This window comes from Panicum virgatum, chromosome 1N, assembly GCF_016808335.1.
Source record: "Panicum virgatum strain AP13 chromosome 1N, P.virgatum_v5, whole genome shotgun sequence".
NCBI lineage: Eukaryota > Viridiplantae > Streptophyta > Magnoliopsida > Poales > Poaceae > Panicum > Panicum virgatum.
The window spans coordinates 18659066-18730339 of record NC_053145.1 but is presented as its reverse complement, the minus strand read 5'-3'; the positions used below and the strand labels follow the sequence as shown (position 1 = coordinate 18730339).

General features: G+C 42.4%; 3 protein-coding genes and 5 long non-coding RNA genes across 16 annotated transcripts; 7 read left to right on the top strand and 1 right to left on the bottom strand.

Annotated features, from left to right (window-relative positions):
- The first annotated feature begins 13107 nt into the window (after positions 1-13107).
- On the top strand, positions 13108-13500 carry LOC120653997. Its single transcript, XR_005666929.1, has 3 exons — positions 13108-13195; positions 13293-13361; positions 13454-13500. It is a non-coding gene; the product is annotated as an uncharacterized LOC120653997 (long non-coding RNA).
- An 8786-nt stretch (positions 13501-22286) lies between these two features.
- LOC120655439 lies at positions 22287-25230 on the top strand. Of its 5 annotated transcripts, none has more exons than XR_005667509.1 (5): positions 22287-22788; positions 22983-23457; positions 24327-24388; positions 24530-24585; positions 24969-25230. It is a non-coding gene; the product is annotated as an uncharacterized LOC120655439 (long non-coding RNA). The 5 variants fall into 5 exon arrangements; XR_005667508.1 differs by having other exon boundaries at positions 24327-24466; positions 24554-24585; XR_005667507.1 differs by lacking the exon at positions 24969-25230 and having other exon boundaries at positions 22983-23173; positions 23253-23457; positions 24327-24466; positions 24554-24935.
- A 1324-nt stretch (positions 25231-26554) lies between these two features.
- On the top strand, positions 26555-36514 carry LOC120655440. Of its 3 annotated transcripts, XR_005667512.1 has the most exons (11): positions 26605-26776; positions 27376-27450; positions 27875-27936; positions 28145-28218; positions 34935-35084; positions 35205-35474; positions 35557-35659; positions 35744-35871; positions 35955-36036; positions 36153-36285; positions 36367-36514. It is a non-coding gene; the product is annotated as an uncharacterized LOC120655440 (long non-coding RNA). The 3 variants fall into 3 exon arrangements; XR_005667510.1 differs by lacking the exon at positions 27376-27450 and having other exon boundaries at positions 26555-26776; XR_005667511.1 differs by lacking the exons at positions 27376-27450; positions 35955-36036 and having other exon boundaries at positions 26555-26776.
- Positions 36515-36684: 170 nt separating this feature from the next.
- LOC120653387 lies at positions 36685-38093 on the top strand. The gene is made up of 5 exons (XM_039931144.1): positions 36685-37136; positions 37234-37306; positions 37402-37478; positions 37591-37681; positions 37785-38093. The coding sequence occupies exons 1-4, from the start codon at positions 36685-36687 to the stop codon at positions 37664-37666; spliced, it is 678 nt and encodes a 225-aa protein (XP_039787078.1). The 3' UTR covers positions 37667-37681; positions 37785-38093.
- A 1026-nt stretch (positions 38094-39119) lies between these two features.
- On the top strand, positions 39120-40929 carry LOC120655438. 2 transcript variants are annotated; one of them, XR_005667503.1, is made up of 4 exons: positions 39120-39561; positions 39638-39803; positions 39931-40012; positions 40185-40929. It is a non-coding gene; the product is annotated as an uncharacterized LOC120655438 (long non-coding RNA). The 2 variants fall into 2 exon arrangements; XR_005667504.1 differs by having other exon boundaries at positions 39121-39561; positions 39931-39989; positions 40675-40929.
- Positions 40930-43529: 2600 nt separating this feature from the next.
- On the bottom strand, positions 43530-48627 carry LOC120655437 (LRR receptor kinase SERK2-like). The gene is made up of 11 exons (XM_039933270.1): positions 48291-48627; positions 47208-47340; positions 47011-47082; positions 46353-46496; positions 46173-46244; positions 45999-46064; positions 45838-45908; positions 45577-45717; positions 44939-45280; positions 44278-44672; positions 43530-44145 (listed from the first exon to the last, which is right to left on the bottom strand). Exons 1-11 carry the CDS (start codon positions 48361-48363, stop codon positions 43831-43833), a joined length of 1824 nt encoding a protein of 607 aa, XP_039789204.1. The 5' UTR covers positions 48364-48627; the 3' UTR covers positions 43530-43830.
- A 2761-nt stretch (positions 48628-51388) lies between these two features.
- Positions 51389-53800, top strand: LOC120653386. The gene is made up of 2 exons (XM_039931143.1): positions 51389-51789; positions 52133-53800. Exon 2 carries the CDS (start codon positions 52133-52135, stop codon positions 53798-53800), a length of 1668 nt encoding a protein of 555 aa, XP_039787077.1. The 5' UTR covers positions 51389-51789.
- Positions 53801-60750: 6950 nt separating this feature from the next.
- LOC120655435 lies at positions 60751-61804 on the top strand. Of its 2 annotated transcripts, XR_005667502.1 has the most exons (5): positions 60751-60769; positions 60858-61029; positions 61122-61408; positions 61497-61538; positions 61726-61804. It is a non-coding gene; the product is annotated as an uncharacterized LOC120655435 (long non-coding RNA). The 2 variants fall into 2 exon arrangements; XR_005667501.1 differs by having other exon boundaries at positions 61497-61798.
- The last annotated feature ends 9470 nt before the right edge of the window (positions 61805-71274 follow it).

The following is a 71274-nucleotide window of genomic DNA, read 5'->3' as shown; positions in this document are numbered from 1 at the left end:
AGCAGGGCAAGGGTCACAAGACGGGGGTGGAACGCGACGGCGGCATGGCGAAAGCCAACGGCGTCGCGCGAGGTGTCTGTGAAAGAGGCTTAGCGACCACCCACAAAGTGCTTGGCAGAATACCAGCGGCACTCATGGACACCCGACCGCGACAGGGACGATCGGTGCACGTGCAGCAGCACCAGGACGGCGTTCTAGGTGACAGTTCACAGCGAGGTGTGCTCGTGTGCGTGTAAGGGCTCAGAAGGTGCATGCCCAGCGATTGCTCGATGAAATGCCTGAAAGGGCTGGTCATGGGCGAATGCTGCGATGTGGCTGGGTTTGTGCCCAAGCGAGGTAGCAGCGTGGTGTGTGTGAAAGGGACAGAAAAACACAGGCTTTAGGAGCCGGGTAAGCACACGTGCAAGGTTAGGCAGCGGCACGGTGAGGCGAGGCCAAAGCTTTGGCCTGGCAGCCGGCCGAGAGGGCGACGGCGGTTTGCAAGGTGCGGAACACGGCGCGTCAGGCTCCTGCAGGAAACGGGGACAGGGGGATCTATGGCTTGCTACACGGAGGTTTCATCGACAGCGAACGCGCTCGTCGGACAGCAAGGAGGGTGAAAGGGAGCGGGTTGCCGGCACTCACTATGGGTCGATGGTGTAGGCGTGGCTGGCGCGGTGAGGGCTCGTGGATCGGTGACGACGACGGCGTTGATGGCCGGCGCACAATTCCTCCTCCCTCGCGTGCACGACGTCGCGTCCTCCTCCTGGTTCGGCGGCGCCTCAGGTTTGGGCGGCGTTTTGGGGTAGCAGCTCTTCCTTCTTCCTCCTCTTCCCTTGGGTCTCTCTCTCTCTCTCTTCTCTGCTGTGTGGTGGCGGCGCGCTGGGGGAGAGCCCCTAGGGTTTGCTAGGGTTGCGGCAGCTGTAGGGTGGTTTTATAGGGGCGGTTGCTAGGGTTGATAGGGGCACGTATGGCGGGGATCCTCGGCATCTGCACCCAGGACGCGTGGCACCGATCCGGGGAGGCGCACGGCTGGAGCCGAGGCGCGGAGCGGGGGAAAGGGCGCGCGCGGTGGCTGGTGGCGTCAGCGGGGCGCGGGCGAGGCGGTTTTGCCGTTTCTTCGCGACGCGGGGGCGGTGAAAAGCGGCGTTGCCCCTCGGGGCACAGGCGAGACAGAGTGGAGGGGAAAGAGGAACAGGCGCCCGACAAGTGGGGCCCTTCCGCTAGCAGCACAAGGAAGAGGGGGAGTGAGGAGTGCGCGGGCTGTCAGGCGGGCCCGGGTGGCAGGGGAAAGGAGGGCGCTGCAGCTAAGCAGCGCATCCGCGCGGGCGTGCTGGGCCGGCGAGTGCGTGTGCGGGCTGAGCGGGGCAGCAGGTTAGCACGAGCGCGGGAGCAGGCCGGAAAAAGAGAAAGGGCCAGGTGGGCTGGACTGCTAACTGGGTTTAGGTGCTGATGGGCTTAGGTGGTTTTGGGTTTAACCGGGCTGGATCGGACCTGGGTTCGGACTGCGGATTGGATCGGGTAGGCCCGGATCAGGTTAGTGTTTGGGGTTAGGGCAAGGATAGGTTAGCGGGTTAGGGTTAGAGGTTAGGGCTCGGATTTAATTTGAATGGATCAATTCAAATTAAATACCACACAAACATTAGAAGATGAAATTAAATTGAGGGCACACCTCGATTTAATTTCCACACAATTTCATACAATTAAATAAATCCAAAATCAAATCGAATTAAACAAGGTAGAGCCAACTAAATCCAATAACTCCAAATATTCTCATACTAGCAAATATTATCCTTAATTCTATGCAAAATTTTTAATTACTAGGATTTTGGGGAGGCAGAAATCCTACTTAAGTTGTAACTACAGTATTGCCACGAAAATTTTTGAAATTCACATTTTTTTTACTTTATAACATTCCGGAAAAATCTGGGATGTTACAGAACTAATCTAGCACTTACACTCTCAAAGCTAGTGCTAAAATTAAGAATTTGATCAATATACACTTGGTAAGGCTTGGAGGGTTTTCTGGGTGTGTATAAAGCTTGTAGCAACTCCAGCAACTCCAAAATGCCTGGGGGATGGCATATATATAGGCCACCAAGTGGAGAGAGCCGTTGGGAGCCGTTACCCAACTTTCTGCGTGGCGTCGGATAGACCGACGGTGGGTCACCGGATCATCCGGTCACACTGTTTTATGGGGTAGCCGTTGGGTCTTCTGACAGGTGACGTTGGAGGCACCGGATAAACCGATGGGTTGGCGTCGGTTCATCCGGTGCGCGTCGGATCATCCGGTGCTAAAGGCTTCTTCAGCTGACTGCTGACATCATTACTTCGACGCAATGCTCCGGGGCTCATCGGATCATCCGGTGCTGAAGACATCGCTTCAACACGCTTGACATACTCTCTGGTACATCCTCCGGTGATTGCTCCGACGCTCCAAAGTTGGTACCGTCGGATCATCCGGTGCCACTTGATTTTCTCCCACCAGTGCTGCAAATTGCACCGACGCCTCTGCGTCGGTTTATTCGATGCCAACCGGATACTCCAGTGCCACTGCATCGGTTCGTCCGGTGCTACTGATTTCTGCAGAACTCGTCCATTTCATTCTTTCTTTGAGTTCTTTCTTCGTGTTACGCTTTGCTTGGCCTTTTTGCTTCATCCCTGAGATCTATAATAGTTCACTTGACAAACTCATTAGTCCCATTAATTGCGTTGTTACTCAATCACCAAAATCACAAAACAATGGCTTAATGGGACCATTTTCCTTACACATACATGTTGTAGTTGGTCAAACAATTGCACCGTTGCTGCGTGCCAATGGATTAGAAGTAAGCAAAGTGTGTGATATATATGCATGAGGCTGCACGAATGGCGGATTCAGAAGCTGTGAGTCCACGTGTTTCTGGCTGGTTCTTTCAATGAGTAGCATGGACATCATGCGCTTGTTTGCAAATTGCAAGTGTTCCTTGCAGTTAATCGTTTTCTGTTGCCAAGTGTTGAAACTGAAACGGAAGTCAAAAGGCTACAGAAGCGCGGGTCTGCGTGCAACTGCTCGTAGCTTTTTTTTTGTGCTTAGTGTAGTGCCATAAGTGTCCATGCCTTTCCATCTCCAATCAGGAGACTTGGCACTGAACCCCGCACAGAGGTTTTCTGCTCCAAAAGGTGCAAGCGACGACGTAGCAGATAAGCGAACTCCCAATGCCCCTCATTCCAAAAGCCAGCATAGTAGCTAAGTGGGCTGCTTGTTTCTGCACGGTAGCTTTTGAAGAGACAGGCTAAGAGGCCATGCTAAGAAGAGCTTACATTAGCTACTACTACTCGCACTATATATCATCTCTAGGCGGGCTGCTTTTAAAGAGACAGACTAAGGTAACACACTAAGTACGCATCGCATGCACGCATATATTTACTTATAAATTCAACGCCTCTCACTCTTTTAACTATACTGCATAACCATGGTCTATGTTATATTATTGATAGAAGAATCAGATGGAAGTGGCAGAGTTAAGAATCACAAGGAATCTCAACACAATAACAACTGCCGATCTTTTATTCAATTACAGATCAGATAAGATATTGTTAGATTTTAAGTAGTTGAATAGCGTGAGTCACATGGCCATTGCAGGAGATGGCTACTTAAATGAATAAAAGTTGTACACTACGAACCACCGATATATATTGCTTTACTGACACATCTGCACCTGTATCCGTTAACCCGTGCATATTAACGACTAACACAGGCTGGTCTTTTAGATGCCATGTATGCCTGTGTCCATGTTCTGTGTGGTTACATAGAGGTTGCAAGATATATATAGCTCCACACGTCCCTTGATTTTCCTTAACATGCATGCAACGAGTATCACTCCAAAGTATAAATAAAGGATCATGAGTACACCTAGCTGTCTTGCCAAACCACCTATTAGCTAGGTTAAGTACTTATTAAAACCATACCTAACACTGCCACTATGGCACAAGATGTCTGGTTGGGTGGTCTTCTCTACAGGGTAATTTAGAGAGACGGGCAAGAGGCCATCGTCTATGTTATGGAAGAATTGAAGTGACAGAGTGGACAATCACAAGGAACTGTGCTGGATGCATGTTTGCTTCTTGAACAAAACTTTTGCCAGATATATATAAGTTGTTTTAATTGCAGCAGTTTAAAATCTCTCCATTTGTTTTCTAACCACTCCTTGATATGTCATGTCAAATTGAATTAAATAATATGTGGTGACTGTTTCTAAATTTAATATGAGGAGCCCATGGAAGAACGAGGCAAATCAATTAAACTTCAGGCTGCTTACTCCAAAGCTGGAGCCACCTAGCCTGCTCCTTCGGTTCCCTATTAAATTATATCGTTGTGTCATACGATTATGAGTCATCATTACTTCACTAACAGATCGAGATATACCCATATATATCAAGTCTGTAGTCCAATATTGTCGCAGTCCTAGCATGGAGATATCAAAGTATCGCTGCAACCATATCATGTATCGCGGTGACACACTGAGTAGGTTGTGCAATTGTTGTATGCCCCTGATTTCCTGAACGCGTAAAATTATTCAAAAGAAAAAAATGATGCACCGTCTTTTGCCAACTGCCTATGTAGTTGAGTTTCTTGGTGATACAAAGGTGCAATAAATGGATGAATACCCAAATTATGAATGCATTCCTATGGTAGTCGTCGCGGCACATGTGGACAAAGTTGTGTACCACTGATTATTCGACCGTATGTAGTAGCGGGTATTTCAGTATTGTTCTTGATCAGGCAGCAAGAACAGGGTATATTGTCCTCAAGTTCAGCAGTATTGTTGCAAAAGGTGATGGCTAGAAAGTAGAAGGATCGGAGCGAGCAAGATGCGTAAGACAAGATCTCAGGCATTCTGAAAAATACAACAACCCGCAGATCATGGAGTTGTTTGTGAATTGGAACTTGTTTTGTATTTTGTCTCTGGCTGAATTGGAACGGAAGTCACATGCTACACATGGAAGGAAAAAAATCAGCGCGGACCTCTCGTGTGGATCTGCTTCCGATGAGGCGATGATAGCCATCTATCCAGGAAGAGCATAGGACGGATGCTCTTTCGGCTTGGCATTCAAGTGAATCGGCGCTCGCGATGGCCATCGTCTCGCTGGCTCAGTTTCAGCTTGCGCTGGTCGGTTCCCAAAAGATTCCATTGGAGAAGGGGGCAGCTGCCGCCCCGTTCATCTTCTCCTAGTATTTATTAGTGACATACTACAGTGCCAGGAGACTCCCCCATTTTGATAGTTCATCTCAGGAGACTCATCTCCACTAAGCACGGCGCCGTTGTTTTTGGTTCCGAAAGATATAGATGTTGCGGGTAAACAAATTCCCAACGCCCCTCGTTCCTAATCGGAAGCATACCATGGCCATGCAGACAAGAGCTCTTAGCTACCACTGACACTGTGGCACATACATGTATGGGGCGGTGCTTGTTGCTGTGGGGTAACTTTTAAAGAGATAGACTTAATTAGAGGCCTGCAACCGAAACGTACTTACGCATGCGTGCATATATATTTACTTAAAATAATTTTGAATTCTTACTTACCTCTCACACTATCGTGTAGTGAAACTTTAAGAGTAACAAAAATAAACCTTAGGGGTTAGGGCCACGATACCCTTAGGCACAGTTACTCCATTCAAAGAGTTCCAAAGTTGGTGGCTATTGTGGTATTTGGAACCGGCGGTGATGACACTCATCACCGCCGGTTCGTGTTGCGAACCGTTGGTGATGCCCTACGGTGCCATCACCGCTGGTTCATGTTACTAACCGGCGGTGATAACCCTATACAATACAAAACCGCAATCTCTTCCTCCTCCCACCACCTTTCTTCTCCAACCCGACGTCTATTATTAATGTATTGACTCCACCAACTTATTCTACAGTTAGTAGCCATCAATCCATTAGCTTTGTACCCATTTTCTTTGGATTATTTTTGCATTTTTTGATGAATTAATCATGGAGAGATTTTTTTCTCCATTTTAGGGCCATTTGTCATCATGGGGGCTCCTCTTTTTTGCTGTTTAAGTGCACCGACTTGTGCTAGATTAGTGGCTAGCAATCAATTGGATTCATACCCTTTATCTTATGATTAGCCATGCATTTTGTGATGAATTGATCCTAGAGAGTCTCTTTTTCTTCACTTTAGGACAATTTCCCATGAACACTCATGATGAGGGCTTCTCTTTTTTGTTGTTTAAAAGCAACAACCTGTGCTAGGTTAGTGGTTAGCAATCCGTTGGATTCATACCCTTTATCTTAGGATTAATCATGCATTTTGTAATAAATTGATCATGGAGAGTCCCTTTTTCTTCACTCTAGGACAATATCTCATCAAAAGTCATCATGGATTGTATCGTTCTTGTCGGACATTGTAATATATTTGGTGTATGGACTCTTTGTTTTAATCTCGATCTATGTACTCTTTGTTTTAGTCATGATGTATGAACTTTTTGTTTTATTCATAATGTATGAACTCTTTTGTTTAATCTCGATGTATAAGCTCATATGGTTGAATTCTGCTGGTATAATTATGTATTATATATGCTTACAAATGATGCAATATTATTATATGAATTTTTTTATGGCAAAAATGTCTTCATCACCGGTTCAAACCGTCGGTGATGAGTGTCCATCACTGCCGGTTCGTGTCTTCAACCGGTGGCGTTGATGTCCCTATCACCAACGGTTCCATACACGAACCGGCGGTGATGGGTACTCATCACCAACGGTTGGTGCATGCATCACTGCCGGTTTATGAACCGGCGGTGATGAACCCCCTCCATCACCGCCAGTTCGAGAACCGGCGGTGATGGTCCCCCTATCACCGTCGACTTAAATCCAACGGTACCCAAAACAGTTGGTGATGCACTTTTAGAACCGGCGGTGATAGGGGTGGCTGTAGTAGTGTTACTAAACCCAGATAATCTAGATATTCTTGCACTATGCTCAAAGCAGTCCCAAAGTTGTCACCGTGCTTCAACTCGAGGGCCCAATCAGTGAGAAGGGAGAAATGAGATCAATGCACCACCGTCAATTAATCAACAAACCTCTGTGAGGCTTGTGAACTAGATCTGATAGTAACTCAGGCACAGCATAGCTTAACACTGGGCATAGCTTTGAAAGATCATAGCTGAAAACCTGTGCAAGTGCTATCTAGGCCTCAGTTGCAGATCCCTCGACAGTATCTTTAGTCGGAACAATGCAACACACGTGAGTTGGTGTTTCTTTCCCTCCTGTCTCCAATTCCCATCATGTGTGAAATGCTTGATGGCATACCCATCAACAACTTTAATGCTTGATGACAGCTGAATGGTTTACGGTAGTCAAATTAACGAACACTTGGGAGGCCTGCCCGCACACATGAATCGTCGCAAGTTACAAATCACGTGAATTTTTCATGCCTAAATGTGTGTACACGGTCGCGAGGATTACCATCTCACCTACACATCACATATGACTGGAGGGGAGATGCATCCTTTTGAAGTAACCCGCACTACTACAAAAACGATTTGTAGTAACGTCCCGATTTTTTTCAGGGGCGGACCAAAATTTCACCTGTTGCTACAAATAGAGCGAGGTTACTTTAGCATCCAACCCGCCCCTAGAAAAGCATTTTTAGGGGCTGGTCACCCCCTTACCCACTCCTAAAAATGAGGGTCATTTTTAGGGACGGTTCAAGGCATCACCCGCCCCTAAAAGAACATTTTTAGGGGCGGCTGACGCCATAAACCGCCCCTAAAATGGTGGTATTTGTAGGGGCCGGTCACGGCCTCACCCATTCCAACAAATCCATTTTTTGGGACCGATGATGGTATGGCCCGTCCCTACAAATGGTTTCACGCAAAAAAAAATTAATAACTTTTCATATAATCTCGGATGTAGTCAAACTTTATATCAAAATTGTAGAGAATTAAGAGATCTAAAATTTTGTAGTTGATAATGTTTTCATTTAAAGTCATCTAGTGGTCCAAAATATTATTATAAGTTCTCTCATAGCTATAACTATATAGTATCTCATATAACTCAAGTCATACTTTGAAGATTCCACAATCTTAACCTTTATATCACTGAAATATACTTGGCATATTGTTTTATGTTTTTATAGTTCCCAATAACCAAAGTGCAGAAGTTTCATATTTTTTAATTTATTTTGCTATATGTAAACAATTAAATAAATTTTCAGATAAAATAGAAAAATATTTTTAGGGGCGGGTGGTGGATCACCCACCCCTACAAATGATTTGTAGGGACGATTCATGGCGTCACCCGCCTCTAGAAAATCAATTTCAGAATTAATATAAAATAATAGCATATCTTATAGAGTCACAAGTGAGTGTGTAGTGTGGTGGTAAGAAAGGTTCACGCGAGGCTTGAGGTAGGCGGTTCGTATCCCAGTTTACGCAAGTGTGCATATCTCGTCAAAAAAAATTGTAATTCGACAAGAGAGGGGCATGTGGTGGTGGCCGATTAGTAGGGATATTTTTTTCTTTTTTCTTTTGGTATTTTCGAGTTTTTTTATTTTTTTCATGTTCTGGAAAATGATTGTAGGGGCATGTCTTTGTAGGGACGGGTGAGCCCATGACCCAACCCTGCAAATCGATTTGTAGGGGCGGGTGATCCTATGACCCAAGCCTACAAATTATTTGTAGGGCGGTTATATTACCCGTACCTACAAATCCGATTTTAACTGCAAAAACTAGGAGCGGATATCACGTCCGCCCCTAAAAATAGATTTTTACCCACCCCTAAAAATCATTTTTGTAGTAATGCCGTGGAGGAAAATTCAATACGCCAAGACACCTGTCGGTACTAAATATCACCCTTTAGTACCGGTCGGTGTCTTTGGCCGGTACTAAATAACCGCGGGTAAGTTCGAAAGTTCAAAAAAAATTGAATGTTAGCCGACGGACCGTCCGCCCCCACATGCCAGAACGTCCCCCGGTCAAGATGTTCGGACATCCAAAACATCTGCATGTAAGTCCCAACGGCAGACGGCCCGGCCTGTTAAAATTGAGTGGTCTGCATATTTAATACCGGGCCAAGACATCGACCGGTACTAAATGTCACCCTTTAGTACCGGTTAGTGTCATTGGCCGGTACTAAAAGGCCACGCCATTTTTGTACCAAGTCAAAACACCAACCAATACTAAAAGGTGACTTTTAATACCATCCGGTGTTATGACCCGGGTACTAAAATGGCTCTGACGGCTTTCAAATTTGAACTCGATACTAAAATGGCTTCGTGCAAACTTTAGTACCGGATCAAATTATGACCGGTACTAAGGTGCAGGACACCCTGTCTGAGAGCCGTCTTCTTGAGGCCGGCGGACTTCAAACCATAAGGGCAGTGATATATAGTGTTACTACTACTAGTCCGTAATAACTCTGGCAGTAATTTGTGATCTGCATGTGAGCTTGAAAACGTACGTTTTGAAGCATACATACAGAAATAAATTTACTCGTATTATTTTCTGGATTCAATTAACTTATACAAATATATACCTGGATGAATAAGAAGACAGTTCAGAGGACAAGCAAAATACAGATAATCAGAGCAGTGATGTAAACTGTCCACTATTGACCCTATACCAGCCTCCATATAGATTTTTGGGAGACAACATAGGAAGTATTTGTACATTTATATATGCCATCAATGTTGTCGAAGAAAAGGTACTCTAGATTTTACTTGAATATTCATTGGCACTGATGTTGCCTTTCAAGTCATGGTCTACATTATTCTTGTATATTTTTTAAAATATTTTTTTTGAATGAACAACCCTCGACGAGTGCGTTTCTATTGATATAGTAGAGAAATACAAGGTTATGTCCCTGGGAGGTCATAACCAGGCACAAAAAAAAGAAAGGAAAAAAATACGCCAACGGGTTGGATTGTGACATCAACACACGCCAAACTCAACTCTACTCGACAGCTCCCAAATGAAACAAATAGGGACTACAACAGTTAGAATATTACAACCTACTACCAATCACCTTCATGAATGAGCTTCGTACGTCTCTTAACAATGTGGCCCCAGATGAGAGAGAAAAAACAACCACAGTAGGGCGTAATAAAGCTTCAGTCATCTTTCAGACTTTTTAAGGTCGTTGGACTCTCCCTTATTAAAACATGAGAAAAACAGCACAATTGCACAAAGCAAACTGCCAGTAGAGAAAAGAAGTGTTTCATATTATTTGTAGTAGCTTCTCTTCTAGCAACAAAGTGACCATCAAAGAAGTGATCTTAATGAGTGTTGGGTAATATGCGAATGCTAGGCATCAGGAAGCCAAAACACTCTTCTCAGGAGACCCTACGCGAGGGATAGTACATGACTACTAACCCTCATAATGCTGGCGATTTGCACGTTCTCTCCTTAATAATACGTGCAGGCCCCACATAGCCACATTTGATGAGCTCATTTTGCTACTCATATGCAAAGCAGGAATGTGAAACTACACTCACTGTGGGAGGAGCGCCCTCAATTTTTTCCTTATCTCTTCCATGCTGCGCTCAACCCGCCTTTTGCAACTCCTGCAAACCTCTCATGATCCTCCGGCGAGGATTCGGACAAATTAATGTTCACGATTTGAATGGTTGGAGTCCAAGGTCAGGGGTTCATCGGAGTCCAACAGACTTAGAAGAAGAATTTGTGGGAAAAGAGGATGGACAGGACAGATGTACCTCTAACGATTTGATTTTTGAGTAAAAACTATTTACCAATTTTATTCAAGCTGTTTTCAGGGCAGCGTACAATGTATGATTTTAATCACTGTTACAAGGTGCCCATGTGCGAACTGAATTATGTGGCAATGAAATAAACCAAGTAAATGCAGCACCCGATAGAGATAAAGGAAATAACCTTATTTTGTAAATATCACTAGTACTAGCTTCACCACATTGTATAATAAATTGACCGATATGCTCCAATGTAGTTCTACTATCATCACCGGTGAATTTAACAAATTCAGAAATTTTAAACCCCTGTGGATATGCAACATGTTTGTGCTCCTCAGGTTATGGTCTCTGATATGATCGGCATCTACCTTTTGGATCTATACCAAAAAGTTTGTCTAAATATTTTAATTACTTCATCTTTAATGCTGTCAGATCCAAAAATTTTGGCCCAAGGCCGATTTACATTAGGTGTACCATAAGGTTGAGCAAAGTTCGGCGGTGCAGGAATATGTTGCAACGAACTTGTTGCCCCATATGGCACACTTGCATGAGGTGCTGAATTATAATTAATTTGGCTATACTGATTAACCGAATTAGTCACAATAGCATTATTAGTTAAAATTTTGTCATTAGCCGAACCGTCCATTGTCTTATCGGTATTAGATGCAGATGCATTTTTATCATTACCGATAGACTTCATACCAAGATGGGATTCTATTCGGTTAAACCGATCATCAAACATACTATGAAGATTTTGACCCACAAAATCCAACTTATTATTCACATGAGAAGCAACAGCATCATCTATAGCATTAGCTATTTCTGAATTAAGAACAGGTTGTCTATCCTCATCGAATTGACCTTCCCTTGTCGGTTGATGGAGAAGTGCGAGATGTATTGCTTCATGGCTTCTTCTTCAAGTATTTGGATCTCCTTTTCTTTTCTGATCTTCTTTTGGATGTCATCAAAAGCCTTCTGATGTTTGGCCGAGAGTTGCTAAACAGTCGGCCTTAAGATGTTGGCGGCATCAACATCACTAGGTTTACGAATTTTACCGGCCATGATAGCCGATTAATTTTACTTATTCCCCAGCAGAGTCACCAAAAAGTATATTGACGCCTTTTAGGATCAACACACTAACGCACTCGAACGTGCAGCGCGAGGAGGAGCTTGCTGCAGCATCTCCTGTGTGGACCGGTCAGACCGCTTTCACGGAGCGGTCAGACCGGTCACCGCCGGTGAGATCGGTGATGAACCTGCGAACGTTAGCAGGCCACCTAGAACGCCCTCAATCGACGTAGAGACGAAGGAGGAACAATAAGTAGTAGATTGGAAAAGTTAGGGCAAGAAAAAGTAAAAAGATAAGAGTTTTTGTATTTGATTAATTGGATGATGACTCAATCGGCCGTGACCCTTTATATTTATAGGGTGGGATGGGCTGATCCCACAAAAAATCTTTTCTACAGATCTAAACCCATGAAAAACTCTAATTGCACTCGGATTTCAGGTGGATCGGTCGGACCCACCGGTCAGACAGGTCGAGAGCTCCCACCTCTATCATCCTCCTTACTTCTTATCCTCAGTAGACAGATTTTCCGATACGTACGTACTCAATTATTCTTTGAATGTTCAAAGACTTTTAGTATATACTCCCTCCTTCCTCGTTTGTTAGGCGCACAGAGGGGGAGCCCAGAGACCAAGGCAGATATGTCGAACCAGCCACGTCGCAGCCTCGTCGCTGGTTCCCCACGTACACCCGGCAGCCTCGTCGCTTCGATTCTCGACAACAACAACTGCACTATTTTTTCTCTTGCCAAAATCTTTCCCAACAGTTCGCGCCATAACAGATCAAATTTTCCTTCGCCAAATCCAAACCCAAACCCACAACCGCGGCGCCTATTTTTCCCCTCGCCAAATACTTCCCCAACCGCGCGCTCGTACCTTCTCACGGTACCTCAAATCTGACCGAAACTTTGAATTTCATCTAGAGTTTTCAAACCGCGCCAAAGCAAATGGAATTCAAGTGTATAAATAGGCCTGCCGAGCTATCCTGTTCCCATCGCCACTCCCTTTCTTCAGCTCCAATTAGCCATGGCAGATCCACACCCGGTTCTTGGAATCGATCTCAATGTTCCAGGGTCTGAAAATGATCCTGAAGAGGACGGTCAGGTTCTGGGGCAACTTGTTGTCCAGGTTTTTATAAGTAACCCGATTGACTGGGATCAGGTGCAAGAGGATTTTTTTGATTTGGGCAACCCCATATTTTTTCATCAACCTGAAGAAGGTTGTTCCATTACTTCAAGTTGTCTTTGTTTTGCTCTTTTTTTGGTCGCTAAACAGTATGTCAAATTCGTAGGAGATTATCAAGATCAGGGCGCTAGAGAAGATGCAGAAGCTCATGGTGCGGGAGAAGATGCACCAGCTCAAGGTGCTGGAGAAGATGAACGAGCTCCTGATGCTGGTGGAGATGGACGCCACAGTGGCCAGGGATCAGTACTGCCTGATCTGAATGCAATGCCTGGTAATGCCTTGAATCTTTTACACTATTGCCAGGGATCAGTACTGCCTGCCTGATCTGAATGCAATGTCTTTTCCTGTTGTATTGCCTTACTGTACAGATTTAGATGATGGTACTGATGACATATTTGAGGACCTTGGTACTAATATTGGTCTAGGTAGCAGCTCTGGTAAGATTATCACAGTAATAATTTTTGGTCTTTTAAGTTTGAATGACAAAGGATGGTGTTCATTGCAGTTGATGGCCTATTTTATTTCACAGGTACAAGTATTAGAAAAAGGAAGCAATACAGTGATGATACAAAGCGAGTAGTATACGCCATGCTATTAGAGGGATCAGTGCAAGGCCATTTGCCAGAAGGGGTGTCGTTGCATGTGTCTTTGGCTATGGATGTTTCGCTGAGATGTGTGCAGCGCATATGGAATGAAGGCCAAAAAGGGGGAGGAATACATGCTGTCGTAAACAAGAGAGTGGGGCATTGTGGACGTAAAAGAATTGAACTTCCAATGGAAGCCATCACTGCCATACCATTCCAAGACCGAACAACTTTAGAAGATCTAGCAAGGAGGCTGAGAGTGTCAAAGAGCCATGTCCATAAGCACTTGAAAGAAGGAAAAATTGAACGGCACTCGAGTGCCATCAAGCCATTTCTTACAGATGAAAATAAGAAGGCACGGGTGCAGCATGCTCTCAACATGTTAGAACCAAGTACAATTCCTCACAAGCCGGTCTTTAAACATATGTACAATGTGATCCATGCAGATGAAAAATGGTATTATAGGACTAGATCGAATCAAAAATATTATTGTGCGCCGGGTGAGGAAAGGCCTCGTCGAACTTGCAAGAGCAAAAGTTACATTGAAAAAGTTATGTTTTTTGGTGGACAATCTCGACCTTGGTTCAATGATCAGAATGTCTGTGTTTTTTATGGGAAGATTAGCATATATGCATTCGTTACCACTGAACCTACTAAAAGGAAGAGTCCTAATAGGCCACGTGGTACTCAGATCACAAAGCCAATCACATCAGTAACCAGGGATGTAATCAGACGGTATCTAATTGACAAGATGTTGCCCGATATCAAGGCAAAATGGCCAGCTGAGGGACGCCATGAGACAATATGGATACAACAGGACAATTGTCTAAGTCATATCCCAGTTGATGATCCTGAATTTTGTGCAGCGGCTCAAGCCGATGGATGGGATATCCGTTTGACGTGTCAACCAGCGAATTCCCCAGACACAAATGTGCTTGACCTTGGATTGTTTGCAGCCATACAGGCATTGTTCCATAGGAGTGGCATGCCAAAAAAACATTGATGAAATTGTGAATAAGGTTCAAGCAGCTTATTGGAATTTTCCAGTTGGCAGGTCAAATAGAGTATTCCTCACTCTTCAAGGTTGCTTACGGGAGATACTCAAAGAAAAAGGAGGGCAACATTATCCTGTGCCTCACATGAAGAAGGCAATGTTGGAGAGATTAGGAACGCTGCCGAAGACTTTGTCATGTGATCCAACGATTGTTCAAGAAGCAATAGATTTTCTAGCCTCTGTCTGATCTTGTTTAGTCAACTTTGAAATCTCTGATTCTTAATCGATTATGTAAGCTGTGAATTTTGTAATCCCTAAATTTTAATGAAATTATCATTTGCATCCCACTATGACTTACTCGCATGAAAGCTTACATTAGTCACACACATCCTTGACATAACAGTACCATGCATATTTCCGGACGGGGTACAGTTCCATGCATATTGTAAACATGGATGCTAAGATTGTTTCATCAACCTAAACATGAAATCCTAAGATTCTTAACACACGGGTAGCATCTTCTACATTGTCATTTGCCAATATGTCTAAATCATCTTTCATGGTTGCACCTCGGCGGATTGCATCCAGTGCAAATGCAGCTTCACGTACGTCGCTTGTGTGGGCACCGAAGTAGGAAGGGATCAAGAGCGGCCCCATTATCCCGAAAGCTTCGTGCTTGCAGAAACTTGACATGTAGACTTCCAAGGGCAAAGAAGAGAGATGCACGAGAGCTTGCGCTGCCTGTTTATCCTCGTTGGAGAGTACGACCCCGCCGCCGTCGGAGACGACGGCCTCATTGCCGGCAGAGCGGACGACCTCGATGCCGGCGGAACGGACGATCTCGCCACCATCGTCGGAGAGGACGACCTCATTGCCTTCGGAGCGGACGACATCGTTGCCGGCGGAGCGGACGATCTCGCCGCCATCGTCAGAGCGAACGATCTCGCCGCCATCGTCAGAGCGAACGACCTCGTTGCCGGCGGAGCGGACGACCTCATTGCCGGCGGAGCAGACGACCTCGCCGCCATCGTCGGAGTGGACAACCTCGTTGCTGGCGGAGCGGATGATCTTGTTGCCGGCGGAGCAGACGACCTCACCGCCATCAGCGGAGCAGACGACCTCGTTGCCGGCGGAGCGGACGATCTCGCCTCCTTGGTCGGAGATGATGATCTCGTTGCCGGCGGCGGGAGCGCTAGCCATGGGAAGAAAAGAGAAAGAGCAAGATGGAACGGAGAAGGGAGAGATCGGTCCATCTTTATTCCCATCCGCTGGACTGCTCGGCTTCCACGATTTAATTCACGACATGTACCGAGGTCGGAGGAGTCCCGAGAGGTTGCGCCCTATATTGAAAAAGAAACAGAAAATGCTGTGACGCCTAACAATCGAGGAAGGAGGGAGTATTCATATAGATACCTGATAACTTATTTTCTCTTAAAGTGTATGAGGCAAGTACAAGGAAACAATTTATGTGCATACTATGTTTGCAAGAACATGCACAACCAAGTTGGTCCTCGGAAGAGCTTAGCAGAATGGCAGCACGAAGTAAGTAAAAAACTTGTCAATGTTTCAACTCGTATTGTAAAAAGTCATGTTAAATATTCCCACTTTTCCATAGGTCGAGAAGATGTGCAATGAACTTATACTAGAGGAAAAGATTCTAGCGATTCAGGAAGCCTTGTGCGGATTTATTAATGATGAGGTCCTCGAAGTAAATGGCGAATTCTACTATGATGGAGAGTCGTACATCAATAATAAAAGCAAATATGATAATATTGTGTAAAACTTGTGAGGAACTTTGTATATTTGTAATTATGAATATGTGTATGTAAATATATGTATATATATCAATGCATTTCTATTTATGTGTATGCATATATTTGTGAATTACTTTATATATGAAAACTATTTAGGATAAATATTATGTAAATTAATATATATTTATATCTATTAGTGTAGTTCTTATTCACACTGAATTCCAACACAAAAGTGTAATTGAAATGAAAAGTATAATTGAAATGAACAAGAAAGGAGAAAAGGACTACTGAAAAAAAAGGTCCCGGTTGGAGTTACCAACCGGGACCAAAGGTCCCTATTTGTCTCGGTTGCGAGACCCGGGACAAAAGGGACCCCCCCTTTTGTCTCGGCCTGGCGGTCCCGGTTGGAAAATCGGGACAAAAAGGCTTTCCCAACCGGGACAACATTGATGTTCTATAGTAGTGTGGCTGGTGTTATGACCTGGTACTAAAATGGCTCTGACAGTTTTCAAATTTGAACCCGGTACTAAAATGGCTTCGTGTCAACTTTAGTTCCGGACCAAATTATGACCGGTACTAAGGTGCAGGAGGACATGTCTGAGTTCCGGCTTCTTGAGGCTGGCGGACTTCAAACCACAAGGGTAGTGATATATAGTGTTACTACTGCTAGCCCGTAATAGCTCTGGCAATAATTTGTGATCTGCATGTGAGCCTGAAAACGTACGTTTTGAAGCACACATACAGAAATAAATATAATCGTATTATTTTCTGGATTCAATTAACTTATACAAATATGTACCTGGATGAATAATAAGACAGTTCAGAGGACAGGCAAAATACAGATAATCAGAGCAGTGATGTGAACTGTCCACTATTGACCCTATACCAGCCTCCATATAGATTTTTGGGAGACAACATAGGAAGTGCACTCGTGGTGTGTCGAAGAAAAGGTACACTAGATTTTACTTAATATTCATTGGCTCTGATGTTGCATTTCAAGTCATGGTCTACATTTTTCTTGTACATTTTTTTAAAACAATGAAACAAATAGGGACTACACCAGTTCGAATATTACAACCTACTATCAATCACCTTCATGAATGAGCTTCGTACGTCTCTTAACAATGTGGCCCCAGATGAGAGAGAAAAAACAACCATAGTGCGCAGTAGGGCGTAATAAAGCTTCAGTCATCTTTCAGATTTTTTAAGGTCGTTGGACTCTCCCTCATTAAAACATGAGAAAAACAGCACAATTGCACAAAGCAAACTGCCAGTAGAGAAAAGAAGTGTTTCATATTATTTGTAGTAGCTTCTCTTCTAACAACAAAGTGACCATTAAAGAAGTCATCTTCTCAGGAGACCCTACGCGAGGGATAGTACATGACTACTAACCCTCATTATGCTGGCGATTTGCACGTTCTCTCCTTAATACGTGCAGGCCCCACATAGCCACACTTTTTCTCGAAAAACACATAGGCACACTTGATAAGCTCATTTTGCTACTCATATGCAAAGCAGGAATGCGAAACTACACTCACTGTGGGAGGAGCGCTCTACACTCATTTTTTTCCTTAAGCCTTTTGCAACTCCTGCAAGCCTCTCATGATCCTCCGGCGAGGATTCGGACGAATTAATGTTCACGATTGAATGGTTAGAGTCCAATGTTAGGGGTTCGCTGGAGTCCAGCAGACTTAGAAAAAGAATTTGGGGGAAAAGAGGATGGACAGGTGTACCTCTAACGATTTGGTTTTTGAGTAAAAACTATTTACCAATTTTATTCCAGCTGTTTTCAGGGCAGCGTAATATGTGTCATTTTAATCCCTGTTACAATGTGAGGGTAAAAGGGAGACTATCCATTTTGCAAGTAAGACATTAGAGGTCATCGCCTTGGATATCTTTGCAAAAAGTGAATGGAGAAGCAATAACATATTTTGTTTTTTATATTCACATCGTTTACATACTACTATCCCATTTATTGAATATCAACTTTTGAGCTAAGAACACTATAGAATTGGTTTTTTGTGCAGAGGCTGGATACTATTTTCCTTTAAAAAAAACTGGATGGATGGGTGGTGGAAGCGGGCATGGAGACGGTAGGGTTAGGGTGGGGTGGCCTCCAATGGTGATGATGGTGCGGCAAGATGCGGTTTGGAATGGAATTGAAGGAGCTGCTAGAGGCATATGGTCTTACTGGAGCTTCATGGCGGCGGGTCGCCACCGCAGATTTCTGGCAAGACCCTACCGCGCCACATTTGGGCGGGCAGCACATTGGGGTGGGGACAGAGAAAGAGCACCTGCAGGCTGAAGGCTGAAGATGACGCAGGGACATCATATGGTCATCTGACTGTCATAAAAATTTGGTGTTGGAGTACTCAGGTGCCTGCCTGCTAAACATCCTTGCAAAGAACATGATCGAGTATGTGTTGAACTGAAGTTCATCTTAGTAGCCAGTAGGTGTCAATGTGTCTTTTAGTTTAATATAAGATCATAATATTGGCAGCATTACACAAGATAAAATGTACTAATTAAACTCAGTGCACCTGATTGTTAACATGCAACTTTAAACATCGCTGAGGCTGTCAGTGGGAAAAAATACAGATTGCAGAGTGAGAAAATACAGATATAATGTGCCCAAATGAAAAATAAAGTTTCTTCATCTTGCTTGTGCACCACCAGTGGCGGAGCCAGCATCACATAAAAGGGGGGGGGGGGGCAAGTTTACAGTTTGTTAGCAATAAGTCATACAAGAACAAATATAGATATTAGCTTGCTAGTGAAACACACAACCTAATGCTTAGTATAGTTATTAGCTTATTAGCTTGTTGCCTAGTCATACAATAGCATATGCATGTATTAGCTCTTGTTAGTATGCTAAGTAGTACATCATTGAAAATTTGCTTGGACCAAGGGGGGGGCCACCGCCCACTTTGGCCGACATGTGGCTCCGCCACTGTGCACCACCTTCTATGTTCCATCTGGATTTTTTCCTACTACAAACTTGATTGTTTCATTGTGATCTCCTCAAAATCAATCTACACCGTTAATTACGTAATAATAATTTATAATCACCGAAAGTGTATCTAGGCACATATGTTAATTTTTAGAAACATTGATGGGGAGTACCATAGAGTACCGATTCTAGATAGATAGATGAAAGTAGTACAAGACTTTACTCCAGTTAACATCTTCCTGCTACTACCTTTATTCATCTTCCTGCTACTACCTTTATTTACACAGACCAATGTATAGGCCGGAGATATTTTTATTTTCTAAAAAAATGTAGACCGATGTGTATGTAGAGAAACTCAGAACCTTTGGCCATTGTTAAGATTACTTTTTAGTCCACTTTCAAAAAATCTAGTAGTTTTTAGTCCACTTTCAAAAATAAGTCGCTTACAACCATTAGCTATAAAATAGTGTGTGCGCACCTTACATTTGAGAACAGAGGAAACAAAAGAAGGGAAGAGAAGAGGTATTGGGAAGAGAAGAGGTATTAGCTAGACCAATCAAGGTATCTTGTGCTTTAGTACCATAGGTGATGGACTACTTCCATCTTTGCAAGTGAATGAGAACTGAAGACGGGTGGGAATGGTAGGCACTAGAATGACAGAAAAAAAAAACATTTCTGTAGGAGGCAACGGCGTCCACAACATATACCAGCGGATTGGGAGTTTTGTAGGATCCCTTCGTTACGCTATATCAAAAGTTTTAGCCTAAGGTTGGACTTGAAAGTGTTACTAATTAAACATGATCATGGACTACCAAACCTGACCAATCCAACCCGATCCATCCAAAAAATTATCATCCCAAACCAACCCAAAAGAATGGATTGTGTGGGCTCATGATGCCAAAATTGTTGGCCCGCTGTCTATTGGGCTAAGCAAAGGCTCGTAACCTCACCATGAAATCTAACAAACCCTGTAACATGCTCTGTGCCGACCTGACCAATCGTTAGGCTAGGTGCAAGCCTACTATTCAGCCTGTTGTCTAGGTCATCGGGTCGGGCTTGGGATGACATAAGTCATTTTTGGGCGACATGAACCGTGTGTGTCTGTGGAATTACCTCAAGGAGAGTCCTGGTGTGTTGACATATAGGAATTAGCTTACGCCGTTTGACATGCTTCAGTGGCATTTAACAAATTTGCACCCACCGCACGAAATAATGGATATAGACAGGGCTAGTAAATATGTACATTTTTATAGGAATAGTAGGTATCAGGATACCATCCTACAGTTGAAGCATGGGGACAGCTATGTCACCGTACAAACCAATGCTCATTGCTCAATCCAGACAAGAACCTTTCCAGTCACCGAATGGCGTAGCTGCCTCCACTATTGCAATAGTGTCAATGAGCTTGCTATACCACCGCGTGGGAAGATACATTTCCAATCGATTGGTAACAAACAGTCAATGCGATTTTCACAGACTACAATGGAACTAGAGCATCGTAACTCGTAGGCTACATGAAGTTGTATCTCCCACTACCGGAAACCATGCGTTTACCGTGTGCCAAAACATTTGCCGTGGGCGAACAATCGGGCACACGACAAAGGTACCGTTTGCCGTGTGCCTGAAGACTAGACCCACGGCAAAGTCCTGGCACACGGCAAAGGCACCATGTCCTGACCCACAGCAAAGAGAATGCACACGGTAAACTTGACACATTTGTCGTGTACCTAACTCATGACAGACGGTAAAGACGGCGTCCAGTGATGCCTATGTAAGAAAGTAACAAAAAAGACATCTTCATCAGAGACGCAGAATCAATACACGTCTGTAATTTATTATTAGAGACGCCGGTCAACTACACGCGTCTCTGATGTGTTGGTTTCTCATGGCTGTACACGTGACGCGTCTTTGATGTGAAGAATTAGAGACTCGTGTAGTGAAAACGCGTCTGTGATTTTTTGAATGTCAAAACCGCGTCTGACGAAGGAGTGTATATCAAAAGGTTCTCCCATACCCCCTCCCTTTCACCTACACATGGGTCCCACCAGTCATTCCTCATCCTTCCCCGTGTCCGCCAGTCATGCGCTCCGGTGGTCGGGAGGCGAACAGGCGACCGCTAGGGTTTTTTTTATAACATACGATGCCTGTATTATGCAGTAAGGACAACGTACGGAGTACAACCCGAATACAAGCACCTCCTAGAAGGATACAGAGACACCAGCTGTCCACGGCAATTTACCCAAAAGACCCTACTAAAGATAGAAAATACAAAGAGGTCCTGAAGATCTTTTGTGTGATCAACCATCGCACTGTGCTGCCATCGTCTTCCAGAAGCAACCGCCAGGAAGAACATCAGTCGCCACTGTCTGCCTCCTCCGCCATCGCCGAAGCCACCGTGGGAGCAGGAAGAAAACGACGAGTTCACCACAACCAAAACCAAGAGAAGCCTCATCGCTTGAAAGCTTTGACAAGATCCGCAAAAGAGAAACACCAAGGTGGAACATCGGACGGGGACACACCCCGAGCTTCTCTGGTCAAGGAACCGCAGTCCATGCCGGCGAGCAGCAAGAACGGAGCAACGACCCTTCCACCGCGCAACCACCAACCCGACAGCCAACTCTATGCATCTCTCCTCGAACCCCCAGTCCATACCTGGATGACGATTCGAGGCGCATCCTATACCGGAGCCAGCAAGAACTAGAGCAGACCTCGACAAGGCAACGCGCACCGGTCCCGTAGACTCCACCCTCACGAACCTCTCGCCGGCACCGGAGCACGCGCCACCGAGACGGGACAAGGTTGGAGGGACTTATTCCACGCTGTCGCCGCCGCCGCCTCGCCGTCGACGACTGGAAACACAAACCTAGACAAGCTATTACTTAATCTACACCACCGGACTGAGAACCGGAGATCCCCTCACATCCGAGGCCTAGAAGGCCACCGGAGGCGGGGGTGATCAGCGGCCTCGCCGGCGGGAGCATGGGCGGCCTCTTTTTGCCTCTCCCAACTGTAGCAGAGGAAAAGAGAGGGTTCGAGAGGCGTGAACCCTGGAGCTCGTTTTGGGTCGCCCGACCGCTAGGGTTTCGTTCCCCGGGGACACGCCGCACCCTCGACCCCCACGCGCCGCCCTCCGACCTCCGCCTCCTGCCGTCCCGCTCCAGTCGCCGGCGCCCGACCCTGATGCTCCTCCACGTCGCCTGCAGCTCCGCGTCGGTGCCGGATTGGTTAGGGTTTGGGTTTCTGGTGGCCGAAGCCGAGACCCCCCCCCCCCCCCCCCCGCCGCAGGGGCTCGCGCCGGAGGGCCCAAGCTCACGGGGCTCTCCTCATCCTCCTCCGCTCTGGGGTAAGAGACTCCCGTCCCTGCTCCTGGAGACCACTCCTCTCCTCGATTTGGTCCGTTTCCCCTGATTTTCCGGGTTGCCTCGAGCAATCTGCTGGTTTGGGGATGACCTGCTTTGGGGGCGTGCGCATCTATGCGGCGGATTTTGGGGGAGTCGAGCGTTTCGAGGTAGAGATGTTTAGGGGTTTTCCACCAGTACAGTATGGCCCATCTTGCACAAATGCCTGCCGGCCGCTCTCCAGGTGCGTCGTATCCCCCATTTGTTCTCATTCCGTGTAGTTGGCTTTTCTAGAAAGCATATTTCTTATATGAGCTGAGAAATTTCTTCAAAGAAAAAGGAGATCTAGTACTGCTACACTTATTTGGTGTATATACATCACATATGTCTGCTACAAATATTATTACAATTTCTTAGCAAGTTTCATGCCCCTTGCAGTTTCCAATTGACTTGGAACAATATGACTGAAGAGAGCAGCCTAAGAAAAGTGGCCTGGGAAATGTGAGCTATCGCCATGGTGAGGCCTAAGGGAGACTTCGACTCAGCTGTCGTGGGATCGATGCGCCGTCGCGTCGTTCCTCCAAGCTGTATGTCAGAGGAGCAATTCCATTTGGATGAGATCTGCACTGGTGAGTTGCTGGATTTCACCCTCTACAATACTTGCTGCATTGTAAAATTGTTGAACTATGGAATTGATCAATTGTTAAGATTGTTTGTGGTTGGACTATGCGGAGGATGATGGCACCTTCATCTCTAGACCTCCTGATCCATTGTCGTGTTGGACTGTCGAGAATTCGACTGTCGACGGGTGCCGTAGACCAGGGTGCTGACTGCTGAGTGTTGGTGATGCTTGGCCCCGTTGACGACGGATACATATGCTTCTCGACTCAGCCACCGGCAAGTCACTCTTCAGGTGGGTACTGACTCCCTTTCCTCTCTCTCTCTTACCAAATGTTTGCTGGATATTGAATAATAGGATAAGCTAAGCTGCTCTTTCTTGCTAATCGTGGCTTGTCCTTTGCCCATTAAAATTACTGCTACCTGATAATGGATGGATCATGTATAGATAAAACCATTGATCTCTTTCCCCTGATATTGTGTTGTCGTGCTGCAGCCTGCTATGCTCTGATTATTCATAGCCCTTGTGCTATTCATCCTCTCTGCTTTGTTCACATTTGTATTGCAGTGTTAGTGGGATTAGGATACATGATTGCCAATAATAAGACTGATGATATTTGACCTTTCTGAGTTGCGTGCCATTGAGGAATCAAGACAGCCATGGGAGTTGAACTAACCTACCTACTCTTGAAGCCTTTAAACACATGGTTCGCATGATAACAATTTGTTGTGTATACGAACAACAGTCAGTAAAATATAGTTTACCTGAGGTTACTTAGTCTTAATGTAGATGAAAATATGTGCCTCTTTCCATTACTACGAACTACTCTGAATGCTCGATAAAAACATAGAGGAACATTTTAAGCCTGCTGTGACACCAAGGGCAGATTATGACGGTGTTACAATAGGCTTAAAATTATTAGAGGTCTTCTAAAAAAAGCTATTGGTGTTAAGCAGGCTTCAAATTATGCAATCTATTCTTCTAGACAGTGTAATTGTAGCTCAGTTAAGCTGCAGTCTTTTATTATACTTAATATATTAGTTTTGAGGAAAAGATTTCATAAAGTCCGAAACAAGTCATATATATGCTCTATAAGTACGGTAATGAAAAGCCAGAAACATGAAAGGTTGCCTGGTTGCTCAATGAACCTTTTTTTCTTTCAGCTTTTGTGCTTGCTCTGGCGTGGAGGCAAATGGATACCGCATCTTCTTTTTCTGGTTTCTGTGTAGGTATCTCTGATGATAAGGCCTTATTAGACAGAGATTAGTCCAGGAAGATTGAATTTCCAAATCCCAAGTAGGATGTAAGTTGTACTGATTTATCCTGTAACGCTTTGCTGATTTTGCGTGATTGCTTGTGCTGGCAGGTGCTTAATCTTTTACCCTTGCAGTCTTGTTTTGATATCTTGAAGATCCATTCAAGGTAATGAACTTGATGCACATATTGCCTTCGTCCTGGAAACAATGATTTGAACTGCATTGGCTACTGGATTGCTGAGTCAGTTGCCAAGAAGATGCTTAAATAGGATTGTCTGCTTGCTGTTCCTTCATCCACAATACTTCCATAAATTGATTTTGTTGATTCAAAATTGCATGAGCTGCAGCTTGGTATTTTCAACGCCCCTCAGTGTCCATTAGGCAAGCTCAAAGTTAATTGTGGGTATCACTGGGGATGTGATTTGTTTTGGTTTTTTGATTTTCTGAGAACATATATGGATATAGTTGTACGGACAACAACATATGTGGATATAGTTGTACAGGCAGTAAATCTAATATCTTGTGCTTACTGACACTTTATTCTTTCAGTTCTGCAAATCTGACCTGGTGGCTTCACTACAAGAAATCATTTAACTTGTGACGGATTTTGCATGACATTCTCAGACAACGTCATGGATTCACTGTTATGGGTACCAAGCCCAAAAATTGTGACGTTTTATAAATTGTCACAGTCCGGCCCAGAACACTGTGACGTTTTAGCAAATTCGTCATGAATAGTAAACTAAAGTCCAGATCAACGTGACGTAAACAAATTCGTCACGAAATGGGAAAAATTACTCCGCAAGCTCAACCTTGGAACCTCTTAACCTAAATGTTTTAAACTTTCCATTGAACCATAAATTGATTTGTTCTTTTTCTTGGTATTTAGATCTTTTATACTTATATTTTTCTTCCCTGTTTAGTAGTGCCACGTCACCCAGCCCGCCCACCACAGTCTAGCTTTTTTTTGGCGAAATAGCCAAAATCATCCCTCAACTATCGCTCAAGGCTCAGTTTCGTCCCTGAACTTTGAAAATGTCCACTTTAGTTCCTGAACTATGCTAAACAGGTCAATGTTGTCCTCGTGACGACATGGCGTGCCATCGTGGATCACCAAGTCAGCGCCCAGTCATCATATGATGGAATTTGACCACGAAATTGAATCTGTATGGTGGAATTAACATGGGAGATGATGAGGTATTGACCGTTAGATTTCATTTCAATGGGGAATTTGTTCTTGATGGGTAACAGATGCAGTATTGCAATGGGGATTTTCGGGGCTGGGGCTGTGAGCGAATCTGAGTTTAGCTGGTTCGAGGTAGAAACAGTATTTCCCATTATATGATGACTGGGTGCTGACTTGGCGGTCCACGGTGGCACACCACGTCGTCAGAGGACGAAATTGACCCATTTAATATAGTTCAGGGACTAAAATGGACGTTTTTAAAGTCCAGGGACGAAATTGAGCCTTGAGCGATAGTTGAGGGACGATTTTGGCTATTTCGCCTTTTTTTTCTAAGGCCGCTTCAGCCCACACCATGGCCCAGCTAACCTCAGCCCACACCAGCATAGTTACCCGGCCGCCCCGCACCTTTTTTTTTTCTCTAAGGCTGATGCGGCCCAACTCGCTTCGCCGGCCGCCCAGCACCATATTTTTTTCCTCTAAGGCCGACGCGGCCCAACTTGGCCCAGCGCCGCCCAGCACCATATTTTTTTTTCTCTAAGGCCGACGCGGCCCAACTCGGCCCAGCCTAGCAACTTTACCTCCACAAATTGATTAAAAAACAAACGTCAAGTGAGGGGGCTTCGAACCCAGCACAAGTTACTCAATACTTCACAAGGGTGTATTAATTAGTTAGTAGAGAAAAATATTAATAAGTAGAGAAGAAATGAAACAATATTTTGGCCCAAATGGCCCATCCATCTCTAACCGTTCATTGCTCATCTGATGGTTGTGATCGTAGTCCCAGGCTATATTTCTATATGTACCCACCTCTCTTCAGCACGTCATTGGTCCACGACATCAAAAATTATATGGTCCATGCGATATCCATCGGACGGTCCCCGTAGCTTCTTCCGTACCGGTTGTCCCCCTTCGTCTGCTCGAACCTTCTCGCGTTATCCTTTCTTGCTTTCTCCCCTCTTCCTCCTTCCGTCCTCTCCCTCCAACATCCTCCTCCTTTCTTGCTTTCTCCCCTCTTCCTCCTTCCGTCCTCTCCCTCCAACTTCCTCCTCCAACGAGCTCCTCCCACCACACCTTCAGCCTCCTCGTCCTCTGCTGCAGGTGCTCTTCCTTGGCCAGCTCTGCTCGTCCCGGTGTCCAGGAACGGCGACCCCCTCTTCTTTCCCTCGATCTGGTATGTTTAGTTCCTTCCCGTTCTTCAGTTTTACCCGTCATTCAATCTGTTTCAGATCTAGCTTGCTCCATTGAGTTCTCCGTCAGGCACTTTGGTTTCGCTTATGGTTGTCCATCTTGATTCTTTCCTGTGCTGAAACTTTTTAGCTTCTGCAGAAGTGCGCAGCCCAATGTTTGATATTATATAGTTACAGATCTATACAAACATGATTTAGTATTATCTAGGTACCGCATTAGGTTCCCCGCTGCTGCTCCAATTAATTTTCTTGGTGCCGCATTAGGTACTCCACTGCAGCCTAAAGCTTCCAAAAAAAAACACTGCTTCTCGTCCCTTCAAGTGTCAGGCTGTCAGCTACAAACCTACTGATGGCATATTGCCAAATGATCACCATTTCCCCATTTTAATTCCTAATTGTATGCTATTTTTTATTTCAACTCTCACTACTACACAGTTCGAAATCACCTTCTGCTTCTCGTCCCTTCAAGTGTCAGGCTGTCAGCTACAAACCTACTGATGGCATATTGCCAAATGATCACCATTTCCTCATTTTAATTCCTAATTGTATGCTATTTTTTATTTCAACTCTCACTACTACACAGTTCGAAATCACCTTTTTCCAATGAAAAGCTACAACTGATTTGGTCACACCTTCAACACCGACTTCAGTATTCCTGGTAACATATTAACTACATTCTTCCTCTCTTCCTGACATTTCCAAGTTCACCACCATTTTCCCATCTTAATTACTAATTACTTTTTCTTTCTCCACCAGACGCACGCCACCCAATCTTAAATCCCCAATAAATTCCCCCTAGCTGTTCTCATTCTGTCATTCTGCCACAGATCCAACTATATCCATTCAATTTTAGAAGGAGTGCTTATAGATTTGTACTGATAATGGCTACCTACCTCAGATTCGTCCTTTTATCCAAAGTTTTCTTGCTCCTCCGCATGTGAACCAACCAATCCTAGGTCCGCTATTAAATTCCCCCATAGCTGTTTGGACTAATTCCCCAATGTCTCTATCAGTTTAGTTCTAGCTGCTGTTGTACTCTGCTCCACCAGTCACATTTACTAGCAGTTTTTCTTTATGCGCAGTTTGGTGTACTTGCTCTTCTGGTACGCAGAATTGGTTAGGCAAAAACAACTACTCCCTGCAGGTATACTTAAACAAAGATTAGTTGCATCCATTATTAATAACAATCAAACATAGCTTCACTTCCCCTTCTAATCATAACTGTTCTTTAAAAAATGAGATTGAAAAAAAATACTTTTCATTCCTCTGCATGTCAGTTGCATACTAAATAGTCACATATTGTTAATTCGTTACCATTTTACTAATTCAAATACTAATTGTATGGTACACAGTAAGAAATGCCCTGTCCGGAGAAAAAGCCCCAATAGAATTGGTCGCATCTTCCACGACAACTTTCACATTGCTGGTAATCTACTACTGACATTCTTCAATGCTTTCTAATAATTCAAATTGCACTCTCTTTTTTTTCCAACCCATATGGTTTCAAATAGAAATGTCAAATACATTGCAGGCTGTTATCCATTTATCCTTTGCCAGAATCATGGCTAATTTATATATTTTTTAAAAAACTTTACTTATATGTGCACAGTATCTGTATACAAACTTAAACTGGATTGGCAATAACAATAGGCATGTTGTCTTCTATTAATAGAATTCAAGTAAACAACTTGCTAAAAATAACGTGACATATATACTGTTACTTATCTTCTTGGAATTTTCAAATTAAAAACTCTACGGCCATTTAGACTTAATATTCCTTATTCTTTCCCTTTGCTTACACCAGATTGGCCTCCTAAAATTAGATGTCCTAACTTGCTGCTGTTTAATTAAATTACCTTTCCTAATTCCTTTTGTCTAACACACATTTCTATCTTCTATTTTTTTCCTCTTTCCTTTGATTGTATTTACTTTTTTTTTTATAACTTTTGTACAATAGCTCTACAAAGCAGTTGTGGATCATCTGGCACTGTTACAATAACACTATGTTTGTACATGGACCATCTCCAATCGCACTCCTCCATGCTGCGGCTTCTGAATGCCGTTTACCATATGCATCTCTCATCACTGAAATTGCAGACAGTTCGACAATATTATGTGGTGTCGAATTGGAATTGCCGCAGTTGGAACTCATAGGACCACGCCATGAGTTTTTTTTTCTAGCAAACGGCATATTTAGATCTTAATGATGCATATGAAAAAGCATGTCTCAAAGCAGTTTCATTTCTGCAGCTTTTTTATAACCTCACAATAACAAATTATTACTGTGATGGACAAATTACTTACAGAGAAGTTAGAAATGAAAATTTCCCCACACTCACACCAGATTACTACCCGTCAAAAGTGAACTACATATGCAATGGTAGTAGCACGCTGCTTCCCAAACGTACACACAACTAAATATGTTCTTGCCACTTTTTCTTGAATCAATATCACTTATTTCTATGCCTAAGAATAGTACCTCACAATTACCATCAATATTTCATGTCACTTTATTATTTTATTTTTTCCCTTTATTTTATTCCCTGTTTTATTTTTCCCCTTTTATTTTATTTCCTCTTTCCCTATCTATGTGCTTTATCTTCCTGCTGATACATTCCCCTGTAATTAATAGTAACTGTTAATCAGTTACTCATGTATCCAACTATGTAGACTAATATTTGTATCGTATCAATTACTAGACATTTAATTTTACTGTCACAATGCCAACAATTGCCAATCCCATTTAAATGTACTAATCCCTTATATGGCTAACTATTCTTGCATTCCATCTACTATACAGGAATTGCAAAAATCTAAATTTTATATATCAATATACAAGCATCATAATGATGCCTACGTCAATGGACACTTCTAATGATGAGAAATCATCATCCAGTATGTGCATTCTCTGTTTCAATATTACATATACGATATTTTAGCTTTTGTGTTGACATGATGCTCTTTGCTACTAACAAAGCATACACCCATGATAATCGGGGATGTACTTTCAAACGATGAAGGGCACATGCCGACACAGGGTCCTACAACCCTTTAATATCAGAAAATTTTAAAACAGAAATGGAATCCTAAGACAGGTATAATATAATTAAGCTTAGTACTACTAATACTCACTTCAAATTTCATTAAACTACAAATTACTAACATATGGACCATTTTTTTATCCCTGTAACTTTTACACTTACAAATCCATTCATCGATGGCCACCATATTTATATGTCACATGATACTAGACGTCTTATCTGAAGCCAAGCCATCTCGACAATGCGGATATTTCACACAGGAGTATATAGATACACTAAAAGGTACTATGATGCAGACCTGCATTTACTATTTACCTAATGTACCATTAAATTTGGTAATCTCAAAATATTTAGTTCACGATTATTACCTCTTACTCTCTAATTCTATTTCCACATAAATTAATAAACCATTTTTTTACAAAATAACTTTACTTCTCATTTGAAAAATACTTACTCACAATGCATACGCAAATACAGCTTCATATCCTGAAAGGTCTTTCTTGGGATCCCCTGATTATGTGTGTAAACACTGTGAAGCTGTATTCTGGTATCAAGAATGCATTAAATCAGATTCTTGTTACCGACAAAACAAAATCACCTATAATTCTTGCTGCAAGGGAGGGAAGATCAAAATACCACCATATCGTCCACGTCCTGAACCTTTGGCGTCACTGGCAAAATATGATGGTGGTCCTATGAGCAATAAATTCATGCGTAATATTCGGCAATACAACTGCTTATTTGCTTTTACATCAATGGGAGCAAATATAGATAGAACTATCAATGACGGCCGTGGCCCTCCAATATTCAAGATCCATGGTCAGGTTCATCATCGAATTGGCTCATTATTACCATATGATGGATCTCCACCGAAATTCATTCAGCTGTACATATATGACACTTCTAATGAAGTGCAAAATCGAATACGGGCTTTGCATCCATCTGATCAGGGAGATGATCCTATAGATCCTTCTATAGTTGAAAAGTTAATTAAGATGCTTGATGAGCATAATCCATTTGCTAAAAAATTTAGAGCTGCACGGGACAGATTACAAGGTTATGAAAATGAAGAATTTGTTATCAGAATAGTGGGTGCCTCTGAAGGTGATCCTGTGCAGTACAATCTACCAACCACAGATGAGCTGGCAATGCTTGTAGTTGGTGATTTCTCTCTTGAAACTTTTAAACGTGATATAATAATTGAGTCCAAATCTGGTCATTTGCACCAAATTTCAAGTCTGCATCCAGCATATATGGCTCTTCAATATCCACTTTTATTTCCCTTTGGTGAAAGAGGTTTTCAAGTTGGAGTTATCTACAGTGCACCGAGTCCAACAAACGCAAAAGGCGGTCCACAATGACGATGCAAGATTATTATAGACATCAATTCCATTATAGAAAAGGCCAGCCTAATCCTTACTTATGTTATGGTCTTCTTTCTAGTCAGCCTAAAGTTGACGCTAGAGCTGCAATTGATGAAAACAGACTGGTACATTTTAAAAAACCAAGATAAATTCAGAATAGAAAATTTCCAAGGAATAGCAGATGCAGTGGGCTGTGGCTGTATTGATGGCAGTGAGATAGGAAAACTAACAGTATTACCAGCTTCACATACTGGTGGCAGACGATACATGATCCAAAACTATCATGATGGTGTAGCCATCTGCAGAATTTTTGGTCCACCAGATTTCTTTATTACATTCACTTGCAACATAAATTGGAAAGAAATAAATTTGGGAATTCTCGAACCTGGACAAAAACCATCAGACAGAGCTGACATAGTTGTGCGAGTATATAATATGAAATTAGAAGAAATGCTTGATGATATAAAGAGTGGAAAATTTTTTGGACCTGTTGCAGCAGGTATGATACAATTCCTCATCATAAACAATCCCACTAAATTCTCAGTAATTTTTGGACCTATTATACTTGAATTTCTCCAGTAATTGATAAATATTAATGTCATGGCAGCTCTACATACTGTTGAATTCCAGAAACGTGGGTTGCCTCATGCTCATCTTATCTTCTGGCTAGTGGAAGACACAAGTAATCCAACTCCAGCTTTAGTTGATCGGTTCATAAGTGCTGAAATTCCTGATCCAAATGAAGACCCTCTAGGTTATGCTCTTGTTGCAGAGCATATGATTCATGGCCCTTGTGGATCTTACAATCCTAATGCTCCATGCATGAAAAATGGCAAATGCTCCAAAGGTTATCCAAAAAACTTTCAAAATGAAACCATAATTGATCCAAATGGATTTGCTACATACAAAAGGCCTGATAATGGCCGTTTTGTCAAAAAAGGTCCACACAAACTGTCTAATCAATGGGTCGTACCCTATAATATGTATCTGCTTAAGAAATTCCAAGCTCATATAAATGTTGAGTGGTGCAACAAAGGTATATTCATCAAATATTTATTCAAATATGTTACTAAAGGGCCAGATTGCAGCAAAGCTTACCTCCAGTGCCTTCGAAAGGGAGAAGATGTCCCTGAAGATGAAGAAACACAAACAAGAAATGAAGTTAAAGAATATCTTGATTGCCGATATATATGTGAACAGGATGCTTGCTGGCGGATATTTGGTTTTGATATACATCGCCACTATCCAGCTGTTGAAAGACTTCCTGTACATTTACCAGATGAAAATAACATTCTGTATCATATAAACACTAACATGGCAGAAATTATTTCAAACGACTTCTTAAAGAAAACTATGCTCACCGAATGGTTCACTGCAAATAGAACATATGAAACTGCTAGAACACTAACATATCTTGAGTTTCCTTCCAAATGGCGTTGGGTTCGCAAAACGAAGACATGTCAACCTAGACAAGGATCTAAAGGCAAAATTGGCAGGCTTTATTATGTGCATCCTTCGGTTGGTGAAAGATATTACCTTAGAATTCTTCTTATGAATGTGAAAGGTGCTCGTATCTATGAAGATATTAGGACATATAATGGCATAATATACCCTACTTTTAAAGCAGCTTGCAACGCCAGAGGTCTCCTTGGCAATGATCAAGAATGGTATCATGCTTTCGATGAAGCTGCTGCATGGGCAACTTCAGCACAACTAAGACAGCTTTTTGTCACAATGCTTCTTTACTGTGAAATAGCTGATGAGTATGCTTTTTTTGAAAAAGATTGGAGATTAATGGCAGATGATATACAATATCAGATTAGAGAAAATATTGGCAACAAATTATATACAATATCAGAGCCCATACTAAAAGACTCTCTTCTTGATGATTTAACAACACTTTTTGCACGCAATGGTGGAAATATTCGAGAACACAATATTCCTTCCAAAACTAATCTCTCTTCTGGTCCTCGTGGCAATCGCTTAATTGAAGAAGAGTTGAACTATGATGCTACTGAACTTTTACTTAGATCTGAAGAGATGATAATAACCTTAAACGATGAGCAGTTGCATGCTTTCAATACCATCATAGCTGCTGTAAATACAGGCACACCTGCTTTCTATTTCGTATCAGGATATGGCGGAACCGGCAAAACTTATCTATGGAATACTATAGTTACTTATTTACGAGGCAATGAAAAGATAGTCTTAACTGTTGCCTCTTCTGGTGTTGCCTCATTGCTACTTCCTGGTGGTCGCACAGCCCACTCCAGATTTAAAATTCCATGTGAATTAGATGATGACACTGTCTGTGACATTAAACGGGGAACAATGTTGGCAGACCTCATACAACAAACATCTCTCATTATTTGGGATGAAGCACTTATGACACATAGAAGAGCTTTAGAAACACTTGATAGAACATTACGGGATCTACTGTCTACCAATAATCCTGACCTTCATTCTATACCTTTCGGTGGTAAAGTTGTTGTCTTTGGTGGAGATCCACGACAAATATTACCTGTAATATAAGGGGGAACACGTAATCAGATCATAGATGCTGCAATTATCAATTCTCCATCATGGTCTGCAGTTACAATCCTCACATTGCATAAAAATATGAGATTACAATGCCCTGATTTAGATATTAAATCACAGAAAGAATTATTAGATTTCAGCAATTGGGTATTGTCTATCGGTGAAGGAAATTTAGAATCGCAAATACCAACAGATAATTCAGATGAGATGTTAGTAAAAATTCCTGAAGATCTACTGATTAAGGGTCATGAAGAAGCCATCCCTGCTATTGTTAATGCTATATACACAGATCTTATCAACGAATACCAGAATATAGATTATTTGAAAAGCAAAGCCATATTATGCCCAACAAATGACTCGGTCGATGAAATTAATAACTACATAGTATCATTGCTTCCTGGTGATGGAAAACAGTATTTAAGCTGTGACAAGATTGTGAAAGCACCTGACAGCCATGAGTCATATGATATTCTATACCCAGTTGAACTACTCAACTCACTCAATGGTTCTAATTTCCCAACTCATGAGCTTACTTTAAAGGTGGGTGTCCCAATCATGCTTTTACGCAATCTGAACCAATCAATTGGTCTGTGTAATGGCACAAGACTAATAGTGACAGCACTGGGTGACATGGTAATACAAGCAACAATCATCAGTGGTACCTTTGCTGGCCGTAGTGTTCTAATCCCTAGAATACAACTTACATTAAAAAATCAGAAACTACCATTTGTACTTCAACGAAGACAGTTTCCTGTATGTGTATGCTATGCAATGACTATAAATAAAAGCCAAGGTCAGACATTGGCTATGATTGGGATCTTTCTTAAAAGACCAGTTTTCACTCATGGACAATTATATGTTGCCATCTCTAGAGTAACATCTAAAAAAGGACTGAAAATTCTCATACAAGATGACAATGGTGAATATTCAGATAGAACAAAAAATATTATATACCCTGAAGTATTTACTGCCATAAATTGCAATACACAGACAAGCTGAGATTATAACATGTTAATGTAACTACACAGTATCAAACTGACATGATTAATAGACAGGTAACTTCTACTAAAACCATTTTTTCAAAAGTTCAACCATAAATTTTATTGTTTATATGTCTTTCTTCTTCGAATGACATACCCTCTTTGCAGCCATCCTCAATTATGTAACATAGTACTTTGACATATTGTTTTCCTTTTCAGGTCAAGATGGTTTTCAGCCCACTTTCAACCTTACAGCCCAAAGATTGGCACAAAACAATTCATGTGCGTGTCTGCAGAAAATGGGAGTATCGTGGAATCAACGAAGACAACCCCTTACAGCATATCGATTTGGTTCTTGTCGACAGACAGGTATACTGAAAACAATTTCCTTCACATTACTACTTCAATAATTACAACCATAACTAGATTGAGGAAAAAATTACATTATATTTATTTACAACAAATATTGCAACGAACATTTCATTTCAGGGAAACACCATGTATGCTGAGATCCCAGCAAAAGAGTCAGACAAACATGGTCCGATTATACAAGCTGATAGAACTTATGTCATAAGCCGCTTCAGAGTTTGCAATGCAAAAGATGCTTTCAGATCTGTTCCTGGACCATATATGTTGGAGTTTACCTGCCATACCAAAATCAGTGCAACAACTGAAGAAATAACTGAACCCAAGTACATCTACAACCTAACTCCATTCAGCAAACTTCCAGAGTTCATTAACGACAAAAAAAATTTCATGGTAAGAAACAGTAACATACTTTTTCTTTTCCGAAAACAAACTTATATCATCAATAGATTTTTAATTGTATTTTAATTTCTAGATATCTTGGGCATACTCACAGAGATAAATGAACCGCAATGGATTCCATTCTCAAATCAATCCAAACCTAGTCTGCGTCGTGATATCAAGCTGAAAGATGAAATGTAAGACAACACTGTGATGACATATTTTATGATAGTAACATCTCAATTTACTTTGTTAACAAAATTTACAACACTTGAACTTAGCGGTGAAGAGATCAAGCTAGTTCTTTGGGGCTCCAAAGCAACACAATTTGATATTCCAGAAGACACAACTTCAGAAGACAAACCAATCATAATATTATTCACTGGATGCCTTGTCAAACTTTACCGTGGTATGTCCATTCTAAATCATTCCAGATTGTTTCTTATAGTATCTTTCATGATTCAATATCCATAACCTATCTTATTTATATAGGTGAACTTAATGTCAGTGGCTACTCAGCTTGCTATTGGTACATAAATCCTGATATACCAGAAGCAGCACATCTATTAAACAGGTAGAAACAAACAAACAACTTCTTTATATGCACCTACTACTTAACATTTATTAATTCTTATTTCTAAAACAAATGTTTCTTATAAAATTTGTTTGCACATATATCCAACATTTCAGCACACTGGGACAACCTTTCAAGATTAAACGAGCTGGCATTCAAATTACTGAGCAAAACCAACCAGAGCCTATTGTTGTACCAGATTTACTAACACTAAGAGAAATGGAAGAGATAGATCCTTATGAATTTCCGGTAATGAACCCATCAAATAACAAATTGAGTGCCTCCACTATATGTTTATTCCTACACTTTATCCTTTTCCTTCTAATACAGAAAACTGGATGCCGCTGCACTGTAACTATCATCCGTTTAGCTGAAACACAATCTTGGTGGTACCCAGCATGCAATTTCTGTCGCAAATCGTGTCAACAAGATGGTTCTTCCTACATATGCTTAGAATGCAATACCATTGATAAATATTCTACAAGTTTCCGCTATCATTGTCTAAATTCTCAAAACTATAAGGTAATCAGTATCAAGCACCTTCTTCTCATTTACTTCAAAATTTCATCTCATTCAAAATCAATTTCTTATTATAAAATCAGATACAAACTTCCATTCATTGCTTCTGATGGGACTGAAGAATCTGAGATGATTGCATTTGCTACTGTTGCTCATCTTGCTCATCGTATTGTTGGTAAACCAGTTGAAGCTGTGATGAGATCTTATAGAAACAGGGATAACATTCCCGCTGATATTGCAGCTATAGTCTCGTCCAAATTCACCTTTTCTGTTACCATGGCCGAAGCTAGCTACCGCAACCCTAAGAAATCATACCAGGTCAATAGTATAATTCATAGCTATGGCAAGCAACGTGCCCTTCCATTCCACCCTCCCAATCAAAGCCAGCTAGTAATCCAAAATGCCAACTTCTATGCCCAATCAAGTGGAAGTGTCCTTCCATCAAACACACCTAAGAGCAGTTCTGAATCACCTATCCTTGACACACCTACTAAGATGCTGCCTCTAGAACAGTTTTCTCTTCAGACCCCAGCTAAAACCTCTGAGCTTCCTCCAAATACTTCAGAAGAGAACACCAATACGTAAGATTTTGAGCTTCCATCTATTTACATTGTTTTTAGAAGGGGAAAAATTCTTTTTTTTTTGTGTACAATACTAACACCACTACATTTTAAACAGCCTCTCTACAACACCACCTGCAACAAAATCATCCAAGAAAAGACACCACATGTCCGAAAAAGATGATGAAGTGGTACGTCCCTATGTGTACTATATAAAAAACAGCCAGACAATATTTAATCTTAGATTTTCTAAAACTATTAATTTTGGTAATATTTTTTCTATCAGGATGAAGAAGAGTCACCATCTGAGACAGCAACACTTAACAGGGAGAATGTTGATGAAAAAAGTTCTGATCTACAAAGGTATCATGAAATCCATGCTGTTATTTGTTCGATTTAAACTGTACTTTCAGCAGAAATAAATACATAGTTGACATACCATATTCCTTTCTGATATATCAACAAACATGTACAGCTCTTCACATCCAAAAGCAATGTCGCCACCAAGGAAGCCCAGCACAACCAAGCTTCCAAAAACTCCCAAAAAATAACAATGTTAAGACAAGGTATTGCATTTTACTTTTCTTTATTAAAACATATTACATTCAAATATTTAATGACCAATTTCCTTTTCCTTGATAACTAATAAACCAAAAAAAATATTTACAGGAAAGACTGAGAAGCTGATGAGCAACCATCTGCAAGTGTTGCGCCATTGCCTGAGCTTTGATCAACTCGGCAAAAAAGAATGATCAGACCAAAATTATATCTACTTCTCCATTGCACTACTACTATAAACTACACTTTATGTTATGTACCTACGTATTTCTAGAACTTAAGACATTCTACTCGGTCAGCTTATACCAGCTGACCAACTACCTATTATATTGATAACCTTATTTAAACCATCTATTATTGAAGAGTTAAACTTTATTGATAACTTTATTTAAACAATCTATTATATTGATCATCTATGCACATAGATACTTCAATACTTTCTTTTTTACGCATCCAATCCAATATTGATAACCATCTATATATGTGTCGTATCAAAACTTTTAATATTACTATATTCTTTCCAAAGCTTATTCTTCTTTCTTGCCAAAGATTACATATATACAATTACAAAATACATAGGCGCGCGCAAGCGTGCGTAATGTACTCGTAATCTGTTGCCGTGTTTGGTTGCGGGATCAGTGGGTTGGGTTGGATCCAACCCTCATTTTGAGAACGGAGCCAACCCATCCATTGTTTGGTTGCAGCTCTGATTTTAGGGATAGAGTCAACCCATCACATGTTTGGTTGAGGGAACTGGGAATACGGGTTGGATGGCAACACTCACTCCGTTAGTGGGCCCCACATGTCAGTCTTCTCTCTCCATCTCCTTTCTTCTTCCTACTGCCGGACTGCCCCCAGCGCCCCGCTCCCGCCGCCACCGCCCCCGCTGCCGGACCTCGTCGCCTCCGCCCCCCCACAGTCGTTGACGCGCGCCCCGGCCGCCAGACCTCCTCGCGACGCGGCCGACGCGGGCCTGCGCGCCCCCGACTCAGCTCCGCCCACGCCGCCCCCGACGCGAGCCCGCGCGCCCCCGACGCGGCTCCGCCCGCCGCCCCCGACGCGGGCCCGCACGCCCCCGACGCAGCTCCACCCTGGCTGCCCCCGACGCGTGCCCGCGCGCCCCCGACGCGGCTCCGGCCGCCGCCCCCGACGTGGGCCGGCGCGCCCCGACGCGGCTCCGGCCGTCGCCCCCGACGCGGGCCGGCGCGCTACCTCCTCGCGCCGCTCCTGCTCGGGGCGCGAGCTCGCCCGCTCACGGCGCTCCAGACGGAAGAAAACGGGTTCGCTCCGTTCGCCAGATTTCAGCGGACGAAGCCGACCCGCATCTCAACCGAATATTGCTTCTGGGTCCAACCCAACCCACCTCGAATTCCATCCAAATAGCCGTAGCGATGGATCCAACCCAATCTGGCTGGCTCCAACCCCAACCAAACACACGGTTGGATCCCCGACCCAAACCCAAACTCGCCAGCTCCCTCTCAACCCTATCGCCTCCCCACCTGCCGCCTCCCCTGGCGCCGCCGGGCGCTCGGCTTTCCCCCTCTCTAGCGCCGTCGACCTCTCTCTCTCGCTCGCTCGCTCGGAGGCGGTGCTCGCGCTGGTGGCGTGGATGGCGTGGGCGGAGGGCGGGCTGCACGTGCGCTCGGCCACCACGCTGCTCCCCTACGCGGCGCGGCTGGCATGTGTCCTGGCGTGGGTGCCGCTCGTGCTGGGCAACGGCGCGGTGCGTGCGGGCATGGCCGCCAGCGCCTTGGTGTGCGCGCACGGGTTCGACGCCGTGAACCTTGTCGCCGGTGACCTTGCCAAGTCCGCCGTCGCCTGGGCCGTGCTCGTCGCCGTCGTCAACAACAAGACGCTCTGAGCCCGCTCCTCCGTCCCGCCTGTTCATGTGTGCTGTTCATGTTCCACTGTTTGCTGGCCTCTCTCTCCCTCTCTCTCAGATCCACCACTGCTCCCTTCCACAGATCCATCCGTCGGGAGCTCCAGCGCCTCATTGGGGACGCGGGGCCCGGGGACCTGCTCTTCTTCCACTACAGCGGCAGGTGCTGAAGGCGGCGTTGAGGCAGCGCGGGTGAGCAGGATACCAAGGCAACTCGACTGAGCAGGGTACCACCACCAGCAGCAGTTAAGGTACGCATGCATGGTGGTCGATGAAATGTATGTGTGGGTGCACTGGTGATTATTTTACACTAGTAACCATGTTTGTGCTTGGACAACGGCAATGATTTGTATTAAACTATTTGCATCCCCATAGCAGAGTCGTGGTGGTGGAGCATGACCACAATGGCGCAGGATGTCTAGTGGGCAGAACCAGAGGTACATTAGATAGATACAGGATAGTTGCTGTCTATGTATCACCGATACGCGATACGGGTACGGCGATATGGCGATACGTGAGTTTAAAAAACGACATAGTGGTAGTATAGAGAGAGTATCGGAGTATCGAAGTATCGGATACGCAAGTATCGGATACGGGTACGGCTGTGTTAGTGAAGTATCGGTGATTCATAGGTTGCTGTCTTGTTGGCTTCATTTCCAAAACTGAATGGCTAATCATCTAATTCATCTGTAGAATGAGGTTCCATTTCATCGATAATATCTACCTTGCTTGATTTATTTTCCAAAATGAATGGCCAATTATCTGATTTATGTCTAGAACTGCAGTTCCATTTTACAGATAATTTTTCTTTTTCTTGATGTAATCCTCCTGTTTGTTATTGCCGTTCAAACTATTGTTTGTTCCCTTGATTGTTGTGTAACTTTATTGATAATAATGGCATAAACATTTTAGCATCAGTGCATAATATATCTAATCTGAAATTAGCTTGTTAACTTTAAGGTTGTATATGCTATCACTGAATACTTGAATCATTTGTGCAGTTTACCTATGATATGAGCTTATGTCATAGTGCATGAATCCAGACAATAATAAGTGAGACTCATGTCTCCCTTCTTTATTTACATATGCTCAACCTTTATTTTGTCCCCATGTTTTCTCTAGTTTATGCAGAGAGGGAGATAGTGGACAAGGTGAGAGGGGCGGCAGCACACCCCAGTTAGCAGGAGCTATATAGGTCAATTATAGCTTCTAGTGGAACTGCGAACTTGTGTTTGCAATTATGTTGAAACCTATCTTTTTTTTTTGTTTCCGACGCTGTGCAAGTGATGCTAGAGGAAAAAAAATGTATGTGATCTGTTGATTTAATATCATGCTGAATGGAAACTTGATTCATTTGATGCTATTATTTTTGTGCTGGAAGTTTTGATAAATGGGTCGAAATAATGGATGAACTGGTGGGCTGAGTTTTTATATGGGTTGTGTGCTAAATTTGGTTAGCTGGAAATTAATTGCGGGTTGAGAAATATTTGGCCCAAGTTTGTGGCCCACGCAGAATTGGATCCATCCAGAAATGGGTTGAGGTGCTGATGTCACCTGCCACATCATTCGCCACGTCAGTAGCACTTTCCACATCATTGACATGTACACGTCATCATCACCCGCCACGTCGGATGCCACATCAGCCGCCACGTCAATATCCATGTCATTGATGGTTGAACACGTGGCATTATCTGTGATAATATCTGTGACGTTTATTTTTGTCATAGATATTGGGCATGGGTTGGACTAACGGGGCTTCGGGTTGTTTTGTGACGGTTTAGAAACGTCATAGATTGTGCTAATTTGTGATGTTTACGCAAAAAACATCAATCGATTTAATCTGTAACGTTTATTCCATAACGTTATCCAAAATCGTCACGAAACCGTCATAGATTTGTTTTGCGATGTTTTTTCAGCAATTTATGACGAATTTGTTTCGTCATAGATTAAATGATTTTTTGTAATGCTTATTCTGCTGCATTGGATTGTCTAAAATGATGACTTATTCTTTCACACTTCATTGTGCAATTCTTTTAGCTATGTCATAGGACTCCTATAAACTGGAGGTCCTACTACAGGTCATCTATGCTTGTATGAATTGATTGTTTTTAGAGTGGCCATTGGAATCCAGGTCTTATACAAGCACTAAATGTTATGTTAACCTGATTGAAATGGCATTAAGTTTTGTCTAAAATTAGCCTAAATGTTTATGTTAATGATATATGCGTCTGAATGTTCTAGTAAGATCTATTACATGTCCTATTTTCTTTTTTTTGTTTTTCTAATTTATCATCACAAACGCATATTCTTACAGCTGTGTCTCTAATGAGGGGCATTAGAGATGAGGGTAGCCAATACATGTCTCTGATGACTTCTCATTAGAGACGCGTTTTCTATATACACATCTCTAATGAGGGGTTACCAGAGACGCGGGTAGCCAATACACGTCTCTGATGAGGGGTCATCAGAGACGCGGATTTTTTGCGTCTGTGTTGTGTTCACACGCAAATTTAGAGACGCGAATTTGTAGTGTTTCTAATTGGTGTTTAGACACGTCTCCAATAAGACGTTTTTACATAGTTTGCTCCGCCGTCACCTTTGCTGTGTGCTTGAATAAAGCACACGACAAAGATTTTAGTTGCCGTGTGTTTTATTTTGTGCACACAGCAAAGATGTTCCAAAATAATTGAATTTTGACTCCGCAAATTTTCTGGTATAAGAATACAGTACATTTTGCTCCATGCTAAACTTTGGTAATTTTCTCGATATATTTGCTATATTTAGACATTTAATGTCAGTAATCAAATTTCTGATGATCGTACTGGAAGTGTTTTGATTAGTGGAGTATAATGTATATAAAATTGACAGACATAATAGCGAGTCCAATGTGAGCATGTGTGCCTGAAATAAACTAAAATTTGAAGATCTTGGTAACAAACCATGATCCAGAACGTTTCCCCAAATTATTTTAAAATTCTAATAAAAGCAAACAAATTCCAAAAATCATGAAATTTGTCGTGCTGTCATTATTTCATGTGTGGATACTATGGAAAAAATTTTTGGAATGTTTCGCACAAGTTTGGCCGTATAGTAGTTATAAATCGAAACATCTGCAGGAAAGATCCGTAGAGTTAAGGAGTCGTATAGGTTTCTTCTCAATGGTACAAACGAATTGCCGGCTGACTTTGAAAGTTTTTCTATTTGCAAAACACAACTTAGGTTGTTTCGTGCCGTAATTCGATTAAATTTTGGATCAGTTTGCTAATTATAAATTGTTTTTTTGCAAGTAATCAATATCACATGATATATTGATTTTTTTATATGATCTCATATGCAAAAAAATTTTTATACCAAAGTCGTACAACACAATGAAATCTAAAACTTTGTAGTTGTCAACTTTTGTATTTGAGATTGTTTAATATTTTAAAATATTATTATAAGTTATCTAATTTGAAATCATAAATTTAAAAATATTCAAATAACCGAGTGTTGTTCTGACACACGGCAAAAATTTGCCAATGCTTGATTGGCCGTGGGGTCTTTGCCGTGTGTTACACACGATAAAGGCTTTGCCGTGTGCAAACCAGCCTTTGCCATGTGCCTTTGGCACACGGCAAAGGCTCTGTGTCCGTAGTGTCCCTTGTGGCATAGGACCAATAATTGTAGTGTTGAAGATCGAACAAATAGGAGAATGAGGACATGTATAAGAAAAAGAAACACAAAATGGGATGGGCATCAATGATCAGATAATAACTTACCGGTAATGTTGTTCCCCTTGCCATGTTTGTTGGCACAAATATTATCACAGTAACACATAAACGGATATACCCTAAGTAACTGACTCCACTGCATCTTAGTTAAAGCACAATTGCAGATTTAGTCCTTAAAAAAGCGGACTTTGATCTCATTTTCCAGATCGATGATTCACCGAATGCAAAGCCTGCTTGATGTCTCCAAGGGAATGCAACAGATTCAGAAGCAGCAAACTATACCCTGACTTATCAATAGTTGACAGCTGCAGATGAATATTAAATATAGTACATGGCGCGCAAACAACCTAAGCTCAGATATGTCCAACAAAAAATAATTACAGTTACCTCATCTATCTACTGCAATTTATCCATCCAATTTCATCCACATACATGATGTGGCTCCCCAAGTTTGTCTGAACAATCTTATGAACATATCTATCTAATATGTACTCTACACATAAGAACAGTTACATACAGTACATACATGGGTTGCATTGCATTTACGCGCATCCATTGTCACAGATTGTCATCTACCTGCAGATAGCTCTATCGCTTCCTGATTGTAAACAGAGTCCTCTCCCCAGTCAAACCTCCTCTGCATCCGCTCATACTCCTGCCTCCTTGTCACCTCCACCTGCTGCCACTCCTCCCATCGCTCAGCCAAGCCCTCGCCTTCCAGCATCCTAACCACTTCTGACATGGATGGCCGGTCCTCCGGTGATGCTTGTGTGCACAGCAGTGCTATCTGCATAATCATCTCAAGCTCCTCACTGTCATAATTCTGATTCAGGTTGACATCCACGATTGAGTCTAGCTGCCCTTCTCTCTGTAGCTTCTTTACCTGCATTTAGTTACAGGCACATCGTAACATACACAGGAATCAGGTTACATCATGGTTGCAGACATAAAAATTTTAGTACCCAAAGTGGCAAGGGAAAAACTACCCAATTTTCGGAAAGTAAACAAGGCTTACATGATCAAGCAATAGCACATCGTCTTCATCTTCTAACCGTGAGAAGTCAATAGCACGCTGACCAGTCACGAGTTCAAGAAGCATGATCCCATAGCCAAAAACATCAGTTCGCTCAGACGACTTCCCAGTGGACAGGTATTCAGGTGCTATGTGACCCATGGTTCCACGGACTTGTGTTGTCACAGATGTCTTCTGAACATCCACTAGCTTTGCCAGGCCAAAGTCACCAACAACAGGCTCAAAATCCTCATCAAGCAATACATTCGCAGCTTTTACATCACGGTGTATGATCTTGGGGTTGCAGTGTTCATGCAGATACTCCAGTCCACGAGCCGTGCCTATAGCCACCCGTTTCCTTGCAGGCCAGTCTAGGATGGGTTCTCCAGGCTTAAACTCTGGAAAACATTTAGAACATTGGACACACACGACATGACACCAGCATTAAATACTGAACAGAGAAAAGGCTAAACAAGTTAATATTTTTTTGACCGATGGGAAAATTAGTTATTTTATACTAATGCAACAAAAATGTGAAGTTCTACCTGTACATAAAACGAGGGGAAATAATAGAGAAAATTCCTTGTAGGTAATAGTGGTGGTACATCTTAGCAAACTACATAGAGAAGTAGGAGGGGGCACAGACAAGTACAAAAATTAATACCTCTTAAGCGGTAGGCAACACTCAAATTCTGCATAAATGGATAGACCAGCAGGCGCTCTGTTTGTGTCGTACAGAAGCCAATCAACCTTAGGAGATTGCGGTGAACTGCAACACTAATTAGCTCAACCTCACGCAAGAAGGCAGCCTCCCCACCAGGACTCTCATAGTCAGTCAATCGTTTTACAGCAATCTTAGTCGCGTCCGGAAGAACTCCCTTGTAGACTTTACCGAATCCTCCCTGTCCAAGAACATTTCTTTCATTGAAATTATCAGTCGCAATCTGCAGCTCTCTCCATGCAAATCTTTTGAGCTGGCCAAAAGCAATTCGCCGATCATCCTCGCCTGCAGATCATGAATTGTGATATAACTTAGGTCAATTCAATGAATAAAGTTCCAATGCAAACACAAGCTTAATTAATGCACTGGTTCATGTATTCTTAATAGGAATCATTTATTTCAGTAACTGAAACACAAGACCTGATGTATATTAATAAGTATCAAGGGGGTATATTTACTTCTTCTTGTTTGGCAGCTCAAAAATTTATAAATTTCTAAGAGATAACAGTATTGGTAAGCCATTAGAAAAACTGTTGACTACTGTGGAAGACCAAAAACAACACATCGAGTAGGCATGGAACCTGCTACATCCACAAAAACTTCCCGCATATGGCTTTTCCTCCTTGCGTTACAGATTAGAAAGAGAACTCCTACAATAAGAAGCCCTATTACTCCACCAACAGTCCCAAGTATTAAGCCAATTTTTGAGCTATGGGATCCACCTGTAAGACGATAATTATAGAATAATTAGGAATCTCATGATATAAGGAAACCATCTATCTTACAGACAAGTTACTATGCATTGGTAATTTCAAAAATACAGTAGTCAGCATACAGCTTACTCTGATAGGACATGCTGGATGCACAAGAATGAGGGAAGTTGGGTCCGCAATTTAAATGATTACCAGAAAAGCTGCTCACAGAAAAATGGAATTTTATCACCCAGACATAATCAAGAAAATAATTAAAAGAATAACAAACATTTAGAGCAAATTTGGCATACTTGTAACGTGCTACTTGAAACAGCGAACCAGGTATCTGACCAGATAAATTATTATATGCCAGACGGCTGTCATCAAAACATAATTTTGTCAACACATGATAAGCACAGTTAAATGAACTTGAGTTATCAGAAACTTAAAAGGGTATAATACTCAGGAAAACGGGACAGTCTTACATGTCTGTCAAGCTTGAAATGTTTGCTATGCTATCAGGAATTGGCCCATTAAAATTATTTTGACTCAGTATCCTGGTTATGAGGAAGAAAGGGAGAAAACATTAAAAGGCCACATCATCATAAATAATATATATATATATATATATTTATAGGAAGGGGAAAACGATTTAAAATACTTACAACAGTTGTAGCTTAGAAAGATTGCCAAGAGAAGCTGGTATTTCTCCAACTAAAAGGTTATCTTCTAAATCTAAGCTTGTCAAACTAGAAAGATTACCAAACTCCTCAGGTATGCTACCAGTAATCCTGTTACCAGCTAGTGACCTGCAAGATCATATGCTCCATAGTTTCATAGCAGTCTGAGAGAATGATCAGAAAATCAAATTGCACTAAGCTTGAACATTAGTTCATGTACAACACACATCTACAGTTAATATCAGAGCTTAAAACAATTCATCTTAACTACAATGCGTTCATCCTAGTTTACTTTCATTGATAGCTAGCCCACTTTGAACTTGTTACACAAAAAAATCAGTTTCGCTAAAGACATGAAGAAAAGCTAGACATGTCTATCCACAGAAGCAACTTTGAATAATTAGGTTGAACAGAGGAACTGATTTGTAGACTAGCCAAGGACTCTGGAGTTGAGTCAACATAACTTTATTGCATGTACTGATTATATAAATTTCTACTTTGAAAAATATAAAGAACTGAAAAAAAAGAATTCACTATTTCTAATAATTTAATAAATGTAAATGAAGTGTCAGCATTTCCATTTTTAGAAAAGTGATTATGTTAAAATTATTATTTAATCTACCAAATAAGAGATTCTACTCACAGGACACTCAAATACTGGAGTTCTCCAATTTTTGGTGACAAAACACCAGTGAATCCTCGTGCAGCCAATGTTCTAGGAGACAGCATCAAGATGAGTCAGAAATCCATCAGGATCACAAGAGAGGGGAACATAAGTGCTCCAACAACATCAGAATATAATGAAAGCAAATAAAGAAGGGCACAAGGGATACAACTTACACTTGAACCACATTGTTGTTATTGTCACAAATCACAGAATTCCATGTACAAGGGTTAACTTGATTTTGGTTCCAATCAGAAAGTTGGCCGCCGGTAACATTCAGTTTTCGTTTCATATCATATAAAGCATCCCCTGCCAAACGTCAGTTATCCAGTTTTAATAAGGTGAGCATTGACAACCAGAGATCCAATTAAAGCTTAGCCTACATTAAATGCCTACATCACCCCAAAGGATATAAAATAATTTGGTTTCTCCATAACCACCAACTAACTTATATGTCCATCCAAAGCTTAAATTCTGAGGAGTGAGGAACACACTTTCCACTTTCCTCAAGTGAACTGAGTGAAAATGAAGACAAATGCATGTTGTATTATCTACTGAGAGAATAGGATCAACACTTATACACAAATGCAAAGTTCCTCTCAGTAACAGGTCCAAAGACATTATACCCGAAACACCATATACTAGTGTGATATGTGAACATTGCCATATAGACAGTTATGTTACTTGCATTGGTTTGTTTGTTCAGGTAACATTAATGAGCATGTTGGTGTGCTTTTCCTGAAATAATGGTACATGTACACCCATATTAAATGCTATGTTGAGCTGGTTATTGGCAGTTGCAGAAATATGTGGTATCATTAGTAGTATCAAGTAACTAAAGTTGAGCTAAACTATTTTTCCCAGATATCACTTGCAAATTGCAATGTCAATAAGGAAAAATTGTAACCACTGTCCTGAAAATCAGACACCTGGCCATCTAGGTGGCGTCTCCGCGCAAGGCGACAACCTCCCGCCAAGTACCAAACTGCTAAATTGACTGCCTAGCATCAATGGAGCCTCCCTAACTGCTACCTAGGTGCTAGGCATCACCCCACGTCCCCACCCGCCAACCATAACCAGTGCCTAGCCCTTTTCTAGAACATGGTATAACACAGCAACAGACTAAGGATACAACCGAATTCCCATTTGTTTCGCTAACGCCTCCCGAAAACGCATTCATGCGGAAGCACGTAGGCAAGCGACGGCGGCCGAGAGCGTCACCTTGCAGGAAGGAAGGATAGGGCGGGGCGGTAGTATACCTTGGCGGTCGGATGCAAATAAGCACGGCAAGGATGCCACCAGGATTAGTACAGCGAATCCCAGCTTTCTCATCTCGACGAGACCCTACTCCGGCTGGATCCCCACTCCAATCCACACCAGCGGCCCGGCACCAGTGGACGGTGGGGGGTGGCCGCGCCCTCGTGCTCGGCGGCGCGGTCAGGCGGAGAGGGCGCAGGCTGCCGGCGCAGCGAGGCGGAAGGCTGGATTGCGGAGGAGGCGGCGGCTGCGGCGGACTCGAGGATTTGGGTGGGCGGATTCGGGATGAGCAGGTAGGAGGAAAGTGTGAGCGCGGAGCAAGAACCTCGAGCACTTCTCTTTTCTTTTTTGTTGTTTTACCATTTTCTTTTGGGGATTTGGATTATTCGGATTCGCTGGTGGGCCGTGCGCCTGGCCGTTCGAATGGCCGAATGGGGAGCCCGTGATCGGCAGCTGAGCGCGTCCGGGACCCGGAGCCCGGGGCAGCTTTTGGGCGCGGGCACATAAGCCTTCGATATGTTCGATGTTGGATAATGATTAGGGTTGAAAACGGTCGGAAATGGTAATTATTCGGTAATCAGTTTTTTGGTCGTTTTTCTTTGATTGCGAATAAATAGGATATAGAATCTTGTATACAAATTTGTATTCTTGTTTTGAGCATTGAGCTTGTAAAGATTCAAAAAAGGTAAACCTCAAATTCATCCTATATTTTCTCAAATGATAGATATAAAATTCGGTATGGATTCGGAAACAAATTCGGTATTTTTTTCACTTTTTTTTGTTGTAGGGAGCAAATAATGCATAAAATAATTTATGCAGAATTTTATTCTTATTTGTAATAATGTGCTTGATAATATAAGAAATGATCACCATCTAATTTTATACATATCTATTTTAAAATATTAAATTTGTTCGAACAGTTCAGATTACCGTTTTCAACCCTAATAATGATAGAACATCTTGACCCAAAGTTGAGGAGGAATGCAACAATACTAACAAGACAAAAGAACCCTTAAAAAAAAGACAAAAGAAAAAGGAAATGTTGTTTGCAGATTTATTTTATAAACAGTGTTTTGATTAATTTCCTATGCTCTGATGAAGAACTGCAATGTAGAACAGAGTACTTTCATTTCATACTTTGATCATTCATTTATATATATATAACATAATATAATATAATATAATATAATATGCATAGCAACATAATTATTATGACCACAAAATATGGATATTCATAAACTAATATTTTTTTGACGTGAAACTGTGGGGGAGTTCCCCACAGCAATTAAATTAAAATAAAAGGCAACTGTACAGGAGTAATACTTACAAAAGGTGTGTTTAGATCCGCGAAAATCTGGTAGAAAAGGTCACAGCGGACACTGTAGCACACTGTAGCATTTTTTATTTGTTTGTGGTAAATATTGTCCTATTATAGGCTAACTAGGTTCAAAAAATTCGTCTCGCAACGTACATCAAAACTATGTAATTAGTTTTTTTATTTACCTACATTTAGTACTCCATGCATGAGTCATTTGCTATATTTAATGTTTCGATGTGATTTTGATGTGATGGAAAGTTTGGAGGAGTTTGGGGGAAGTGAACACAGCCAAAGAGAAGTGCAGGGGGTGGGAGAGAAAGCAAATTAAGTAAGAGACTCTAGCCATTGTACAATAGGTGGTCTATCTATTTCTCTAACTCTCAAGAGTTGGAGATATGCCTGTTGCTTGAAGTTCGTCAGCCATAGCCGAAATGTTGGTCTTCCATTGTCAAAGATTCTTGAATTCCTCATGTTCCAGATTTCCCAGGAAGCTACCAAAAAGATTTCCATAAAGAAAGGGATGCCAGTATTACTTGCTGTCAGGAGGATTCTATCATAAATATCATTTGCATTCATCCACTGAATGCCAAGCTTTTGCCAACATCTGGCTGCAAAGGGACAGAAAAATAACAGGTGGTCAATATCTTCTTCTGCTGAAGAAGAGCACATGACACAATATGTGTCAGGCTGAACATGGAAGTTCCTTCTGAGCAACATCATTTTTGTGTTAAGCCTGTCCACCAGCAAGAGCCATGCAAAGATTTTGATTCTTTGGGTGCACTTAGAACTCCACAATTAACTGATATTTTGTTAACATAATAACAATGTTTGAGCTTTTCAATGCATGTGTTCCTTATAAAAAGTGACAGAGGGAGTTAGTATGTGAGAAGAACCTATATAAATATTATAGTGCCCACTACATGCAAAGTTCGCCCCGTGACGGCGGCCTGGATCCTCGAAGAGTCCAGCGGCGGGAGAGGCGAGGCTCCTGTGCACTTTAAGTTGGTGTATCCGAGGAGTGGTGTGCGATGGTGGATGTAGTGAGGCCACCACACGTCTGAGTTTCTTGGAGGTACAGGATCCGGTGCGGTGTTTGGTATGTAAGGTGCATTAGCGGTACTTCAGTGAGGGATCCTTGGCGGTGGCCTCTTCGGTGTCGTGTGGTGAGCTTCTCCTCTAACTTCTACCAACAAAAGGTCGTGGTTAGGAGATCGTCGATCGTGTGTGTGCGACTTGAAGACGACGGCGGCATGGTGGAGTCGTGTTAGATACATGGCTTGCAGCGGACTGCGACTTGCATGGCGTCGGCTGGTTGGCATTGGACATCGTCAGTGACGATGGGGCTTGCGATGAGGGCTATTTGTCGGCTTTCTCTCGAGTTTTGTGGTGGTGCGGTGTGGGGTTTTGAGTGGAGTCACTACTACAGAATTGGCCATTGCCAACGGGCTATCACCGCCGGTTTAACATGAACCGGCGGTGATGAGGTATCACCGCCGGGTCCCGAGTGGGTGGCCGTAGTGGCCGTTGGAACCGGCGGTGATGCTGATTATCACCGCCGGTTCTTGTTACGAACCGTTGGTGATGTCCTGCGGGCATATCACCGCCGGTTTGTAACACGAACCGGCGGTGATAATAAGCATCACCAACGGTTCGTGTTACAAACCGGCGGTGATAAGCCTGTACAGTACAAAACCCCAACCCCTCCTTCCTCCTACCACCTTTCTTCTCCAACCCGACGGCCACACCTCTCTCCTCCATTGTTGCTGCCAGATTTTGCCGAAATTCTCATGAAACCTCACCATTTTTGATGTATTGGCTCCACCAACTTATTCTAAGGTTAGTAGCCATCAATTCATTGGCTTTGTACCCATTTTCTTGGGATTAATGATGCATTTCGTGATGAATTGATCAAGGAGGGTTTTTTTCTCCATTTTTGGATCATTTCTCATCATTGGAGCTTCTTTTTTTGTTGTTTGAGTGAACCAACTTGTGATAGGTTTGTAGCTAGCAATCCATTTGATTCATAGCCTTTATCTTAGGATTAGTCATTCATTTTGTGATGAATTGATCAAGGAGAGTCTCTTTTTCTTCACTTTAGGATAAATTCTCATGAACACTCTTCATGAAGTCATCATGGAGGCTCATTAAATTTTGAGGACTGGACTTCACATATTTGATTCAAGGTAAGAACTAGCTCTTTATGGTTAGATTGTTGTCATAATTGCGATGATTGGGATGTAAGGGGTCTTTCTTAATTAGTTTATAGGATATTTATTAATTGTGATGATCGAGATGTAAATGCTTTTTCTTAATTAATTTAGATGGCATTTCTTAGTTTTGATGATAAGGAACTTGACAAAAATTGAAGTAGATATTTTAATTATTGAAGTAAAGCCTCTTTCTTAATTGATTTAGATGGCCCTTAAAGTGTGATATTTGTTACGAAACTTGATAAATTGAAAATCTATGTGTTGAGATGATAATTTTACTAAATTCAGATTCTTGGATGTTTTCTTGTGTGCATAGATGAATCGAGGTTGGATGTACGGTACAAAGGCTGGAAATTTGGATTTTGTCAATGGTGTGGACTCGTTTGTGCAGACTGCCAAGGCACACAAGAATCTACAAGATGATGGCTACGTGTATTGCCCATGCATTGATTGCAAAAATCAGAAGCAGTTTGGCAATGTTGAGCAGATCCGCTTTCATATGTTATTTAGAGGTTTTATGCCCAACTACCAAGTTTGGAACAAGCACGGTGAGGTTGGTGAGACAATGCACTCCGTCCATGAGGACAGGCATGAAACAGTGGAGGAAACAACTAACCCGGAAATAGTAGAGGAAACCGGACATGAAAGTGTAAATGAAACCATGCAGGAAACATTAGTTGCTGATGATGTTGTGGATGCACTAGACCAGATGATACGTGATGCGGAACCGGACTTTCTTGACAAAAAGAATCTGAAGAAGTTGGAGCAGATGAGGATAGATGCAAGAACACCACTTTACCCAAGTTGCAGCGTGTCTAAACTTGAAGCAAATCTGATGCTATTGGAGATGAAGTCTAGTAATGGTTTGTCAGACAAGGGATTTGATGATTTGTTAAGCTTATTGCAGAAGTTGCTGCCACGCCCTAACGGGTTGCCTGAAAACACATACCAGGCGAAGCAAATGATTTGCCCAATGGGACTGGAGGTACAAAAGATCCATGCATGCCCTAAGGATTGCATCTTGTATCACGGCAAATATGAAGACTTGGATGCATGTCCAGTGTGCTCAGCTTCACGGTACAAATGTCCTGAATCAGCATTGTCAATGAAAGGTGACCGCAACAAACGACCACCTGCCAAGGTCGTCTGGTATTTTCCTATCATTCCTCGTTTGAAACGGTTGTTTGCAAACGCGAAGACTGCCAAGCTGATGAGGTGGCATGCCGAAGATCGACTCGTTGATGGGAATCTCAGACACCCTGCAGATGGTTCACAGTGGAGAGCTATCAACTACAAATACAAGAATCGGTTTGCAAAGGAAATAAGAAACATAAGATTCGGTTTGAGTACGGATGGGATGTGTCCTTTTAACATGGTGAGCAGCAAACACAGTACGTGGCCTGTAACTCTTTGCATATACAACCTTCCTCCTTGGTTGTGTATGAAGCGGACCTACATCATGATGCCATTACTAATCCAAGGGCCAAAACAACCTGGAAATGATATCGATGTGTATTTGGAACCACTGGTGGATGATCTAATGAAGTTGTGGAACGATGGTGTCAAGGTGTGGGATGAGTACAAGCGAGAACACTTCACTCTGAAGGCAATGTTGTTTGTAACAATCACAGACCTTCCCGGCCTTGGTAGCTTAGCAGGCCAAGTAATGAAGGGTTACAAGGGATGTGTGGTTTGTTTGGATGATACCGACGCAAGATGGTTGAAGAATAGCAACAAAATGGTTTACATGGGTCATCGTAGGTTCCTTCCAAAGGCTCACCCATATCGCCGGAACAAGAAATCCTTTGATGGTACAAGGGATGAACGTTTACCTCCCAAGTTTCTAGATGGGAAGGAGATATACAAGAAGGTTAGTAAACTAAGAGTTGTACTAGGAAAGGGCAAAGGAAGTGTACCCGCTCCAGCTGATTCGTTGTGGAAAAAAATTCCTTGTTCTGGAGACTCCCTTATTGGCAGGACTTGATTGTTCGTCACGCACATGATGGCATGCATCTAACTAAAAATGTTACCGAGAGCACGCTCGGAACATTAATGGCCATGAAAGGTAAAGGAAAAGACTCACTTGAAACTCGACAGGACCTGCAAGATATGAATGTCAGAAGTGAGCTGCATCCAATTACTCAACATGATGGGAAGACGAAGCTTCCGGTTGTATCTTGGACCTTGGATAAAATTGAGAAAAAGAAAATTTGTAGCTTCTTCCACGAACTCAAAGTGCCAACGGGCTACTCATCAAACATCAGAAGGCTTGCGAACATGAAGGAGTTAAAGTTCAACATGAGCTGCATGAAGGCCCATGACTGCCACGTCATTATGACACAGTTGCTCCCAGTTGCTCTGAGGGGCATGCTTCCCGTGAAGGTCAGAGATCCGATCATAAAGTTGTGCTCATTCTTCAACGCAATCTCACACAAGGTCATAGACCCAAACACACTTGACAAGCTGCAAGCAGACCTGATTCACACAATTAATCGGCTCGAGATGCATTTTCCACCAACTTTCTTTGATATATCGGTGCATCTTATCACTCACCTTGTTGCCCAGATAAAAGCTCTTGGTCCAATCTTCTTGCATCAGATGTTTCCTTTCGAGAGGTTGATGAGTGTTCTAAGAAAATATGTTCGGAATAGATATCGTCCAGAAGGGTGCATGGTTAATGGATGGTCTACAGAGGAGGCAGTTGAGTTCTGCACATACTACCTGGATCTTAATAGAATGGGAGTTCCAGTATCTCGTCATGAGGGAAGGCTGGGGGGCAGAGGTATGATTGGTGAGCAATCAGTTCGTATCGATGACCTGGCTAGTTTTAATCAGGCACATTTCACCGTTCTGCAGCAGGCATCTGTAGTCTCACCTTATATTGAAATGCACAAGAGAGAACTACAAGGTAAATATCGCGGTAGGTCAGAAGCATGGCTCACAAAACAACATAAAGAGGAGTTTGGAAGCTGGTTACGACTTAAATTAGCAGGTGTCGATACCGGCAATGCTCAACTAGATCTTTTGGCCATCGGTCCATCTAGTACGGTCCTAAAGTTCCAAGGATATGAGATAAATGCATACACATTTTACACTAGAAAACAAGATGAGAAAAGCACCAACCAAAATAGTGGTGTCTGTATCGATGCTTACAACGACAATCGTCAATTGGAGACATATTATGGGTTCATAGAAGAGATATGGGAGCTAGAGTACGGACCACTAAAAATCCCTCTTTTTCGGTGCCAGTGGATCAAGCTTCCTAAGGGTGTGTTCACGGACAAGTACGGCATGACGGTCGTTGACCTCACCAACATAGGGTATAGGGATGAACCATTCATATGGGCTAAAGATGTAGTCCAAGTCTTCTATGCAAAGGACCTAGCGAATGAGGGCAAACATGTGGTGCTGCAAGGGAAAAGGAAGATCGTCGGTGTTGAAAATATGACCGAGGATGAAGAGAAGGGATTTCAGGACATGCCTCCACTTGGACCCGATATCGACCTACCTGTGTTTGGAGAGGGAGAAGAACCAGCTTATGTGCGACTTGATCATAACGAGGCCCTCATCGTCAATTGAAGCTATCTTTTCACTATTTATGTACTAATTTAACCATGTAATATTTAGAAAGAATTAAAGTATTTTTATTAATTATATGCCTCCACTTCGTATGGTGTAAAACTTATTAATTATATGTCGTGAATGGATTGCTGCCATATTTGCCTCCACTTTGTCTTGAATGAAGTAGACATATATGCCTCCACTTTGTCTTGAATGAAGTGGGCATGTGAAGTGCCTGCAGGGGCTCAACAACGCCGGGTTGGGAGTAGACCCGGCGGTATAGACACTCAACACCGCCGGGTGAGGGCTGGACCCGACGGTGTAGATCATAAACACCGCCGGGTGTGGGATGGACCCGACGGTGTAGATCATCAACACCGCCGGGTGAGGGCTGGACCCGACGGTGGAGCCCTGTTTTCCTTTTTTCCCCCTAGCGCGCGCCCCAATTCTCAGTCGCCACTCCACCGCCCCAAATCTCAGACGCGCGCCCCGAGCACCGGCGCCCCGTCCCCGAGCCCCGGCGCCGCCGTCCCTGAGCATCGGCGCCCCGTCCCCGAGCCCCGGCGCCGCCATCCCCGAGCACCGGCGCCCCGTCCCCGAGCCCTGGCGCCGCCGTCCCCAAGCACCGGCGCCCCGTCCCCGAGCCCCGGACGCACCGCCATCCCTGAAGTTAAGCAGCAGATCTCTCTTTCCTGGCGGCGACGACTAGGCCGAGCGGCGGCGCCATCTGTCCTGTCTTCGCCCAGCGCTTTGCCGGCGACGAGCGTATCCTCCAGGTATGTCCGCCCCCTTCTCTTTCCTTCCGCTGTGTGAGACGGAGCACCCTAAACCCTAACAAAACGACGGCGTGCGCGACATGTGCCGGCGGGCGGGGGTGAACGGGCTGATCCAGAAGCCCGTCACGCTCCCGGCGCTGGGAGCGCAGCTCCAGAGTGTCCTCCAGAGCAACTGATCCGGCGAAGCTGATGTGTTGGGTACTTGGGTTGCATAGCATGCATGGCCGCTCCTCTGTTCTCGTAGAAAAAAAAATAAAGATCATGTAATGGACACGCATGATCATTTGCTCGTCTTCTTAGTATCAAGAATTCAATTATAATATATTACATCAGGATTTTTATAACCAACCATTATAGACATGAAATTCCCTTGCTCTGTTCTCCATTTGTGTGGGCTCTGCTGTTGTCCCTTGCTCCGTTACATATAGATTATACATTCTCCATTCAACCATTATAGCTACTGAACTACTTAAATCTTGCTAGATATTAGAGAATTGGCTTTAAACATGGATATTCCATTTCCAGAAAACCGCCAGAAGAAATGACACCTTCTCTAATGGCGTTTTGTTAGATAACCTCCATTGGAAATCCCTTTCTACTTGTGGTTTTCAGCTGTAGTGCGTCGCCTCTGGCACTCAGTATTGATGTTAGCCACTAGAAATCAAGATGAAATGTCAAGGAAAATAATTTAAATGTACTATTGAATGGATGACTTTAAAAGTAGATCACTGGAGAAATTAATTCTAGTAAATCCCTTAGTTGGCATTTATAATTAACTTTAGTAATGTCCCTTAGTTGACATTTATAATCTTAGTATCCCTTAGTTGACATTTATAATCTTAGATTTAGAACTGCATCTAGGAGTTGAAGGTGGTCTTACTTGTGCCATTATCATTTTGCGGGGCCGTGGTTACCCATAAAGATGGTCATTTGATGGGATGGTTGGAAGATACTAAGATTATTATTTTTTGACGATGTGGCTTAACATCTTAGATTAGCTTCTGTGGTTTTGCATTCCATTAAGACAGTATCTTGAATTCATTTGATGATGTGACAAACAGCATATGATAAATTCTGAAGAAGTGTATTTTAGTTCCCTTTTTCCATCCTAATCTGTTCATTGGTCTTAGTGCGTTGCATACTCCCATTTCTAGCAAGCAGTAGCATTAGTATACAAGATGATCAGTCTAGCCTTTTTTTATTTGCTGAATGAAAGAGCAAGATGGATCAGGCCATACATGCATGTGTTTCAGAAATAATCATTGGAGGGATGTATCGAATCATTATTGGAGAACTCATTAGCAACCATGCATATAATTAAAAGCCACGAGGAATATTTGCCAAGCTTAGTCAGCAAGTTGGACGATGGAGAACAGCTAATATGTGGAGAGCGACCACACCATGCATCATCAGTAGCAGGCAGCAGATGGCTGGTTGCATTCTTGGATGCATGCATGATAGCTACAATGCACTCACCGTGGGGTATGGCCACTTGGAGTGCTGCTGCCACTTGGAGTGGTGGTGTCCCCAGGCAGCTTCCCGGCCCTCCTTTTCCGAAGGATTTCTTCCCTCACATCCTCTATTCTTGACTTGAAACCCTGCAACGAATTCGACATGGACCTCACATCAGCTTAAAGCCTAAAATCTCAGTTTATTTGCTAATTCCTCTGTTCCAAATTGTAAGTTGTTTTGGCAAATTTTGATGTAAAAGTTAAACCAGCTTCAAATTCAGGTATAATGGGGCGATTTTCACGATTCAAGTCTCGTCGTGGGAAACAAGCTGAAGCTGAGAATAATGCGGAGAATGATGATGGAGGGGCCCGTAGTAATACTGAGGGTGGAGGGGATGGAAGCCCTTCTGAGTACTTAAACCTCAACCAAAATGATGAGGTAATTCAGTGTCGCATATATGTGTGCTCTTCTAATTGGTCAATTGTAGGAAATAACTGTTCAACATATGTGCAGGCGCCAGCTCATACTGGGGAAGAGACCACAACATCAGCTGCCGGTAGGGCCAAACGAGGTCGGAACAAGATGCCTAAGGGTCGGTCTCTTATTACCGAGCTCGATGAATTAGGTGAGCCCGTCGCTCCTGTCAAGGTGATGGGGCCATACAAGTCAGCTATTGGGGTGGTGGTGAAGGAAAATGTGCCCATCACGTACAGGTATTGGAATGCGAAGGATAAGACTTGGGTGGTACCGGACTCAATCAAGGAAATATGTTGGGCCAAGTTGAAAGAAAAGTTCATCTTCCCCGAGGATTCAGAGCCATTAGCACGGCGTCGAGCACTGTTTCTCATGGGCAACTCTTTCAGATACTTCAAATTTACCTTGAACAAGCATGTGAAGAATGAAACTGAGCCAGATTGGAAGGATTTTCCGAACCAACGACCTTTTTGGGAACAGTTTGTCTTGTACAAGAGGTCAGAGGAGGCACAAGCTAGCAGCGCCACAAATTCACAGAATTGTAGGAAAAATGATAAGCCCCATAAGACCGGCTCTCGTGGGTACATTAGAAAAATACCTGAGTGGGAGGAGCAAGCAGAGAGGCTGGTCCATAGTGGTGTTACGTTGCAGATAGATGGGTGGGATCCTCGGGCCGTGAGGTATCTTCTAGCGAGGGGTGCGTACTACAATCCTGATGGTTCCCTTGGTTTTCGTGATCGTGATGCTGAGGATCTTGGACACAAGATTCAGGAAGCACACGAGGCTGCTTCCACTGGCGCTTTCGTGCCAGACAGGGAGAACGATGAGCTGACTCGAGCACTTGGATCCAAAGAGCACCCAGGGCGCACACGTGGGACCGGCAATGTTCCATGGAGGTGTGCCTTCCCCGAACATTTGGGCACATACAGGAGCCGTGGGAGGAGGAATGCTCAACAACAGGCCGAGTGGCAAAGTCTTTTACAAGCTGTCCGTGAAGAAGTAAATGCAACGAATGAGAAGTTTCGGGCTGAGCTTGTGGAATCACTTTCCCGTGGTGCTCCCTTGGCACCAGGAGAAGCAATGAGAGATGTTGCGCCAGATCTTACAAGTCCACAAGGGTTGGTCCGGAGTAGCTGTGGAAGCACTGCGTTGCCTGAGGAGGATGTTGGAGTCACCTTCCCTGTGGATAAGATCACACAACCAACAACCTGCAAGCTATACATCCATCAGAAGTTCTTTGATATGAAGGTGGCTGTAGGTCAGGCTTGGCCAATCGGCGAAGGGGTTATGCTGCATAATCGCCCTTTACCTGAAGGTTATGCAAAGGTTACCGTTGATTCTCTTGTTAAGAGGAAATACAAAAATGTGGAGTTGGATATCCCCGGTGATGACAGTAGGTTGCTAGGGGATAACATCGGAGGATTTGTGGCGTGGCGGAAACGCTACATAATATTTGAATCAGAATCTGAGTCATCCGATGATGATCCTCGAGAGTCACCGGAGAGGGACCTACCTCCTTCACCAAAGTCCAACAGAGAATCAAGCCCGCCGTCACCTCAAAGAGAGCTAACTCCTCCTAGCCCTCCTAAAAAAAGGCGAACATCATCGAGAACACAGAAAATATCATCTCAGAAGCAATATTCAGAACCGGCAGAAAAGCCAGAGGGACCATGTGAAGGGACGGGCAAGAAACAGGTGAGTGGAAGCATAACATCGCTACTCAAAGAAAAAGGAAAGAAAGTAGAGGAGGACTTCATAGTCCCCAAAGGTGCAATGGATCATTTCTTAAACTTAATGAAAATGCCGCAAACTGGAAATAATCAACCTCCGCTTTCAGACTATGAGCGAACTATGAATATAGAGAGGTGGCGTGAAGGAACTCGAGCTGCACACAAGTTAAATGTAGCTGAACGGGCCGCATTTTGTGAACAAAACAACATGACAGAGTTAGAACTTCTTCAAATTGAGTATGGAGAAGATTGGTGGAAACAACCATTGCCACTACCACCGATTATCTGGAAATTTGAATTGGGGAAAGATCTGGTGGCCCCAGAACAAATCCCGAAGCTACCCACAAGAATGCGACAGTTGCATTCTTGGTACAAGATGCAAAAAAGTAAGCTGTTTGGGGCAAGTTATCTTGATGAAGATCTTCATAAAGGGGAAGGCAGAGTGTGGGTTGATTTCGAGCACTTGTATCATTTCTACCAACAGGGTGCTCTCGACGTCTCAATTATGACCTTGTGGACTGTGTAAGTATCCTCACTACTGATTATCTGTCATCATTTATCACTCATTAGCATGTTTAACTTTTCATTATTTTTTTCTAGAATGGAGTCACACAAATGTAGACGATGTGGGATTAACAATATAGGCTTCTTGGACCCTAGCACCGTACATGAGAACACAGTCAATTTACCAAGTACCGTTGACTACTTGTACAAAGCTTTCCTCTCCATGCAGGATAAAAGATCCATACTTCTTTCATACAATTGCTTGTAAGTTTGTTTTTTAATTCCATATCAAAGTTATTCTCACCACGGTTATTATTAATTTGCTTTGTTGTGTCTTATATACAGTTATCATCATGTCCTACTCGATATCAACCTTAACAATAGTCGAATCGAGGTTTATGACTCACGAAAGAGGCCATTATCACTAATCCAGCCCATCATTGATGTCGTCAACAAGTAAGTAAAGCAAGTGAATTTATACGATATTTCAATGTCGTGTGTCTTATTCATGCAATTTCTATTTCATAATTTCGCTCATATATAGGGCCTTCGCTAAGTACCGTAAGAAAAGCAAAATCCATAGACCTTTTTGGGGAGACTTCACTGTAGAAGAGGCTAAATACATCCTCAAGCAGCCTCCGGGCAACGATCACTGTGGGTTCTATGTAATGCATTATATGCACTGCTACACCGGCGATTGCAGAAGCGCCGAAATGGTTTGTATGAAATGGTTAATTGATATATGTTCTTGTGTCTTGAATTTTCTAACTTGTCTAATATCTTGTTGTTGTGTCATTTTTTTTTCCAGAACACTGAGTTGGATTCACGTGAATTGCTCATGGGCGAGCTAGTAGCACTTCAAGAAGAACTAGCTGGATGGCTTGTGGACTACGTGGTGAAGCCAGGATCTGAGTACAGCATAATCTAGGTGTAATGTCTAGATCGTATCGTTCTTGTCAAGCATTGTAATATATTTGGTGTATGGACTAGATGTTCTTAAACTTGATGCGTGGACTCTATATTTTTTATTATGATGTTTGAACTCTCTCATTTGATTTCTTCCATGTCTACGAGAATTTATGCAAAGGACCAAAGGTATGTATACACCCATTTTAAGCCGCCCTTGCTTGCAGGTCAATCACTTTAATTCAACTTCTTATGATCCTTCTCTGTGTTACTGCAGAATCTGTGGTCGTGGTTTATCAATGATGAAGTTGCAGATAATGTTTGTACTTCTAATTCTACCTTGCTTTCACTAGCACTGGCTCTGGTTGCCTTCTCTTATTTGCATCGCACCCAGGATTGATCATATAAGCCATGTGCTTGCTTTAAAGTTTTAATAGTTTATCGCCTTGGCTATCAACAATACTCTGTAACTGTTCTATCTAATATCATGCAACTTTTCTTACCAGGTTATCTTTCTGCTTGAGTTCATAAAGTTTGAAGACAAGTCTGTAGCGTGGAAAAGTGGTGGTCCAGGTTTGCTTCTTACTGCAATCAAAAAATACTGTGGCAAAAGCATACTCTGTAGCTGATTGTGGAGCTATAGTATTTAGCTAATTATCCCATGCTCCTTTTGAAATCCAAACTAGTTTAACTCAGTTTTTGGTTGACTGAACCTGGAGAAAACATATCTTGCACTGGACCTGGAGAAAACATATCCTGCAAAGAGTTCTGCATCTCAGTCTGACATTGTCAAGGATAAATTTGTAATGCTTGTTTATCTTGTGTTTTTTTTGGGTTGGATGCAGCTGCTTTGAATTATCATTTTCCTAGGTTCTCTTTTGATCATGTTCATGTAATGCTTCTCTTTTTGATCATGTTGTTTATCCAATCCAGATTGATAGAACATTTGTAGGCTGTGCTAGTGCATTGCATCGATGTGATGTACTGTCGGAGCATTACAGAAAGAGGCTGCCTGAGATATGTGAACCGTTTCTTCCTGGTATTCGTGAAATTGTCAATGGTGACATACCCTATGCAGAAGTTGTGGCAAAGATTCTGACCCCTGACAGGGTTCAAGATTGTAATCCCTTCGAGGTAGATGAATTCATCTGTCTTGATAATTTGCAGCAATTTATTATGGAATAGTATCAATTAGTGCTATTGATGAAATAAAATGTTTTATGGGATCTGATACAGGGGTTGTAATAATATCTTAAACATGTCTATTGTACAAATGATGCAATATTATTATATGAAAATATTTTTTTTGATGGGAAAAAGGTCTTCACCGCTGGTTCGTGTATTCAACCGGCGGTGTTGATGTCTCCATCACCAACGGTTCCAGATACGAACCGGCGGTGATGTGTGCACATCACCAATGGTTCTGGAACCGGCGGTGATGGCCCCGCTATCACCAACGACATAAATCCAACGCCTCCCGAACCGTTGGTGATACTCCTTACGAACCGGCGGTGATGAGGGGTGCTGGAGTAGTGAGTCGAGTTGATTTGTGAGGTCGTGTTGATGTCCCAATCCAACTGACTTGTGTTGTTGTTCTGTTTATCATTGTGCCTAGTCTAGGTGTACTCTTCTTTTCAATATAATCAGCAGCTCTTGTTTGTTTCAAAAAAAAAAATACATGCAAAGCTAACCCTGGGCTAGAGTAATAAAATTAGCAACATACAAATTTCTATACTTCATGCTGTAAAATATCTGTCGTATGTGGGTTCTCGTTTGCAAAAAAAAAAGACAGCAAACTATCTATTGGTATGAACATCATTCTCGATATATATTTCCTAGTAACAAGAGATGATGTATTCTAAAGCGCTACCTTTGTCCTCTGCTCTAAGTTAGCCCATTTGTAAGGTTCAAATATCATCAGGTTTGGATACTGTTCAAACATCATCAGGACTATAAATTCGATGAATTTTGTAATAATTAGTTTGGTTGACTCAAAATGATCTTAGCACGATGGATGCAAGGAAAATTCAAAAGGACAATCACAATTCTAACTAATAACCAAGTAACCAGCCAGCTTTTGGCAAGTTCTACCTGCTTGTTCTAGACACCATGTAAAAGTTGTTTTTAGAATTGAAGCATAATATAACCCTATCGTTGTTTGTGCCTGCAATTGTTTTGAAGTCAAAGTCTAGTTCATTCCCCTTGTTGTTCAGATGAGGCTGGCATGGGGCGTTAGGGAAGAAAAGGAATAAAGGATACGTATTAAGCATTAGCTTCTGCTGATTTCTCTAATGTACCAATATGTGTACATATATGTAGTGAATTCAAGATGAGCAGTAAGAGATGTGATTACATATTATGTATGTAGCTTTGCTTAAATTTAGTATCCTGAACTCCAATTTGTGATACACTTGACTGACAACTGCCTGACGGAAATAATCAAGTTGATGCCATTAAATAATGTTTTTGTATTTATCACATGATAATGTGGTTGGTCTACTGATGGCTTTGATCAATGAAGCAGTACGGTATAAACAGATATGTAGTAGGTACAATTCTAATACACGTGAGTTCTATGAGTACATTCATCTGCCTTCTATAAAATGGCCTCTGCTTATTGCAAGCTAAGGATCGCAAGCTACAGTTGAGATGTATAAAAAGAGCTTGTACCCTGTAGTCTACATTACTCTTTTCTATCTGCTTTGTTATGGGTGGTAATAAGGAAAAATGATTTAGGTTACATAGAGCTTGTCATATGAGTTCTTGCAGATTCAAATGGAGCAAATTAGTACATTTGTTGTTGCTACAACAATGAAGCATATGGCTAATATAGGTATGTGAGGTATCAGGATTATAATTTAGACGAGATCTTTTCCTCCGAGAGTTTAAAAGGGCTGATTGGGGATAACTCTGAAGGTGATGCCTTTGAGTTGGTGAAATATTTCCAAAAGATATACTCAAATTGTGTGTTGCCTGTGGGATATCGATGTAGATGGATGCGGATTCTCTCACCTTGTAGTTCACTCTAATATATATACTGAAAAGAGATATGGACCGAAAGGAGATGTAAATACATATGCCTAATGCAACATGCGTGGCACGCTGTTTGTTTCTATTATCAATGGAACCATTTGATAGGTACCTCCCTCACGTACAAATTACTTAATGGTTACAACAAGTAGAATCAACAATGACATTGAGATTGAGTATATACAGATCGGCCAATTGTGTAATGTTAAGTTTCTGGACTATCCAAGGTAATATTTTGATTATTGAGTTTGTCATTAAATAGTATATAGGGTTCTGAACTGAATCCTGAGCTACAATTGACTATACTAGAAGATAAGAACATTCAAATAATAACTGCTCCATTGAAATGTGCATGTTGATGCTATCAGTCATTAATAATAAACAAAAGCAAGAAATTTTGCAATGTGTCATTTTCATGATAGTCCGTCAGTTCTAAAAAATATAATGTTTCTATTGATATACTGATGCGTTAATGAAGCAGTACAATGCAGAACAGATAGTGGGTAGAAGTGTTTATTCATTTCCTCGCCATGCATGACCATTCAATATATATAAGATGCCTCTGCTTTGTGAGCCGAGGGTTTGTTGACTGAGAAGGACCTTGCCTCTAGCTACGAGCAGGGCAGGAAGTCTATATTGCTCTTTTTCTCTGTCTGCTTATAGTAACGTGCCTTCTAAGGGAGAAAAATTATGTTACAGTAGCCTTGTGTCTACCTAAAACTCAAAACAAGCCACCTAGTGCGCTCATTGACAATCATTGAAGCAAGGCATATGACTCCATAAGGTGTGTGAGGTGTCAGGATTGTAAATTAGGGGAAACCTGATCATCCTTCCATGGGATAGAAGTGCATTGCTTCGTTTGTAACATTAGCCAGGAGTATGCTTGAGCGCAGCGTGCATTTCTTTTGTTTATGATATTGGATGTTGGCAGAAGTCTCCCATTAGCTTTTTCAAACATGGAGTTTTGTCTAGACAAGTAACTCACCTACAGGAACTCCTCGCTTTTGTAAGTAAAGTCTAAGCTTAGCTTTCTTATACATTTTTTAAATATTGAATCGAGAGTACAGATTCTTATACATTTTTTCTTATACTTTGAAGAAAAATGAAGTTAAAATGGAGGATATGGACCCGAAGGGGAGACACCCAGAAGCAAATAACTCTGAGACTCTGACTATCAAAATTACTACTGTGTTCCACGTGAACACAGCTGCTACATATATATGAAGCATTATATTATGTTTGATGGTAAGAACTAAGAAAAGGGCGGCCTGGTGCAAGTGTTAGTGCTTTTGCCGCCTGTGAACCGAGAGGTCACAGGTTCAAGCGGTGGCCTCTACACATTGCACGATGTGTGGGAAAGACCTCCCGCTAATAACCTTCCCCAGACTCCGCACAGTGCGGGAGTCTACGGCTCTGGGTACATCCTATTTTGATGGTAAGAACTAAGAACTACGTTTGATGCCTGACCGCTACTATGATTCTCATGCATTACATCCGAATATTTTTACTATGCATCTGAATTGAAAAGGGCCGGGATACCCAAAATTAAAGTTATTTGTTTCTGTTATACAATAGCTGAAACCAAGATGGAGACACGAATGGAGAACATATATTGTGTAAAAATTAGAATGGCCTTGGTAACAAAGGCTATCGTCAACCTCCATACAAGAATAGAAAAAGTAGCAGACATGTCCTACGCAGAGAAAATGCTTGACTGTGCATTAGGATGTGTGTACGCCCATTCAATCTGCTGCGAACAGTTTAGGTCTAAATCACCCACAGGATCATAGCTGAAAAAAAGGGTTATGTAGCTAGTAACAATAATATATGCTTTGATGTTTTCATCTATTGCTAGTGTATTCATGAATCGTTACAGAGAAGGATATCGCTAAAAAGCTTAGCTAGGCACGTGGCATCTCCTATTCTACATAATGATAGTGTCAGAGTATATTTCAGGAAGATATACCAGAGGCTTCATGTAGTAAACATTACTCATGTTTGCCCTACGTCTAGACTCATCCTGTCACCCATGGAATTGGTCTGTGTATCTCTTATACTCCCTCCGTTCCAAATTATAAGTCATTCCAAGAATCTTGGAGAGTTAAACCATCTCAAAGTTTAACCAAAATTAGGGAGAGAAATACAAAGATTTATGACATCAAATAGATATACTATAAAAATATAGCTAACAAAGAATCTAATGATACTTAATTGGTATCATAAATGTAATTATTTTGTTATATAATTTTGGTCAAACTTGAAAATTTTTGACTCTCCAAGATTCTTGGAATGACTTATAATTTGGAACAGAGGGAGTATATGCGACCAATGAAGGGAAAAACAGAACAGTCGTATAGCCGTGATGTTTAGTCGCGTTTGTGTGGTGTTTGTATTGTTGGTTGAGGCATGCATGTAAAGTTGTGCTCACTATTACACAACAGGCCTTTGTTCCAGGCCATTTGTCCCGATTGCTTTTGGGCCCGGGACAATAGGTGGCTTTTGTCCCGGGTCCAACGGCTAACCGGGTCAGTGGGGGGGGGGGATATGGGCCTTTTGTCCTGGTTGGAGGCACCAACCCGGACAAAAGGTCCTCCCGGTTGGTGGCTCCATCCGGGACAAAAGGCCCAACCCTTTTATCCTAGTTGGTAACACCAATCCGGACAAAAGAGTGACTCTTTTATTCCGGTTGGTGGCACCAACCCGGACAAAAAGACCCTTTTGTCCCGGTTGGTACCAACGCGGACAAAAGAACCCTTTTGTCCCGGTTGGTGTTACCAACCCGGACAAAAGGCCCCTCCACGTGACAGTTCAAAAGGAAGTTATTCTATACTAAATCACATGTACTACTTATGTGAGTTGGCAAGAAAACCATGCGCTAGACAAGAGGTCTTGGGATCGAATCCCGCGGGGTGCAAAATTTTTTTTAGCGTGTGGGACATTTTGTCCCGGTTCTGCCACTCGGGACAAAAGCCTCCAGCCTTTTATCCCGGAAGGCGAATCCCAGTTCCAAAACCGGGACAAATGGTCCTGTGGAACCGGGACAAAAGGCCGGATTTGTAGTAGTGGCTTTATTTAGTTAAATGGTCAATATTTCTAGGTAACTCTAGCATTGGAGTGGAAGGGATCAGGTTACCTCGTAGACGATGCGGCAATGAATCAGAACGCAACCAGAAGAAACTGGGGGACAGTTTACATCCAAAGGTGCCAGGAACTGATGTAAATGGCACGCCTCTGGTGTGTAAATAAAATATAAAGAACAAGCCAAGTAATTGATTAATAATTTTTGGTCAAAAGGGAATGAACCTATGTTTTTTTAATCAGGACTATAAAAAAATAACTGTGTACTTTGTAAATTTCATCAAGTGTGTACGCATGTTTCTGCCATTCCCAAGATTTTAAACTCCAATTTGTGATATATGTTGGACCAAAAGATGACAAAAACACTTGAAAATTTCATCAAGAGTGTACTAACCTGTGCACTGCATCTTGTCTTTCTTTTGGACTAATCGGTGGAGCTACGAACCCTTTAGTCCGGATTGGTACCACTAACCGGGACTAAAGGTTTGGGCTCTGTAGTCCTGGTTGGTGGTTCCAACCGGACTAAAAAGCTCTTTTGTCCCCTAGGCGTTGGAATCGGGACTAATGTCCATATTAGTCCCGAGTTTAATTAATACATGATGGGATAAATATAGAGGATCAAAGACTTTTTTTAGTAGTGAATAGTCGCAAAATAAAAAAAACATGATGGGTCAGAAACCACCAACTGGTCATGGCTTTGGTAAAATCGATGCCAGCCTATACAACAAGAGTGTTTATGCAGAAGGTTCCATGATTATTAAGAGGAAAGAACAAATGGAATTACAATTTATCTTTCAACTAATTATATAGGTAAACAAGCTATTGTTCATTTCAATGCTATATACGGCTTTGGTCCTCCTGGGAATTGGTTGGCTCCTCTTATCTAGAAGGCCTCATTATATCGTAACTACCAAGACATACCACATCTTGTCCTTGTGCTAGAGCAACAAATATTGAGTCTTTAACTTGTATGTCTTTACGAAAATTGTTGTTGACCTTCGTACCCTTAAAAGTTTCACTCGCATCTGTATGTCCTGACGTCAACTTTCTTTTTACCCTGTACCTTTCCATCCATATGCTGTTAGAAGATAACAATAGAAAAGCCCTAACAAGTGGAACGTACCAACAAAAATATCTATGTTGCCCCTGTCCTTGTTTTCTTCCCGTTTTCACACGAACAGGCCGACGAAGCGGACTCCCGCCCGCGCGTCAGGCCCTCCTGCGTGCCACTGCTCTCGCCATACACGCCGACAGAGCTCCGCCGGCCGGCCGGCGCGCACTGTCCCTGCCTCCGCGCGCAGCTCCTGCCCCCGCCCGCGTTGCCGCCGCGCCGCTGCGAGCCGTGAGGCGGGCCCCTCATCGCGATTGGCGAGGCGGCCGGCCGCCGCGCGCTTGGAGCTAGTGGTGCCGCCCCTCCCGTTGGGGCACCATGAGCGGAGGGGCAGCAGCCTGTAGGGTCCCTCGCCGCCGCTCGGCCAGGGCGCGGCCGGGGCAGGGTGGCGCGCCTTCAACCCGCGCAGCTCCTACTCTTCCTCTGCCGCCTGCGATGCCTCCCCGAGGACAGGACGCATGACGAGATGCCGCGCCTCGCCATGCGCCTGCCACTACGGCCACCGACGACGAGGCCGCGCTCGCATCAGTCGCATCAGAAATTCAACGAATAGTCCTCATTCGTGTGGAATGTTGAGAAGGCATGCAAGCACGCGAATGTGTGAGGCGAGGACAGCAAGCTGCGCCTCTGTGAGGCCGAAGTGGAGCATCGGAACCTGGATGCATCGCACCCACATCGCGCCGATGAGCTTGGTCAGCAGTGGCCCCGGGCGGCTCCCACACCTGGTGGGACACCCAAGCTCGCGCCCTCACGGTGTGCGCACCGGGTGGATGGATTCTTGGGAAGTGTGAATGTGTGCGCAGCACTGTGCAGACTCGACGGACTTCATGTTACCACGCATTACCGGCGGTGAAGTCACGGGGAGACTCCAACAACTGCATCACGCCAACCAGGACAACTGGTCATTCTAATTCCCCATGGTGATCACCTCAAAGCTCAACTCAACATCAGTCGCAGGAGATGCTGAGACCTCAATGCAAATTGGTATCAGTCATTTCTTACAGTCCCATTGGAACATCCCACTGGCCATTTCTAATTAGACTTGTAAGACAATAATAATGTATCTTAACTCTAATCTTTTTGTACTTAATTATATATAATAATCTGCAGCAGAAAAATTGTTTTATTTGTTCTTTGTTAGTTTGTGGAACTCGAGTACTACGTATTTAACATCTTACAAGCTTCATTCAAACTAGCTCACATCATTGCCGGAAGAGGAAATCTTAAACCATACTTTACCTAAACTGTATCATAGCTTACATAAATTTTTAGCTTAATACATAAATTTGATAGATATTATTGACATTAAGACCGGACTTTTGTTAGGAAGATTGATAGGGGAAATTGATCACGACCTTATGTATAGGAGGGATTGATTTTCTAAGCATGTGATTTGGTTCAATTTTAATTAAACATCAAACATAGATGAATTGCTTCCCCAAAAAGAGGGGTACAATAATCTTCTCTTATTGGATTGCTAAATAATAATTAATTTAGGGTACAATAATCTTCCCCAAACATAGATGAATTGCTAAATAATAATTAATTTAGGGTACATAGCAGTATAGCACCCCACCTACCTTCTAGGGAGAGGTGGAGGCCTCGGGGTAGCAGAGAGAGGCTTACTAGCAGCCACATCTAGACCGGAGCAACAAAAGCCCATATATATATACTATAGGGTAACCTATACTATATGGATCTGGGAATTCCTAAGCAAGAGTTCATATCATACAATTATAGTCACATACTGCTAGTTTAGGTTAGTGCAAGTCAATTTAAATAGAAGATCTCTCTTACTTCTCTAATGAGAAATGAAGAAGAGAATTACATAACGCGCGCGTATTCACCTTCATCAGGTTCATTCTTACTGTCCTCCCATGCTTATTCCAAATCTGGTAATTGGACATAAAACCCCTAAATAGTAAATGAAAATGGATCAACTCAATGTTGCGAAACTACTTATTTTTATAATCAATGTATGCGCAGTACACATAGCCATTATGTTGTAGATTGTTTATGTTGTATGACTTGATGGCCTTCATGAAAGAGTTAATACTGTCAAAAAATTACAAATATTCAGCTCTAAACTATGACCTTGAATTTACTAATAACATCGTTTAAAATTTTCTGAGTTTTAAATTAAATAAAAATGGCCTCCATATGTCTAAGTCATTCAATTCCATGATCTTCAATTTAATCATAACATCCTCTAATAATTTTGAATTTCAATTTGAACATATGCTTCTTAAAAATATTTGACATTCTATTCCATGAATTGTGTCTATATGACTTCAATTTAGTGAAGATATCCTTCAAGTAAAAAATGAGGCTCTATATCACATTAAACACAAATTTGAATATGATCTAACCAAACAAATCTAGCATTTAGAAGAATTGTGAGATACCAACCTTGAAGCAAGTGACTAATATATAACGACCTTCTAAATTTGGGCACCTCCATGAACAATTTTGTTATGAAGTGGTCTAAAGTTGAAGAAAGTGCCTTACCAAAAAATCCATCACAAAATGCACGATACAAGCCAAAGAAACAAGGTATTGCTAGTTACCAACTTTAAATAAGTTGGTGTTGTGTATCCAAATCTGGATGCTGCATGAGTATATATATTTTGGTGAAAAATGGTGCAGCAATGGTGGAAGGAATGGTGGTTTGTACTCTCACTTATCACCATCTATTCGTGGTTGGAAACGATGGTGAAAACAGTCACCATATCGGTTCATGCTACGGACTGACGGTGACAATCAAATTCATTTTCATAATTGTTGGTCCATGGTTGGAACCAGCTGTAATAGTCATTCTCACTGTTGGTTCCAATTT

What these genes read in the sequence shown, in the direction of transcription:
- LOC120653387 (XM_039931144.1), top strand. Translation starts at nt 36,685, where the DNA reads ATGATTGCATTTGCTACTGTTGCTCATCTTGCTCATCGTATTGTTGGT. An exon ending in TCAGAAGAGAACACCAATAC is followed by an intron (nt 37,137 to 37,233) that starts GTAAGATTTTGA and finishes CATTTTAAACAG; the next exon opens with CCTCTCTACAACACCACCTG. An exon ending in CCGAAAAAGATGATGAAGTG is followed by an intron (nt 37,307 to 37,401) that starts GTACGTCCCTAT and finishes TTTTTCTATCAG; the next exon opens with GATGAAGAAGAGTCACCATC.
- LOC120653386 (XM_039931143.1), top strand. Translation starts at nt 52,133, where the DNA reads ATGAATCGAGGTTGGATGTACGGTACAAAGGCTGGAAATTTGGATTTT.
- LOC120655437 (XM_039933270.1), bottom strand. Translation starts at nt 48,363, where the DNA reads ATGAGAAAGCTGGGATTCGCTGTACTAATCCTGGTGGCATCCTTGCCG. An exon ending in TTTCAAGTAGCACGTTACAA is followed by an intron (nt 45,909 to 45,998) that starts GTATGCCAAATT and finishes TTCTGTGAGCAG; the next exon opens with CTTTTCTGGTAATCATTTAA. An exon ending in ATCCAGCATGTCCTATCAGA is followed by an intron (nt 45,718 to 45,837) that starts GTAAGCTGTATG and finishes ATCGTCTTACAG; the next exon opens with GTGGATCCCATAGCTCAAAA.